The sequence below is a fragment of the Grampus griseus genome (genome assembly GCF_964374135.1).
Source record: "Grampus griseus genome assembly, chromosome: 10".
Classification (NCBI taxonomy): Eukaryota; Metazoa; Chordata; class Mammalia; order Artiodactyla; family Delphinidae; genus Grampus; species Grampus griseus.
In genome coordinates this window covers 26,780,762-26,843,768 of record NC_139004.1, presented here as the reverse complement: position 1 = coordinate 26,843,768, position 63,007 = coordinate 26,780,762, and the positions used below count along the sequence as shown (strand labels likewise).

At 39.6% G+C, this 63,007-nt stretch overlaps 1 protein-coding gene across 1 annotated transcript; it reads right to left on the bottom strand.

Annotated features, from left to right (window-relative positions):
- Positions 1-9,743: 9,743 nt before the first annotated feature.
- Positions 9,744-40,683, bottom strand: LOC309828217 (ADP-ribosylation factor-like protein 6-interacting protein 6; the record flags this gene model as incomplete). The annotated part of the gene is made up of 4 exons (XM_082663480.1): positions 9,744-9,877; positions 15,025-15,427; positions 36,249-36,389; positions 40,510-40,683. 4 exons carry the CDS (start codon positions 40,681-40,683, stop codon positions 9,744-9,746), a joined length of 852 nt encoding a protein of 283 aa, XP_082519606.1.
- Between the last annotated feature and the right edge of the window lie 22,324 nt (positions 40,684-63,007).

The following is a 63,007-nucleotide window of genomic DNA, read 5'->3' as shown; positions in this document are numbered from 1 at the left end:
ATCTGCAATACTCTCCCTTTCCCAAGACATAGGAGGTTACAAGAATGACATACTGCCCCTGCAATGTGTGCCCATATTTGACAGAGTACACACATATCCAGAATGCTCCAAAGCACTGCTGAAACCCAGGTCTCCCTGCACCTTCCTTCACTGGTCCACTTCTCATGGCTGTAGCTGAGATGAGAGAGAAGTCAAAGGCAAGGCAAATTCAATTTACCTTTCATAATTTTACTTTTTCTTCTCTGGGAAAAAAATCCCTTACAGCAGTTTGCTAGAGGCAAATTCATACTGAGCACATGGACCCGTATCTAGAGCTGACTCAACCCAAGGGTCCATGGAAACACATATGTCAGTATCTCCAGAGATTAAAATGCCGTATGTCAGAGTTATTCCAGACTTACGTTCTGGAATGGCTTTCTTAGAACTATATACACTTTAGAATTGTAAGAACTATCCAAGGTCACTCAGTTTAACTCTTTGTTTCATGGATGGGAAGACTGAGAACCAGAATAGCTAAATGACATGCCCCTTGCCAATGGCTACCCATGCAGTTTAGAGAAAGAAGAATTTCTTAAAGTCCAATTCTGAATTTAACCAAGTTTATTTTTTCTTTCTTTTCTGCTTCATTTTCCTTCTCTGTAGAAAAGTTGAGAGATCACTGAAAATTACTTTAGAGAAACCCTAAAGCTTCTGCTACCTTTTGTCTTACAAACGTGGGAGACCATATAATCTGCACTTGAACTTTTCTAGTTCTCCCTTTTGTCCTTTCTGTGACTTCTTACACCAGGTGCTGTTTTATTTTTTCTGAGATTATACTTCCATCTGATTAAGTGTCAGTGTGATCTTGAAGCTATGATAAGTTTGCTTCTTCATAGAGCTAACAAATATAATACTAATAGGTATGGAGAATAATGCATGAGGAAAAAGATAATGATAACTTCTAAAGAGGTTGCATCCCTAAATTATTCTGAAATAGAATTTTTTTAAATGTAAAGACTTTTAAAATTACCACAATTTATAATCTCATGTCTGCTGTAGTACAATGTGATACATTAGCACAGTCAAGCCTCTGATGTAGGTTGGGGATGACTCCCCGCAACACATTCATTCTAGTTCTTTACCAAGTCCAACCCAAGGGAGGTGAGTTGCCCTCCAGCCTTCCCTGAAGTAAATCAGTTATGTATACAAAGCCCCTTTGCTCCGTGGCAGCTTCGCTTCTTTCTGTCTTGAGCAATATTGATAGCTATCAATAAGCCAGAAGGAAGAGGGAGGGTGGGAAATGATAAAGGAAGGAAGCTTAAACTAGTAGAGGAAAGAAACTCCCACAATGTAACCTGGGCCAAAGCAGTCATTAACAGTAGAGGATTCAGGTCAGTGGAAACACTTTGAACTTCTTAAAATGCTGCAACTGCCAGTTAGTGGTAGGCAGCAAGGATCTGAGTTAATATGCTTTACTGAATGTACAGGACAACAGGACATCGGAGAAAATGCAAAGTTCCAAAATATGCCTGACTCTAATACAGTAATACAGTATTTATATAAAAACATCTATCTATATATATTATACATAATACATATATGTAATTTCAGGGAAATCATTCACAGTAGACAGATGAGCAAAATTTGTTTCTAAGATGGGTGTAATTTTGAGAAAGGTACTCTCAGTTTTCCTTAACTCTGCTCTGTATGTCAAATGGTGTCTGGAAGAAAATTGAGAAAGAAACTATTAGCTTTGTTAACTTAATAAAGGTTAGTTATCCCTAGATAGAGACATTAGACTGTATGAGTAGATAAAAAATAAATCCAGACAGGGGAGGTGTTTCATCAGTAGTCAAACACTGCCTGGAGTCTTGCATTTGATTCTAGAAAAGAAAATGGAATACAATGGAAATCCTGGAGCAGTTTTCTAGGCAGGGTGCCTGAATGGTATGAGGATGTGAAACCATATTGTATGACAAAGAAAATGGAAGGCTTAGCAAAAGAAACGTAAAATACAAAGAGAGACTGTGGAGGAGTCTTTAGATATTTAAAAGTTGGACATGGGAGGGTGATTAAACGTGTTAAATAAAATCTCAGAGTATAGAACCGAGATGTGAATATTTCAGGGAAAGTGATTGAGGCTGATCACGGGGAAGACGGTTTTTAGGTCTCTTAGATCAGCTATTTAAAAGTGGAACCAGTTACTCCTGGAAGTTGCAAATGTACTGTTATTGAGATTATTCAAGAGCAAGTTTGGTAACTCCTTGGTGGGAACATCTTAGAAAGAATTCAAGCATCAAAAGGAGGATGGACTAAAAACAGAGAATGATATCTTTTAATCTTAAATACTGTTTGCAAAATGAATGAGCATGAAACCTGGACTATTACTCCCTACAAAGAACTGTTTGTGCCTGATTCGTCTATTTATATGCCAAAGCCCAAAGAACATGCAAGATGCATTTTGTACAACCACTGAACTAAACATACTGGAACACTTGGATCTCTAAAATGAATTCTATGGTTAGTATTAGAGCTGTTAGTTGTGAATGAATTTAAATATTATATGCTCTTTCTGAGCTCATGTGTGTGTGTTAAAAACAGCTAATGAACTATTTTCTGAGTGCCTTATCTATAGCATGCTTTACTGGGTATTATGGGTATACAGAGATGTATGGCTACTGTTTGCTAGCTTAAACTGTTTACCTTACTTCTCTTTTCTTTTTTCCTTTCCTTTCTACATATTTTTATACTTCAGACATCTTGATTTTTAACTTCACATGACACACAGATTTTAGTCCAAGATTTGTCATTTATTAGCTGTATAATCTTGGTAAAATTACTAATCTCTTTAAGTTTCAGTGTCCATATTTGTGAAAGATAAAAAATAATAGAACCAGCTTCACAGTGAGGACTCAGTGAGGTATGGGCATATCTCTCAGCCTATAGTAAGTGTTCATTCATTCACTACTAGCTATTATAGTATCGTTCAAACTCACTGTCACCTCTACCCTTAGCATCTCTCATTAAACCCTTCTTATTCTGGGTTCATTAGAACCTCCAGCGAACCACTACTCTCTACCTCATTGTTACCACCCACTCTGTTTGGTGGTTATCCTACCTTGTTTTGGAAAAGGATGGGCTTCCCACTTCAGTTTAAACCCCTGCACATCTGTACCTTTACTCTCAACTCTTGCCCTTACATGGGCAGATGGGCAAATCTATAATGTCATAGAATTCTAGGTTGGTAAATACTAGAGTTTATCCAATTGACCCTCTCATTTTAGAGATAAGGAACCTGGGATAACGAAGACAGGTCTGACCTTTTTCAGATAACAGAGCAGTTAGTTAATAGGAGCAAGTTAATAGCAGAGTAAAGTACTCCTCTGCTATAGAGTATCCCTTGTTCCAAACAGTTGTGAGTGAATTGAGAGTATGGAGAAAAAAAAGAAAGGTCAGAGTTTGATCTTTAGCCCTCAGTGGCATGTAGGACAATGTTTTGAGTATTAAAGTGAATAAATTAAAAGAAACTAACATATTTTTCGTGCCTATTCTGTTCTGAGCACTAAGATAGTTTCTTTATATATAGCACATTATTTGATCCTCAATAACAAAACCAAAACATATAAACACACTTCCTCATTTCTTAATTGAGACAATGAAGCTCAAAGAAATTATATTTGACCAAAGTTAAATACACTAATAAATGGTAGTGCCACAATTTTAACCCATGTTTCTATGAATGTAAAATCTGTGCTCTGACTGCTTTTATGGCAGTGCTCACTCTTCCCAATCTTGGCTATTATATAATCCCAGTCCTCTAAGGCAAATAAGTCCACTTCTCCTAGGGATGTTCAAGATACTTAGGGTGTATTTTTCTTTGGGAGAAGAGGTGGGTATAGAAATTAACTATGTAGACTGTCACCTCTTGTGGTTCCTGGGCAGTAGGAAACCTAATTGAAACAACCCCTCATCAGGGTGCTTACCCGAGCTTATTCTACAAGAAGTTGGATCTCACCAAGAGAGACGTAGTAAAATTCCCCAAACCCCAAGGATATAAGAAAAATTTAATGTCAGAGACGGCAAGAGAGTGAGCAAAATAATTTTTTTCTACAAATACTAAGAATTGTTTGAACCTCAGAATTTTCACTGGCAACTTTGGATAACAGGAAACATTGAAGCAATATATTCAATCTGTATGTTATTAAGTTTAGAGCACCATCCTTTCAAAGAGCAAAAATTTAGAAGTCATAACTCTGCTTTCAGAAAAAAAAAACCCACAACCCTCTGGTTTGTGGCACTGCCTAATTTCTGTATTATAAATATTCCTACATGGCCAATTTCAAGGTACCAACATGAAATTGCTGACTGCAAAGTTGAAAGATACATGCACGTTGTCTTTTTTTTTTATAAATACCCAGCGCTTTTTTTTTTTTAGATGTTGGGGATAGGAGTTTTCGTAATTTATTTATTTATTTCTGCTGTGTTGGGTCTTCGTTTCAGTGCGAGGGCTTTCTCTAGTTGTGGCAAGTGGGGGCCACTCTTCATCGCGGTGCACGGGCCTCTCACTATCGCGGCCTCTCTTGTTGCAGAGCACAAGCTCCAGACGCGCAGGCTCAGTAGTTGTGGCTCACGGGCCTAGTTGCTCCGTGGCATGTGGGATCTTCCCAGACCAGGGCTCGAACCCGTGTCCCCTGCATTAGCAGGCAGATTCTCAACCACTGCGCCACCAGGGAAGCCCTGCACGTTGTCTTTGATGAGCCCACTGCAAGTTCTCATTTGCATATGTCAGGGTTATATGGATATTTAATATAGGTACATGCATATTTTTATGTGTGTGCATAGAAAAAGAAGGTCTGGAAGTATATGAAAAAATTATTTTATCAGTTTGCTCTGGAGAGAAGAGTGGGTTTAAGATATGTCTGATAAAAGAGAACTTTCCTATTTTATTCTGTATATTTTTGTATCTTTCTAAAACATTTTATTAACATGTATACACAAAAAGTACATATATAATAGATTTATACAGTTCAGTTTTCACAAACTGAACACACCTATATAGCCACTTACCCAGATCCAGAAACAACGTTATCAACACTACTCATATCTCTGCCAAGCATTATTCCTCAACACCCCAGGAGTAACCACATTCTGATTTCTAACAACATAGATCAGCTTTGCCTGCTTTTGAAATTTATATAAATGGTACAGCATATATTATTCTAGTTAACCCAAATATTCAGTGATGTAGACATTATACCTACGAGCATTGTATTTAGGTTTAAGTATGAATACAGCCATGTCACTAGGGAGAAATGGCTTGGTGATTTTAAACTGCCAATCAGTATGATGAGTTCTTTTTAAGACCTTATGAGAGGGCAAGAAATACGTAGCTGTGGAAATACGTTGATTACAGACTGATGTTCAGCTATGTTACCTGGGGCCTGAATCAGCACTGCTTCAGACCAGTGCACAAGAAAGGATATAGGGAAGAAAGCACAAGAGTGAGGGAGAGAGGGAGAGATTCCAATTACTTCCCCACAGGACAGATGGCAGATTCAGTCCCCTGAGGGCTCAAGGAAAACTCTTGCAGGAGGTGGCTATACCTGGTGCTCAGCTTTCTAAGACAGCACAAGAAGCAGAGATGTAAAGAGGGAAAATGACAGCCTGACTTGGAAGAAGAATAGGAGAGTTCTGGTTCCATGGGTAAATCTCATATCTTTCTGAGATTCCTTTTTTTTTTTAACATCTTTATTGGAGTATAATTGCTTTACAGTGGTGTGTTATTTTCTGCTTTATAACAAAGTGAATCAGTTATACATATGTTCCCATATGTCTTCCCTCTTGCATCTCCCTCCCTCCCACCCTCCCTATCCCACCCCTCTAGGTGGTCACAAAGCACCGAGCTGATCTCCCTGTGCTATGCGGCTGCTTCCCACTAGCTAGCTGTTTTACCTTTGGTAGTGTATATATGACCATGCCACTCTCTCACTTTGTCACAGCTTACCCTTCCCCCTCCCTATATCCTCAAGCCGATTCTCTATTAGGTCTGTGTCTTTATTCCCATCTTACCCCTAGGTTCTTCATGACTTTTTTCCCCCTTAAATTCCACATATATGTGTTAGCATATGGTATTTGTTTTTCTCTTTCTGACTTACTTCACTCTGTATGACAGACTCTAGGTCCATTCACCTCACTACAAATAACTCAATTTCGTTTCTTTTTATGGCTGAGTAATATTCCATTGTGCATATGTGCCACATCTTCTTTATCCATTCATCTGTTGATGGACACTTAGGTTGTTTCCATCTCCTGGCTATTGTAAATAGAGCTGCAATGAACATTTTGGTACATGACTCTTTTTGAATTATGGTTTACATATTTCCATGCAGTCTTGGTTGTGACTATGAGCTAGTGATATGTCCACAGATATACCCATAATCTGGTAAAGTTCTAATTATTTCTATTGAATCCATACTTCACTTATAATGAAAAGTGAGTACATGAAAACGTTGGAAATCTTAAAGAGGAGGTATTGCAATTCTTGGAATCTCAATGAGAATGCACATGATAATATAAAATAATTATGTTTTGATTGTGTCATCATGATTTTTCACAATTTTTGTCTAGAGAGGAAATTCTAATGACTCTCTGTAGACTTAGCCACAGTCCACGAGTGATACTGAGGTACGAGAAAGCTGGTAACTACAACTTCTTTCTATCTGACCCATGTTGGTAGTATTGGAACCTAAGGTTGAGTCATAGAATTGCTTTAGAAGAGATCTGAAATGATAGGTTAAAAATGATGTCTTTTCTATCAAAATGGATGAAATTCGTTGGTTGAAGGAAAAATATATTCTAGAAATGTCACCCTTCCTTCTACAATTCTCCTCCCCAGCCCAAATATAGAAAGGGTGATATATCTCACAAATATCTGTACCAGACCATTGCAGAGCCAATTTTTCAAAATTTGGTATAAGTGTATAGCTTAACATACTTATTAGGAGGTTCCCAACTAGAGACATTTTATAAAGCAAAGATATATGCCTATACAATGCTCTTTTTGGTTAAGATTATAGCTTTATGATGAATATTGCAGGGAGTTTATTAATTTATTCAGTGACCACTTAATAGCCAAATATGGAGGAATAGTACAATGATTTAGACATGATTTCTATCCCACAGAAGTGTGCAGTTTTGTGCCAGAGAAAAACACATAAGGAAATAACTCTGAAAGTAATTATTTTTCTAGTCCAAAATGATTACGGACATGTTGGTAGGGTAGCACATAGGTGGCAGTGTATAGCTATGCTTCAAAATAAATACATATGCTATAGAAATTTACTAAGGTTTTGTACACTGGAGTTTTAGTTACTCAAGATTTTCTGAGGGTCTCATAAATGTAATGAATTTTTAATCATCAAGTATTTTTTTTTAAAGATTTCTCATGTGGGTGTACTATTTTTGATGCTACAATGAGAAAATTTCCATTTTAGGATGCAGGACATAATCAGAAGTATTTTTCCATGCTATAACGATAGAGACTATAATCCACGCATTATTTCATCTAGAAAGCTGTGAAAACTGGCTTAACAGTGTTTTATTGTATATTGTGGAATAAACAAATCCAAAGATGGGGAAGTAGAAAAGCCCTCATAAAAGAAATAACAATCATCATGTGGTCTGAAGAATGAGGAATTCTATGGACTAAAAATAACAGAATATTTTTAAAAATATAACTCAGCAAGCACAGTTTTGGATCTATGAATGTCACCAGATGTGAGGTGTTGATGTTAATATTAGGAAGGCTAGACCACTGTGAAACTGGACAGGATAAGTATTCTCTACAAATGAGAAATCAGCATGCATAAGAATGAGAGTGACTTTAGAAATTTTCTTTTCTAAAGATAAGCCTGGTGAAGTTGTGCAGTGACACTTTTGTAGGAAACTATTGATATTAAGGCAAGAAGAAGCAAATAACAATTACAATATAGCAAATCAGGGATAACAAATGCCACAAATTCTGTACTGCTGGCCAAATGAAACAAAGAGAAAAGGGGCTCCAGAAAATTCACCTTGGCATTTAGAACATGTGAATATCCATGGTTCAAACGTGAAAACAAAGGAGTATGATAAATCCAGAGTCTGTCTGGATTCTGAAATCAGAAACCAAAATTGTCAGTAAGGGGAGAAAAATTGTTCTAAAGTTCTAGGACATGAAAACTATAGTTCAGTAGTAATTTTAGAAAACGGGTAAGTGTTGATTGTTAATTACCAAAACTCACGCAAGGTGATTTTAGAAATAGCAAAAAAGGAAGCCCAAACCTGAACTACAGCTCTGGTAGGAACTGTGAGGGAAGTAGGCTGAAGTTGTGATTTGGGATCATCTTTTGGGTTTGCGTTAAGATTAGTATTCATGACTTCGTTATGAAGTCACTTTATTTATTTATTGAAACATTATTATTAAATCACTTACTTAGTAACAACAATCAGCAGATAACAGGAACACGCTGCAGATACTCATTTCCCATTTGGCCTGAATAAGCATTGTGTTTTTGCTACACAGTGCTATCCTAATGTAGGTTTTTCCGTGGCCAGGGAAAACAGTATTTAAAATAGTCCATCTTTCTAAAATTGAAGTGACTGTTCTAAACAGGTATTTAGAAAGGAAGTGGGAACAGTTAAGGCTTAATTACTATGAAAAAACAAAACAGTACAATTACAAAAGAATATTTAAATAGGAAAATAAGGAAACTATACATTAAAAAATTATACATGTACACACTGTATCAAAATACCTTTTCTATTTTGGTAACCAAATTTTGGAGATTAAAAACAAACCAGTTCAAGCATTTCTAAACATAAAAACTTCAGGTTTATGTTTATTAAAAACAAGATAATATCAGTTTTGTTGAAGTAATCATATATACACCATGGTAAATATTTGGAATTGTGAAAATGGAAATAGTGAATAGCTTTAAATTTCCTGAATATTTTCATGGCTTAAATAAACTTTTTTCAGTTTTTTTTAAAAAATAAGTTTACTTAGTTTTAAACTCAGGCCAGTGTGCTTTTCTTAAAAGACAAAATACTTATTAAAAATGGTAAGTATTAAGGTTTGCACGAGCTAAAAAAATATTTACATTTGCCTAGATGTAACAATTTAAAAACATACAAATTCAAGATATAGTAGGAAAATATGTAAAAAAACACATAAAGAACCATAGCCCATTAAAAAATATAAATGCACCTTCTATATATCGAAAACTAAATATTCTGATTTAAAAGTAGCTTCTGTAAAATGTCTAAGTAGTAGGCATTGTTTGCTTTCCTAATATAATGAATAAATAAGAACTATTTCTATCCCAAACAGTACTATCAGTATTTCTTAGCAAAAACTGTAGTATATACATATACATGGAAAGGCAGGCATTGATACAGGATGTTCTGCATCCAAGTTTAAGAGTTTGAGTTCCATTAAAATGTTTTCTACAACTTATAAGGACAATGCACACAAAAGTAAAAAGATGAGGTAAACATCTTACAATTTTAAGCATTACTTGAAACTTAATACTTAGATATTCCCAATGCCTAGGCTCTAGAACGATGCTTAGGAGGTCCTCCATAGTGATGATGATATGACACGTATCTGAACCACATAATGAGCAGCAGGTTTCTTGGTCTTCTGAGTAGGCAATGATGATCTTCCCTGTAATTACAAAGCAATCATGATTAAGTTTTGTCAAGAATATTGCTTCTGTGTGGGTTTACAGGAGGCACCGAGCTACAGTAAGAGCAGTTACAATGCCATTCAAAATTGCCATACTATAGCTCACGTGGAAAGAATGTCCAGTCAGTTTCTTGAACCTGGCAGGTGAAAGAGGAGTAGGAGGAAACATTCCTGGTTCATGTAAGGAACGGCACCAAAAACGGAGGAGAGCTTAAACAAGCTTTATTTGGGAACGCTCCCGGGCGAGGTTCACTGGTCCGAGAGAAAGGGGCCAGAGAAGTCGCGCCCGGGTGCAGGCACGAACAAAATTTCTAGGGGCGGACGCAGGGGAGGTGCTTGCTGCGTGAAGCAGCCCTTTCTTGGTAATCTCTCGGGTGTTGTGGCAATGTCGGGTGTCGGTTGCATCAGCCTCAGAGCCGTTGGTTCCGCCCCTCGGGAAGCGGGAAGACCGGGGCCGAGTGGTGTGGCAATGTCAGGTGTTGCTTGCATCAGCCACTTTGGCAGGGGTTCCGTCTGGCTCCCTGGGCCCTTCCCCGGACCTGCTGGCCTTACATCTTGACTTCTTTGGTGTAATGGGGCGACATTTGGTCTCTGGCTACCTCCTGCTGTACGGGGGCGCCGGAAGGGAGTCGGGCGACCAGCGGTCCGGAGGTTAGGGGAGGACGGCCGCGGGGGGCTCTGTGGGTAGTAGGCATATGGGTGGAGGAGCATCTGATTTACCGCCACCCGAGAGACTTCTTGTATGCAGCTGCGGAGAAACCTGAGGAAACGGGGCAAGCATGAATAGGATGCAGATAAGGATTAAGGGGCCTAGGATTGGTGTCAGCCAGGTATAGAGGGTGGACCGCCACCAGTCGGGGATGGGGGAGGTGGATTGTCACTGCCTGCGTTGGAGTTCTTCTTTTAAGCATCGGAGAGCATCTACATTGTCTTCAACGACCCCTGTCTCGTTGATGTAGTAGCAGCACTCTTCCTGTAGGAAGAGGCAGGTACCTCCTTTGTCGGCTGTCAGAAGGTCCAGGGCGCGTCGATTTTGGAGGGCAACTCGGGCTACTGAGGTGATCTGGTGCTGGAGGGAGGTGATGGAGGCGGCAGAGGCCTCGATGGCTAGCTGGAGTTTCTGTTCTAGGTCGCGGGATGTTGAGACACTGTGTGTTAGGGCTCCTCCCCCGATGCCCGCAGCGACGAGAGAGGAGGCGAGGGAAATGCCTGCGACCATAGGGAGAAAGATGGCCCTTTTTTGTCGGCCAAAAAGTTGTGTGGTAAGTGAGAGAAATTCGGCTTGGCCACATAATGTGAGTTGTGGAACAAGGGTGATGGGGGTACATGGGAAGGGGGAGGAAGAGTTGACCTCTTTTGTAAGGGAGCCATTACACCAAAAGAACAAGCCTGGTGGGGCCCCCATTGGCGTAGTTATGGGGAGAGATGAGTTGCAAGGGAGTGCATCATTCGTTAAGTTTGGGCGGCTGCCATAGCAAATTGTGAGGTTCTTTTTTTCTAAATCTCTGAGGGTGAGAAAGGCCCGTTGAACAGTGGAGGGAGAAGTAAGGGGTCCTTGGGGGGTTTCTTTAGCAGCCAAATATAGGGGTTTAGCAAGAAGAGCAAAGTTAGGTATCCAGTGTCGGACAAATCCTATCAGGCCCAGAAAGGAGAGAATCTGGTCAGCTGTCTCTGGAGGTTGGAGGTCGTGGATGGCCTGGGTGCGGTCGGCTGTCAGGCTGTTTGTTGTGGGGGTAAGGTGGATTCCCAGGTAGGTTACCGAGGGTGTAGACAGTTGGGCCTTGGCTGGAGAGACCCGATAGCTGCGAGAGCCGAGATAATTGAGGAGGTCAGCAGTGTGCTGTTTTGAGAGGCTGAGAGATGGGCTACAGAGGAGGAGGTCATCCACGTATTGGAGGACTATACTGGGGGTGAGAGGGCAGGAAGCGAGGTCCCGCGCCAGAGCCTGGCCAAAGAGGTGGGGGCTATCGTGGAAGCCCTGGGGAAGAACCGTCCAGGTAAGCTGGCGGGAAGCCTGGGTATCCGGATCTGTCCAGGTGAAAGCAAAAAGGAAGTAGGAATCAGGGTGTAGGGGGATAGAAAAGAAGGCATCTTTGAGATCGAGGACCGTACAATGGGTGGTGGACGGGGGAATATGGGAGAGCAAAGTGTATGGGTTTGGCACAACTGGGTGGAGGGGAATTATCGCCTCATTGATCAGTCAGAGGTCCTGGACCAGGCGGTAATCTCCTGAGGCCTTGCGGACAGGCAGGATGGGGGTGTTGCAGGGAGAGTCCGTGGGGATGAGGAGCCCCTGGTCTAAGAGTCTGGTGATAATAGGTTGTAAGCCCCTTAGATGAGTTTCAGAGATGGGGAATTGGGGCCTGGATGGAAACTTGGAGGGGTCTTTAATATGGATTAGGACAGGGGGGTGGTGTGTCACTATTATGGGTCTCCATGTATCCCAGACCTGGGGGTCTATCCGGTTGGGGGAAATGGGAGGAGGAAGAGAGGAGGGAGAGGGCTCTGCTGCCAGACCGAGGAGGGGGAGCAGGAGTTGAGAGGAGGGGGCCTTGGGATCAAGTCTGGCCAGTTGGAGAGAGGCCCCTAATTGGAAGAGAACATCACGACCTGGCAGAGGAACCGGGCAGGACGGTATGACTAAGAAAGAATGAGTAAAAGGGAGCCTCTCGATGTAACATGAGAGGGGGCCGGTCTGGAGCGGGAAGTACCGTCGATGCCCATAACCGAGATCTGGGAAGGAAAAACTGGCCCGGAATATGTAGGCAAGACCGAATAGATAGCCCCCGTGTCCACCAAGAATGAGATGGACTTACCCGCTACCTGTAGCGTTACCCTGGGCTCGGCGAGGGTGATGGGGGGGGGTCTTCGAGTCCGGGTGTTTGTCAGTCGTCAGCCAGTCCCAGGAGTTCGAGTGGTGGAGCCGTCGGGTCGGTCCGCCCTCCACGTGGAGGCGCTGAGGGAGGGCCGGCCATAGGGCAGTCACTTTTCCAATGGCCTGTTAGCCCGCAGCCAGGGCAGGGCTTGGAAGGAGGCCGGGGATTGGGACATTGGCGAGCCCAGTGCCCCTCTTTTCCGCACTTGAAGCAGGCCCCTGGTGGGGTTGCCTGCAGCAGGTCCCATGGATGTTGCCCATGGGAGATGGCGGCCGCAGGGCGGCTACGAGGGCTTGGGTCTGGAGGGCCACCTTTTGGTGCATCCGAGCCTGTCGGCTGGATTCTGCCAAATCCTCACGGGCATTGTAGACTTTAAAGGCCATTTTTACCAGGTCTCGGATGGGAGTCTGGGGGCCGTCCTCTGCCCGCTTAAGTTTTTTCCTGATATCAGGGGCTGACTGGGTGATAAAGTGGGTGGCCAAGACCGTTGCGCCTGCCGGGGTGTCAGGGTCCAAGCGCGTGTATAGAGTTAGGGCCTCTGTAAGGCGGTTGAGAAAAACGGCTGGATTTTCACTGGGCTCTTGGGTTATCTCTTTTAGCTTTTCGAAGTTGACAATCTTGCGGGAGGCAGCCTGCATACCAGCCAAGAGGCATTGGATCATTAGATCGCTTCTGCGGCGACCGTCTTGGCTGTCCTGATAACTCCAGCCCGGATCGGTGCCAGGAACGGCAGTGGCTCCGACGGGCACAGAGTTATCAGTGAGGTGGACCTGATCTGCGTGGTTTCGGGCAGCAGTTTGAATTCTTTCCCTCGCGTCGGGGGTCAGAGTAGAAGATAGGACCACAAAGATGTCGTGCCAGGTTAGATCGTAAGCTTGAGAGAGGTAGCGAAATTCTTTGATGTAGCGGGAGGAGCTGGCAGAAAAGGAGCCTAATAGCTTTTCTATTTGAGAGAGATCTTGGAGGGAAAAGGGAACATGAACTCTAACTAATCCTTCCGCTCTGGCCACCTCTCTTAAGGGACAGAGAAGGTTTGGGTCCTGGGAGTCGTGGCGGTGAGAGCGGGTGTGTGAGCTGACTGGCGAGGAGAGGGGTGATGAGAGAGAGACGGAGGGAGAAGAAGCGGGGGAAGGGGGGGCCAAGGGGGAGGTTGCCGGGGGGAAGCGGGGGAGTGGTGGGGGGCGCTGGGGTGGGCTCAGGAGGGAGAGGGGCCGGTCCAGGGTAGGGTGGGGGTTGGAGAGGAGCTCTGGAGATTCGGGTGGGTCGGTGAGTGGAGAGGGGTCATCGTCAAAGGAAATTAGGGGCTTGGATGTAGGAGATGTCTGTTAGGCAAGAAGGATCTGGGAAGTGGAACAATCGACGCAGAGGGAAGGGCGGGAGCGGAAATACCAGAAGGCCTGGACGTAGGGGACCTCGGACCATTTACCCGTCCTGCGGCAGTAGTTATCTAAATCGCGGAGAATGTTGAAATCGAAAGTCCATTCAGGAGGCCATTTAGATTAATTGTCTAGAGGGTACTGTGGCCAGGCCTCGGTGGAATAGAATAGGAGCCGCCTGCGGCGGAGGTCTTGAGAAAAGCCGAGTTTTGTAAAGTTGGCCAGGAGACACCCCAGGAGTGTCTTAGGATCTGGTTTGGATTCTGAAGTCCCCACGACCTCCGTCTGTCCCCGGGTGAACAGAGACAGAGAGAGACGTCTCTGGTCTCAATCTCTGGCCACGGCGGATCGGAGAGCAGTCAGGCTGTGGGGACGTCGCCACAATCGCCCGAGGCTCGGAGGGAAGACGGAGGAGTCCCTGACGCGGCCGCGGTTAAGGACAGGGAGTCCGGTGGGTAGGGACCCCGGGGGTCGAGGGGAACGAAGGAGGGACTTACCTCGCTTCTGCCGGATCGGGTGGGTGAGCGGAGGTCCCCGGTCGGGAGGGGTGGCCCCGCGGTAATTTGTGGGGCTGGGTACCCCTCCCGGGTTTCGGCACCAAATGTAAGGAATGGCACCAAAAACGGAGGAGAGCTTAAACAAGCTTTATTTGGGAACGCTCCCGGGCGAGGTTCACTGGTCCGAGAGAAAGGGGCCAGAGAAGTCGCACCCGGGTGCAGGCACGAACAAAATTTCTAGGGGCGGACGCAGGGGAGGTGCTTGCTGCGTGAAGCAGCCCTTTCTTGGTAATCTCTCGGGTGTTGTGGCAATGTCGGGTGTCGGTTGCATCAGCCTCAGAGCCGTTGGTTCCGCCCCTCGGGAAGCGGGAAGACCGGGGCCGAGTGGTGTGGCAATGTCAGGTGTTGCTTGCATCAGCCACTTTGGCGGGGGTTCCGTCTGGCTCCCTGGGCCCTTCCCCGGACCTGCTGGCCTTACAGTTCAAAAGAATCAAAATAAGTCACTGTCCAAGAAAAGCTGCAGCAGGAGATTCCAGCAGTTAGGGATATTATAAGTAGAGTCCAGAATCCTAACAGTCCAGTGTGTACATCATCTTCGTTCTTCAAATTTTCGGCATGTAACTCTTTTACGATCAGGTAGGTGATGGCGAGAAGGAAGGCGAGGAGGATGGCAAACAGCAGCGAACAGAGAACTGAGAGGACCTGGACCGGCCAGCGCCGGGCTTGGGCTCTGCCGCCCACATCCGCCGAGAAAATGCCATTGCGTTTATCGGGCAGGGCGGGAGACCCGTCCCCATCTGGCCGGAGTAGCGAGTCCTTTCTAGGTTCCGATGACGCCCCGGCCGAGAACTCCGCCCGCAGGTCACGGGCCACTCGGTTGCATACCTCCTCCTCGTCGACTTCACCCTCACCCCAGCTGTCTCCGTGACTCGGGCCGGGGGTGAAGGTGGCAGCCCCCCACTGCCCCACCCCCTACGGGGTGAGGCTGTCTAAGCTCGGGAAGCTGGGACACAGTTGTCTTCCCTTCCCCGGGGGAAGTTGGTGGAGTTTTCTGAAGTCACTTTAAATGAACTTTCCGCACAAAGTTGAGTTTGACAGTCAACCTCCAATATGATACTTGAATAGCTTTCTAGAATCTTAAATAGATCACCGAGGAACATTAGAAACCTAGTGTGAGCAAGCTAGGCTTTTACCTGGTGGAGAGAAGGAGGGACTATTGCACTATCCATTGGTACTTTTGTGCTATTTTCTCTTAATTTTCACATAACATCAACCCCAACTCCCGTAGATTCTGCCACCCATGTGCAGCTAACATCCATCCAGTTCCTCTCATATCCATTGCAGGAATCTGCTCTAAGTAACGTCATCTCTCATTTGTAATTCTCCAACAGCCTCTGGATTTATCTAGAAGTACATACCCTTGATCTTCCATTCCCCACACAGTAGTCACAAAGATCCCTTTTGCTTAGATTCCTGTACTTTTTTCTCTTAAAGTAAATTCTCATACATTTCCCTTAACCATTCATGGCCTTGGCTCACCCAGGCTTCCACCTTCATATTGTTTCTATACTACTCTTCCTTTCCTCGGCAACCACATTGCATTTTTTCTGTTTCTTGTACTGTGTCTTTGCTCTTTTCCACCTCAGGACTTTACACATTTACCTACTACATTTACCAGAAACATCCATAATAATTTTCCTTCTCAACCTGCCCGCCTTTTCAACTATACGGTAACATCCTACTTATCTTTTCCTCATTCCTCTGATCCTAGTTTAAATGCCATTTTCTTAATGCAGTCTTTCTGGAATCCCTTACTTCAAGGTAAATTTAGAAGCTAGATTTCTTCTATTTTAGCACATGTCATACTAATAAATATGTATTTAATAGTTACAACATTTATAGAAACTATATTTCCCTCCATTCAGCATCACACCCCTAGTGCTTAGCCCATAGTGACTGACTTGACTCCCGCTGAGCCTTTCTGTGACTTGAGTAGGGACTAGCCTGAAAGGCAAACATCACTGTGGGTACGTGCCATGGAAATGGGACAGGCAAGGGCTAACCATGAGGGCTTGAGCAAGTCTGTGTTGGCAAGAATTGAAATAACAGTTTCAAGTAGTATGGTTTTTTTGAACTTTTTATTTTATATTGGAGTATAGTTGATTAACAATGTTGTGTTAGTTTCAGGTGTACAGCAAAGTGTTGTTTTAGCTATACATATACATGTCACTATTCTTTTTCAAATTCTTTTCCCAATTAGGTTGTTACAAAATATTGAGCAGAGTTCCCTATGTTATACAGCAGGTCCTTGTCGGTTATTCATTTTTAAATATAGCAGTGTGTACACGTCAATCCCAAGTATTTATGAACTGGAATAAATGTACTTACAGATGGAGATGATAAGGAAGTAGTCCTGTCCTTTAGGTGATGCTAACAATGATCATAAACAATATAGGAGAAGTCAGTTTATGGGGGTGAGAACGAGAGAAGGAGGAATTATGCTGATGGTGTTGAGTTTAAGGAATCTAGGGAATTTTCATAAGAGATATCCAAAAGGCATAGTTGCATCTTGAGCTGAAGAAATAAGTGAAGATTAGAGAGTTGGGATTCATTTCGTGTGATTGGAATAGTGCTTGTAAAATATGTTTACTCAGGAGAGTATTTTTATTTTATTTTATTTTTTTTGCAGTACGCGGGCCTCTCACTGTTGTGGCCTCTCCCGTGTGGAGCACAGGCTCCGGACGCGCAGGCTCAGTGGCCGTGGCTCACGGGCCCAGCCGCTCCGTGGCACATGGGATCTTCCCAGACCGGGGCACGAACCCGTGTCCCTTGCATCAGCAGGCGGACTCTCAACCACTGCGCCACCAGGGAAGCCCTAAACAGTTAAATTTTTTGACCTTAAGATTCAAAAATGGGAAAATCAGTTCATGTTGTTTAAATTACTCTCTTGCTTTTATCTTTAGGACTCTCTTTGATGGGAAGAATGAAGAGAACCCTAGCAGGCACTGGGTTAAGAGGGATTCTTTGAACACACACAGATATGAGGCTCTCAGGGAAGAAGAGGTTGCTCTACTAGTGATGCTATGCATGACCAGCCTTAGACACACTTTGAAGAAGGGTGAGATTGCTTAGCATTTCTTTGTGTTTTCTTAGAGTCCCCTCCTTTACAAAGCACTCAAGTCTCCATTATCACAACATGTACCAACTAACAAACAAAATCATCCATATCATGTATAGAAGACTTGCTGTTTCACCTCTTCAAGAAATGACTGCATTTTTAAATGGGTCACTGAAGGAGGGAGACTCACAAAGTAAAAGCAATGGTGAATTGCCAAGCATTCACAAAGAAGGTATGTGGAGGGACGGGAAGATGGCGGAAGAGTAAGACGCGGAGATCACCTTCCTCCCCACAGATACACCAGAAATACATCTACACGTGGAACAACTCCTACAGAGCACCTACTGAAGGCTGGCAAAAGACCTCCGACTTCCCAAAAGGCAAGAAACTCCCCACGTACTTGGGTAGGGCAAAAGAAAAAAAAAACAGAGACAAAAGAATAGGGACGGCACCTGCACCAGTGGGAGGGAGCTGTGAAGGAGGAAAAGTTTCCACACACTAGGAAGCCCCTTCGCGGGCGGAGACTGCGGGAGGCGGAGGGGGGAGCTTCGAAGCCGCGGAGGAGAGCACTGAAACAGGGGTGCGGAGGGCAAAGCAGAGAGATTCCCGCACAGAGGATCGGTGCCGACCGGCACTCACCAGCCCGAAAGGCTTGTCTGCTCCCCCGCCGGGGCGGGCAGGGCTGCGAGCTGAGGCTCAGGTTTGGGTTTCGGACGGAGCGCAGGGAGAGGACTGGGGTTGGCGGCTTGAACATAGCCTGAAGGGGTTGGTGCACCACGACTAGCCGGGAGGGAGTCCGGGGAAAAGTCTGCACCTGCCGAAGAGGCAAGAGACTTTTTCTTGCCTCTTTGTTTCCTGGTGCGCGAGGAGAGGGGTTTAAGAGCGCTGCTTAAAGGAACTTCAGAGACGGGCGCGAGCTGCGGCTAAAAGCGCGGACCCCAGAGACGGGCGGGAGACGCTAAGGCTGCTGCTGCCGCCACCAAGGGGCCTGTGTGCGAGCACAGGTCACTCTCCACACCCTTCTTCCACGGAACCTGTGCAGCCCGCCACTGCCAGGTTCCCGGGATCCAGGGACAACTTCCCCGGGAGAACGCACGGCGGGCCTCAGGCTGGTGCAAAGTCACGCTGGACTTTGCCTCCGCAGGCCCGCCCCGCACTCCGTGCCCCTCCCTCCCCGCCGGCCTGAGTGCGCCAGAGCCCCCGAATCAGCGGCTCCTTTAACCCCGTCCTGTCTGAGCAAAAAACAGACGCCCTCCAGCGACCTACACGCAGAGGCAGGGCCAAATCCAAAGCTGAGCCCCCGTGAGCTGTGAGAACAAAGAAGAGAAAGGGAAATCTCTCCCAGCTGCCGCAGAAGCAGCGGATTAAAGCTCCACAATCAACTTGATATACCTGCATCTGTGGAATACCTGAATAGACAACCAATCATCCCAAATTAAGGAAGTGGACTTTAGGAGCAAGATCTATGATTTTTTCCCTTTTCCTCTTTTTGTGAGTGTGTATGTGTATGCTTCTGTGTGAGATCTTGTCTGTATAGTCTTGCTTCCACCATTTGTCCTAGGGTTCTATCCGTCCATGGTTTTTTTTTAAAATTTTTTTCTTAATAATCAATTTTAATAACGTTATCATACTTTACCTTCTTTCTTTCTTTCCTTTCTTCCTTCCCTCCTTTAGACAACGAATCATCCCAAATTGAGGAGGTGGTCTCTGACAGCAAGATTTATGATTTTTCCCCCTTTACCTCTTTTAGTGACAGTGTATGTGTATGCTTCTGTGGAAGATTTTGTCTGTGTAGCTTTGCTTCCAACATTTGTCCTAAGGTTCTGTCCGTCCCTTTTTTTTTCTAAAGAATTTTTTAATTCAATAACTTTATTATACTTTATTTTATTTTTACTGTATCTTCTTTCTTTCTTTTTTCCTTCTTTCCCTCCTTCCTTCCTTCCTCCCTCCCTCCTTTCTTTCCTTCTTGCCTTCTTTCCTTCTTTGCTTCTTTCTTTCTTTCTTCCTTCCTTCCCTCCTTCCCTCCTTTCCTTCCTCATACTTCTACTAATTCCCTCTACTTTTTCTCCCTTTTATTCTGAGCCGTGTGGATGAAAAGCTCTTGGTGCTCCAGCCAGGAGTCAGGGCTCTGCCTCTGAGGTAGGACAGCCAACTTCAAGACACTGGTCAACAAGAGACCTCCCAGCTCCACATAATATCAAATGGCGAAAATCCCCCAGAGACCTCCATCTTAACACCAGCACCCAGCTTCACTCAATGACCAGCAAGCCACAGTGCTGGACAACCTATGCCAAACAACTAGCAAAACAGGAACGCAACCCCACCCATTAGCAGAGAGGCTGCCTAAAATCATAATAAGGCCACAGACACCCCAAAACACACCACCAGACGTGAACCCGCCCACTAGAGAGACAAGATCCAGCCTCATCCACCAGAACACAGGCACTAGTCCCCTCCACCAGGAAGCCTACACAACCCACTGAACCAACTTTAGCCACTGGAAACAGACATCAAAAACAGCGGGAACTACGAACCTGCAGTCTGCAAAAAGGAGACCCCAAACACAGTAAGATAAGCAAAATGAGAAGACAGAAAAACACACAGCAGATAAAGGAGCAAGATAAAAACCCACCAGACCTAACAAATGAAGAGGAAATAGGCAGTCTACCTGAAAAAGAATTCAGAATAATGATAGTAAGGATGATCCGAAATCTTGGAAATAGAATGGACAAAATGCAAGAAACAGTTAACAAGGACCTAGAAGAAATAAAGATGAAACAAGCAATGATGAACAACACAATAAATGAAATTAAAAGTACTCTAGATGGGATCAATAGCAGAATAACTGAGGCAGAACGGATAAGTGACCTGGAAGATAAAATAGTGGAAATAAGTACTGCAGAGCAGAATAAAGAAAAAAGAATGAAAAGAACTGAGGACAGTCTCAGAGACCTCTGGGACAACATTAAACGCACCAACATTCGAATTATAGGGGTTCCAGAAGAAGAAGAGAAAAAGAAAGGGACTGAGAAAATATTTGAAGAGATTATAGTTGAAAACTTCCCTAATATGGGAAAGGAAATAGTTAATCAAGTCCAGGAAGCACAGAGAGTCCCATACAGGATAAATCCAAGGAGAAATACGCCAAGACACATATTAATCAAACTGTCAAAAATTAAATACAAAGAAAACATATTAAAAGCAGCAAGGGAAAAACAACAAATAACACATAAGGGAATCCCCATAAGGTTAACAGCTGATCTCTCAGCAGAAACCCTACAAGCCAGAAGGGAGTGGCAGGACATACTGAAAGTGATGAAGGAGAAAAACCTGCAGCCAAGACTACTCTACCCAGCAAGGATCTCATTCAGACTTGATGGAGAAATTAAAACCTTTAAAGACAAGCAAAAGCTGAGCGAGTTCAGCACCACCAAACCAGCCTTACAACATATGCTAAAGGATCTTCTCTAGGCAAGAAACACAAGAGAAGGAAAAGACCTATAATAACAAACCCAAAACAATTTAGAAAATGGGAATAGGAACATACATATCGATAATTACCTTAAATGTAAATGGACTAAATGCTCCCACCAAAAGACACAGATTAGCTGAATGGATACAAAAACAAGACCCTTATATATGCTGTCTACAAGAGACCCACTTCAGACCTAGAGACACATACAGACTGAAAGTAAGGGGATGGAAAAAGATATTCCATGCAAATGGAAACCAAAAGAAAGCTGGAGTAGCAATTCTCATATCAGACAAAATAGACTTTAAAATAAGGACTATTAAAAGAGACAAAGAAGGACACTACATAATGATCAAGGGATCGATCCAAGAAGAAGATATAACAATTGTAAATATTTATGCACCCAACATAGGAGCACCTCAATACATAAGGCAAATACTAATAGCCATAAAAGGGGAAATTGACAGTAATACATTCATAGTAGGGGACTTAAACACCCCACTTTCACCCATGGACAGATCATCCAAAATGAAAATAAATAAGGAAACACAAGCTTTAAATGATACATTAAACAAGATGGACTTAATTGATATTTATAGGACACGCCATCCAAAAACAACAGAATACACATTTTTCTCAAGTGCTCATGGAACATTCTCCAGGATAGATCATATCTTGGGTCACAAATGAAGCCTTGGTAAATTTAAGAAAATTGAAATTGTATCAAGTATCTTTTCTGACCACAACGCCATGAGACTAGATATCAATTACAGGAAAAGATCTGTAAAAAATACAAACACATGGAGGCTAAACAATACACTACTTAATAATGAAGTGATCACTGAAGAAATCAAAGAGGAAATCAAAAAATACCTAGAAACAAATGACAATGGAGACACAACGACCCAAAACCTATGGGATGCAGCAAAAGCAGTTCTAAGGGGGAAGTTTATAGCAATACAAGCCCACCTTAAGAAACAGGAAACATCTGAATAAACAACCTAACCTTGCACCTCAAGCAATTAGAGAAAGAAGAACAAAAAAACCCCAAAGCTAGCAGAAGGAAAGAAATCATAAAAATCAGATCAGAAATAAATGAAAAAGAAATGAAGGAAACAATAGCAAAGATCAATAAAACTAAAAGCTGGTTCTTTGAGAAGATAAACAAAATAGATAAACCACTAGCCAGACTCATCAAGAAAAAAAGGGAGAAGACTCAAATCAATAGAATTAGAAATGAAAAAGGAGAGGTAACAACTGACACTGCAGAAATAAAAAAGATCATGAGAGATTACTACAAGCAACTCTATGCCAATAAAATGGACAATCTGGAAGAAATGGACAAATTCTTAGAAATGCACAACCTGCCAAGACTGAATCAGGAAGAAATAGAAAATATGAACAGACCAATCACAAGCACTGAAATTGAAACTGTGATTAAAAATCTTCCAACAAACAAACGCCCAGGACCAGATGGCTTCACAGGCGAACTCTATCAAACATTTAGAGAAGAGCTAACACCTATCCTTCTCAAACTCTTCCAAAATATAGCAGAGAGAGGAACACTCCCAAACTCCTTCTACGAGGCCACCAGCACCTTGATACCAACACCAGACAAGGATGTCACAAAGAAAGAAAACTACAGGCCAATATCACTGATGAACATAGATGCAAAAATCCTCAACAAAATACTAGCAAACAGAATCCAACAGCACATTAAAAGGATCATACACCATGATCAAGTGGGGATTATTTCCAGGAATGCAAGGATTCTTCAATATACGCAAATCTATCAATGTGATAAACCATATTAACAAATTGAAGGAGAAAAACCATATGATCATCTCAATAGATGCAGAGAAAGCTTTTGACAAAATTCAACATCCATTTATGATAAAAACCCTGCAGAAAGTAGGTATAGAGGGAACTTTCCTCAACATAATAAAGGCCATATATGACAAGCCCACAGCGAACATCATCTTCAATGGTGAAAAACTGAAAGCATTTCTACTAAGATCAGGAACAAGACAAGGTTGCCCACTCTCACCACTCTTATTCAACATAGTTTTGGAAGTTTTACCCACAGCAATCAGAGAAGAAAAGGAAATAAAAGGAATCCAAATCGGAAAAGAAGAAGTAAAGCTGTCACTGTTTGCAGATGACATGATCCTATACATAGAAAATCCTAAAGATGCTACCAGAAAACTACTAGAGCTAATCAATGAATTTGGTAAAGTGGCAGGATACAAAATTAATGCACAGAAATCTCTGGCATTCCTATATACTAATGATGAAAAATCTGAAAGTGAAATCAAGAAAACACTCCCATTTACCATTGCAACAAAAAGAATAAAATATCTAGGAATAAACCTACCTAAGGAGACAAAAGACCTGTATGCAGAAAATAAGACACTGATGAAAGAAATTAAAGATGATACAAATAGATGGAGAGATATACCATGTTCTTGGATTGGAAGAATCAACATTGTGAAAATGACTCTACTACCCAAAGCAATCTATAGATTCAATGCAATCCCTATCAAACTACCACTGGCATTTTTCACAGAACTAGAACAAAAAATTTTGCAATTTGTATGGAAACACAAAAGACCCCGAATAGCCAAAGCAATCTTGAGAACGAAAAAAGGAACTGGAGGAATCAGGCTCCCTGACTTCAGACTATACTACAAAGCTACAGTTATCAAGACGGTATGGTACTGGCACAAAAACAGAAAGATAGATCAATGGAACAGGATAGAAAGCCCAGAGACAAACCCACACACATATGGACACCTTACCTTTGATAAAGGTGGCAGGAATGTACAGTGGAGAAAGGACAGCCTCTTCAATAAGTGGTGCTGGGAAAACTGGACAGCTACCTGTAAAAGTATGAGATTAGATCACTCCCTAACACCATACACAAAAATAAGCTCAAAATGGATTAAAGACCTAAATGTAAGGCCAGGAACTATCAAACTCTTAGAGGAAAACATAGGCAGGACACTCTATGACATAAATCACAGCAAGATCCTTTCTGACCCACCTCCTAGAGTAATGGAAATAAAAACAAAAATAAACAAATGGGACCTAATGAAACTTCAAAGCTTTTGCACAGCAAAGGAAACCATAAACAAGACCAAAAGACAACCCTCAGAATGGGAGAAAATATTTGCAAATGAAGCAACTGACAAAGGATTAATCTCCAAAATTTACAAGCAGCTCATGCAGCTCAATAACAAAAAAACAAACAACCCAATCCAAAAATGGGCAGAAGACCTAAATAGACATTTCTCCAAAGAAGATATACAGACAGCCAACAAACACATGAAAGAATGCTCAACATCATTAATCATTAGAGAAATGCAAATCAAAACTACAATGAGATATCATCTCACACCAGTCAGAATGGCCATCATCAAAAAATCTAGAAACAATAAATGCTGGAGAGGCTGTGGAGAAAAGGGAACACTCTTGCACTGCTGGTGGGAATGTGAATTGGTTCAGCCACTATGGAGAACAGTATGGAGGTTCCTTAAAAAACTACAAATAGAACTACCATATGACCCAGCAATCCCACTACTGGGCATATACCCTGAGAAAACCAAAATTCAAAAAGAGTCATGTACCAAAATGTTCATTGCAGCTCTATTTACAATAGCCCGGAGATGGAAACAACCTAAGTGTCCATCCTTGGATGAATGGATAAAGAAGATGTGGCACATATATACAATGGAATGTTACTCAGCCATAAAAAGAAACGAAATTGAGCTATTTGTAATGAGGTAGATAGACCTAGAGTCTGTCATACAGAGTGAAGTAAGTCAGAAAGAAAAAGACAAATACCGTATGCTAACACATATATATGGAATTTAAGAAAAAAAAATGTCATGAAGAACCTAGGGGTAAGGCAGGAATAAAGACGCAGACCTCCTAGAGAAGGGACTTGAGGTTATGGGGAGGGGGAAGGGTGAGCTGTGCCAGGGCGAGGGAGAGTCATGGACATATACACACTAACAAACATAGTAGGGTAGATAGCTAGTGGGAAGCAGCCGCATGGCACAGGGATATTGGCTCGGTTTTTTGTGACAGCCTGGCGGGGTGGGATAGGGAGGGTGGGAGGGAGGGAGACGCAAGAGGGAAGACATATGGGAACATATGTTTATGTATGACTGATTCACTTTGTTATAAAGCAGAAACTAACACACCATTGTAAAGCAATTATACACCAATAAAGATGTTAAAAAAAAAAAAAAAGAAGGTATGTGAACAGTGTTCTTCCCTCTTCCCCTAGAATCTTACTATATAGGACCCAACTGGGATGGAGTTGATGGTACTTGTAACCCAGTATATACTGATGCCCTCTGATTTCAGTAAACTTATGTTAGCATAAAATCTCTGTTACTCTGGATAACTAGGCCTTATAGGAAAAAAGTCAAACCCATGTTACATTGATTTTTTTGCCATGTATTTTAGGCCATGTGATATCACTGTTCCACTGTATAAATTAATGATGTCTCTTTATTTGTAATATTTAGAGAGATGTTATTTATTGCTTTTGATGCCGGAGGGAAAAGACATTATCTCACCAACTTAAAAATGCACCCTCAAATTACATCGTCCTACATGAGGGGTGTGAAGCACGTATGTCGACTTAATTGGAATTTACAAATAACAGAAGATGACAGCTGTCAAACACCAGTATGAGGAAAAGAATAGCATTATTGAAGTGTCAATTCTAAATTAGCATATTTCCACTAGTAACAAAAACAACATTTTCTCTAGATAACAGCTATTGCATCATATAAAAATTCATATTTATGTGCAAGAAGGAATTGCAAATTTTTCAACTTTTAGATGAAACCATGAACATATACAAGTCTGTTAGGTTTCTGAAGATACTGAAAATATTATGAAGGTTTTCACATATGTTTTTCAAAAGCAGGTGACATGAGGGACACATATAAATCATGATAACATGATAATATGAAGGTAATAGTATATTCGCAAATGTGGTTGTTTTACTCAAAGACAGACTTAACTGTTAGAGCACTTGGTTTCACCTATGCTATTAAGGAATGGAGTTTGAGTTCAATTAGTAAACTATTGAAGTTCTAAACTACTGCTAAATCAAAAGTCCCTAGAATTTTATTTGTTTGCTTGTTTGTCTTATTTGTTTCTAAGGTGATTGGAATTATTTTCTTGGGTGTGTGTTTCTACAGTGTTCTTGCATATTCAAGGAAAATACTTTTTCTATCTCAAGTAGCCTGAAGTATGTCAAAAGAGCACATCGAATGATCTCCATCAAGACACATCCCTTGGCTGCTAATCCAACCTAAGAGTGATAAGTACAATGGGTTACAAAGGAGGGTACACAACCCCAGCACATGAAATCCAACAGGGTAAATATTGCATCCATTGTCTCCTACAGTAGTTGTCAAAGAAGAGTTTCTTCCTCCAAAATGAGACACCAGAAGTTACTTTCTTTTTAAGATGTTCCAGTACAATGTAAAAGTAATTACAATATTTAAGAAGGGCATAATATATATTGTAGTCTATATTAGGCATTTTGCATATTTACATATCGGTAATCCTCATAATATTATGAAATAGACTTACTACACTTAATTCACAGATGCAGAAATTGATGCTGAAGGAACGTAAATAACCTGATCCATTTATATAGCCAATAGGTGGCAGAAACCAAATCTGAACCCAGGTATCAGTAACTCCAAAGGCCATATTCATTTCATTATCTGATTAATAATTGCATGTAATTGGGCCTGCAGTAACAGAACTGTTAAAATGTTTCTAGGCTCTAAATCAGTTGAAAACGTCAATTTATTTTTAAAATGAGAATTCTCAAAGTAAATCATGAAACATATTATAGCCAAATCTATCATTCAGTGTAAGTTAGTGGAAAATCCACTGTTACTGCACAACACACACAGCACCTCATTGTTTCTCAAGGATCCAGATGATTATACTTTACTATCCTATCTACCTTGTCTTTCTGGATAGCCAGCCTAGACTGAGAACAAAGAATTTTACCAAGTCCTTAAACTGTCTCCCGTAATGATATAACTCACCAGGAACCTTATTTTTAGTAAGATCACAGGTCCTTTCTTTATGATTTACTCCTGGGACCATCACAAACCTCTCTCTTGGCAACTCAGTCACTATCTCCAGTTGACATCAACCAAGACTCCATAAAGCATCATTTCAATCTTTCACTCTGAAAGTCCAGCATGTTAAACACATTCTACAGAATCTATGTCACAAAGCAGAAATAGATGATTCCTTTCAACACTTATTGTTTGTACATGATAATACATAAATTGTTTTTGTTTTACAAATATAAAGAATTTTAAATCATAGACAAGTGGATAATTTAGGAATGTTTGGATCCATTGACCCCAAATCTATGATCATCTTGTAGAAATTCCAGATATTTAGGAAAATAGATAAGAAGACCTTATTACTGCCTTGAGAAAAAATATTTTTTAAAATACATGAAAAGAAATATATGACAATCAGTAGGATAAATGCCATTACAGTTATATGAAAATAGTTCTTATATGTCTTCTGAATATATTTTCCCTGTAGCACGAAGTTCAACATTGAAGATTTTATAACACAACATTTCTGGACTAGGGATTTTGTGGCTCTAATAAGAAAAGCCCAGATGGTGGAAATTAAGGCAAAGACTAGTATATTGAGTACATTAATAAGGTTATTTTATTATGCTTCATTTTCTCTAAACTTTCTAATTCTCCTTATTAAATTATAGAGAAGTAAATTATTACAGTTAGTGATTTGGGATCCACAATATTTCCGTTTATCGAAAACCATACCACCTTGGATATAAAAATGCACAAAATGTATTTGCTCTCTACTAGTTGAGAAACATGGGGAATTACTTGCCTTTGGATCCTGAGAATATCCTCTTCAGGAGCAAAATTTCCCCAATTAAGTTTGCCCTTATTCCTAAATTACTTTATTATTTTTAATCACCATAAAAATGAATTTTCAAATTTTCCAAAAAGTTTATGGGAAAGAAGTAAGAGGAGAATAGTAAATCCAAACTAAGAAATCAACTGTAAAAGGATACCAATAAAAAGAGACATGGAAAATTTCAAATTTTAACAAATTGCTTCTTATTGAACTGTGGGGCCCAAACTATTCCACTACTTTTGTCCAAAACCGAGATACCATCTATGAAAAAATTTCCTGCCAAGAACCCTCCCTTGGAGGCCTGTCCCAGGGACTCACTCATGCTCTTGCTGGGCAAGAAAGAATCAAGAATTTCCCTATCAGTTGACATGAGGGTAATATTTCAGCCTGTCGCTAAGTAAAAGTCATGTATCTGGTCTTGCTCAAATCATACAGTAAACAATATAAATAATTTAATTTTGCTATGAATGGCAATGATTATTAATGTGGGTCACCAAACCCATAAGCAAATCAGTTAAAACATCCTTTTGTTACCAGAACTCCTGATACTAAGAACAGAGAACATTTCATTGATTTTTATCCTCCTGTTCCATTACAAAGAAATAACAAATATGAGATTATTCCTTTATTCAAGGACTGAAGCCAATTAGAATGACTGTTTTTGAGCCCACATTTTCCAAATTGGAAAGGGAACAATGGCAAAAAGGAAATGTTAGTTCTGATTCAGTAGAAGGCTTTATGACCTAGGTCTTACTCCATGAAAAACATGGAAATTTCCTTTTAACCTGATTGTGCATTTAAGGTTGACCCCAGAAGTAAATTTGAGCTTATTATTTTAAACGCTGTAACACTCAGTCTTTTTTCCCTGCTCAAGATGGCAAGCACAATCCATAATTTAGGTTTTGTGACATAAAAGGTAATTATTGTCCAAATCCTCATAATCACTACCATTTCTTGAAAGCTTACTGTGAATCAGGGACTGTGCTTTGAGAGTTACAATTTGGTATCTACAACAACCTTATAAGGTAGATATTATTTTTTACATTTTATAGATTAAGAGAGGGTAAATAACTGCCCAAAATCAAATAGTAAGTCAAAGGACTAGAATTTTTACCCTGGTATGTTTAACCCCAAATATATAGTCATAACCCCTAGACTTTGGTCAAGTCATATCATTTTTTTGGATTTCTCTTTTCTCAGCTATAAGGTATGGAGTTGAAAAATTTGGGGCAATTTTCAAACTTTGTAAATTTTTTTGAAATGAAATTGAATTTCTTTGAAATGAAATTGTGTATATAACCTTGATTTATAAAAATCAAGCTTCAGGAGGAGAAGAAAAAATAGGTCTCTAAATCTTCCTTTCCCTGTGGTTGTCTGGAAACAGTTTTGCAGTAATCTTGGCTCCTATAGAAAACCTATTTTGAAAATTACTAGACTATAGGACTTTGGGGGACCATCCAAATTCCTTCCACAAATCACATGAACAAAGTGAAGAATAAAAACCATATAATCATCTCAATAGATGCAGAAAAAGGTTTTGACAAAATTCAACACTCATTTATGATAAAAACTCTCCAGAAAGTGGGCATAGAGGAACCTACCTCAACACAATAAAGGCCATATACAACAAGCCCACAGGAAACACATTCTCAATGGTGAAAAACTGAAAGCACTTCCTCTAAGATCAGGAACAAGACAAGGATGTCCACTCTCGCCACTTTTATTCAACATAGTTTTGGAAGTCCTGGCCATGGCAATCAGAGAAGAAAAGGAAATAAAAGGAATCCAAATTGGAAAAGAAGAAGTAAAACTGTCACTGTTTGCAGATGACATGACACTACAGGTAGAAAATCCTAAATATGTTACCAGAAAACTACTCATCAATGAATTTGGTAACGTTGCAGGATACAAAATTAATACACAGAAATCTCTTGCATTCCTATTTTTACCAAAGATATTGATGAATTTAGTAAAGGATTTCATAGTGAACGATTTCATATATGAACACTATTAGGCTGCTGAGAGAAAACGATGGGGTAAGGGTCCTTTCCCTTCCAGTAACTCACCATACTGTTCAGACACTGTAAACACTCCTTATCTGAGGACATTATTTAGACACCTCCTCCCCCAAGAAACAAAAAGCATATGATACCAGATTTACTTTTGGCATAGCAAACAAAGAGGTCATGTTATTCCTGCACAAAGACTCTTGATCAAGATAATCTTACTGTTCTTCTCACCTTGGCTAAACTGTGGATAGGTTTTATTCCCTGTCAGCAGGCCCTTGACCTCCTTTTTCTTAAAGCATTTGCTTGAGAAAACTTGCAATATAAATTGGGTTTGTTTTTGAGATGTTAATATTCTCTCAGTCTCTTCCTAATTTTACAATCCAAGAATGTCTTTCTCAAGGACCTTCTCAAGGAACAGATGATAGCCAAGTTTTGCTAGCCTCTTAGGTTGATGGCAGAAAAAAAAGTAGAAAAATAAGTATGACCCAGATTTTGAGATTTGGATGGAGATGAGAGTGTTTTCAAGGAAACAGACAATAAAGAATACAATGTGTGTGTTAAGTGATGGCGAGAACAAATTTCAAATGATGAGAAGATACTCATGACTTCTATAAAACTTCATGGAATGTGCAAATGGGGAAGAAAGAACTCTATTTGGATAAATGCTTGAACAGATAATAGTGTCATCTGGAGAAAAGAAAGGGAGATTTTGCAATAGTAAGATAAGTCAGAGGAAAGTAACCAAATGAGAAATAAACTCAAGGTGAAAGAAATTGCATAGAATTGATACAGCAGAAAGAAGTGTAATTTAGGTGACTTTGAAGTGACAATGCTTTTCTGTGATCTCCAAATTGGAAACTATGCTCATGCCAAGTACAAAGTGAAATCTCCAAGGCTCTACCCACAAGAACACTCTGTAATATTAAGCACAGATAACAAAACTAATTAAAGAGGCATAGTTCTTACTGAACAACTTAACATTTCAACCCAACCGCAAGGCTATTTCAGAATAAATTGTTCACTAGAATGCCACATGCCCTTTGATCCAAATCTATGCTCCACTGATATTCTAAGTAGTGACAGTCATTAGATTAGTGATAAAATTTTATTACATAGTGAGAATAATGAAAGTTATGTCTTTGTGTGAGACAAAAGGGGGGGAAAGAAAATCAAAGCAATGAGGTCACAAAAACATGGAGGAAGATAGAAAATATGACTTGGCTTGAAACTCTTGGTCATTAAACATTTCCTGACTTACAAAATCCATTAATATTTATGCCAGGAGTGAAAAAAATTGGCTATAGAATACGGCAGTGTTGGAACATTTTTGTGTGCAGCTAATGCTTATCTGAGAATCCTCCCGTTCCTTCAGTCACTGATGTAACTCCTCTTGGTCATGGTCACAAAAGCATGTGGAGTGGAGCTGTTCACCAATGTAAGGTCCCAGAATGTTCAGGGTAGAAGAAGAACCAGGACATGATCACCTTCGTTTTTCTTTCCCTTAAGTATGTCACTTGGGGTTAAGGAAATCGCTTCTCCATGTTTGTACAAGGAGGATGCTCATCAAAACCTTTTATTTTTTCACTTAATCTTTAGTGCTTTCAGGGGAAGAACGAAAAGCCTTGGTGAAAATTATATTTTCTTTTTAGTTATAGCATAATTTTATGTTCACAGTCCTATTGAAATATGGGATCCCCAGAACACAAAATGTTAAAAAAAAATATTAGTCCTCTATACATCTCAGTGTTCCCCTTGAAAGTGAAGGAATTAGCTAGAAAGAAGTCTAATGCCTCTTCCATGCTCAAAAACCTCTAAAAATTAAAAAAAATATTGTGCATCACTATGCTGAGTATTATACTAGACACCTTCTGTGGCTATTTACCAAGTAAACAAGCATTTCAATATTTGAATAATTATTATGATCATACCCAAGTGTACTAGTGAATAAGCACTAGGTGCTCTGATATTACAAGAAATTACAGGTGAGAGGCTGAAAGTAAAGAAGTTAAAAACAAACAAACTTTTATTCTCTTTCCTTAACAGTAAGCCCTATGCAATCAATTTACCATTATAGCCCCTGGGAATGGGTACAGTGTCTTCCACATAAGGAAGGAGAAGAATGTAATATACAGAAGTATCACTTCCAGGAAAAAGGAGAAAGAGACAAGCCAATTCCCTCCAGCCTCAGAAAAATGTGGAAAGAAGTTGGACAAGAGAAGGGAAGTTAGGGGAGAAGTGCCTGTAGCACAGGCTTCTCTTCAGAGCTCCCAACATGAGCAGAGAGAACATGGGAAAGATGGACTGATGAGATGATCAGTAGCATAGAAGCTTTAGCCCCACTTACACACTTAACAAAGAGAGTCCACTAAGGCTGGTCTTGTACCAACCTGGGGTCAACCATAATCAGAGAAAAATAATGGCATATACACTTAGCTAGGCAAAGGAGAAACTTGACACAGACCTCCCCAAGCATCTCAGCTTCCATGTTAATCTCAGCTGGCATGAGACTCAGAACTTTCCATTTGCACTTGGAAATGTGGGAAGGGACACACACAAGTTAGCTGAGCGTCTTGACTGATGTTGGCAGAAAAGATGGTACTCGTAGGAGCAAATTGGTTTTGAATTCAGTGACTTGCCAGAGCCTAATTAAATGGAAGTTGCAGTTATATCTCAGAGGGTCTGCAATGCCAGTGAGACTTGAGGGTGGTCCTCATAAGTGGGAGGACTTGGCCCCCAAATGAGCTGAGAAAGAATAAACCGCAAGTTCACCAGTAGTAAAATTAAAATGCAAACTATGGTCACATGAGGCCCCTCCCTCCATACATTCAGATGTGATCTTGGAGTTGAGGTGGGGAAATGAGTGCCACTCTGAAACACTACACGTTTACTTAGAGGGGCATTCTAAATTACTGTCTGAGGCCCAGTGCCCCAAGGGATTGACAGGGAACGGAGTTCCGCATTATCCAGGGGAATGGCTATCATGAGATTTATTATGTGAAATAGAAAGAAAATGTATTCTTTTTGTACATCTCAGTGTAATGTGAGTAAATGTGTGACTTCATAAGACAACAACAAGAAAATCAATGAACTGTCAAAGCTCAGCAGTTTGGAAACCTCCTGAAGAGTGTTTTTAAACATATGTTGCACAAAAGTCTGTAAGGTTCCATTTGTGAGATTTTACTGTGCTTATTGTACTCAAAGCACTGGTAACAAATTAAAAAAATGCCATGTCAACCATATTTCAGTGAATAAAAAGAAAGAAAAGAAAAGAAGTCAACTATACTTCAATAAATTAAAAAATGAAATAAAATATGCTTCCCTATCCAAGAATATAGGTATTACATAATTTATTTGATACGTTTTTATATTCAAATTGATTAAAATACATAATAGTTTATTTTTGAAGTGAAAAACCCTAGCTAAAGAAAATACCTTTTTCAACTGAAGTTTCTGTGAAACCATTTCACACTATACATATTGTTTCATAGGAATCCATGATGCTTAAATCATTTATTTTTATTTCAAATTCAATATTATTGTTCATTTAGTGTTTTTACCTATGTTCTTTACTATTTTCAATCATTGTCATCAGATTTTGTCTTCAACAATCATCTATTTCTTTTATCTTGAATACCACTTTCCCTTTAAATGTACCCCATTTTCTTCAAAGTAAGAAAAAGAGAAAAGAATTGATTTGGTGACTATTCTGTGTAAGGTTCGGTTCTAGATAAGGAAGTATTAAAAAAAAAAAAGAAAGAAAAAAAAGGTAGCATTCATACAAACCTAGACCAAACTCTTAAGTAACCTAAACCGCTGATATTAATAAAGATTTTTAATATACTTTATAATAATTCAGAAAAACACTTCATCAATATTCAAGAAAAGCGTCAGATTCTAAAACCAGGAGGACTGAATCCCATCAATAGCTGCGTGAAACTATTTCTTCCTGGGAAGGAAGGCTTTTCCAAATGTCTACCTCATCATTTAAAAATGAGCATTTTAAGTTGTGAAACCTGAACATACATTTTAAACAAAGTATATGATGCTCTTAACGAAGAGATTAGGAATAAGGGAGCAAGATTTCTTGGACTGCTTGTCTAGAGTCAAACATGGATGGACTAAACAAAGCCCTCTTTCAGTTTTTTGACTCAAAGAAATCCACTCAATGACAAGTAAGTTATTCTCCCTTTTTAACCAGGGGTATTGTGTTAATAATGACTTGAACAAAAATCAATCTGCTGAAGACAGTTTTAAATATCTAGAGACGTATTTGTGACGTGAAATGAGAGCAAAGCTGTGTTTGCCCTTCGTTTGTCAGAAAGGTCAAGTGTCTCAGAGCATTTAATTTAAAAAGAAAAAAAAAGTGCACAAAACACAACACTATTTCACCAGTTGAAATGGCTCTGGAGTTTTCCATCAACTTCAGAAATTAGTTTCCAAGTGTTGCCTGCTTTCATTCAGTCTGCAACCAGCATGGAGCAGACCACCTGCTGTGAAATAAGGGTGTAGCGACCAACAGTTATTATAGCAGTAGCCGTAAGTTTATTGCTTATTGGTACTAAACTTAAATCTTTGTAATTTTGAATTACTGAGTTAGCTTAGATTTATGGATATGCACAATCATTTAGAATGGCATTCATTCCAGAAGGGTATATTATCTAAACCAATTATCTTATAGTGATGCAGTTGCAATGCTATAGTTATGGTTGTATCAGCATTTCCATTATAAAGTCCTATTTTCAGGGTTTTATAATTTGACCATAAAAATTCTCTCTTGAAACTTGGCAAACAAGGTCTGAGACATAGAACTCAGTTTTCTAAATGAAATTTAAAAAAAAAAAGAATACACATTTGATCTATTCAGCCATTTTAGGCATTAAGTCTGAAAGTAACAACAAAAATACACCAACTATATCTAGACAGAATTAGAGAAAAGAACAATTACCTAAAACACCAAGGTGTAGAAATGGTCAATTTCTATCAATTACATGTTAAGTTCCTGTGAGGTTAAGAAGAACAATGGTTTGAAAGGAGGTTTGAAGATGCAAATGAAAATCTCACCAATGCTAATAGCAAACCAACGATTGGGGCAAGTCACTTTATCTCCAAGGATCAGATCCCTTATATGTGAGGCAGAGAGAATTACACTTGTATAAAGGTGTGAGAATCCAGTAGAAACAAAGACTTTAAAATTGTAAAAGCAGTTTATAAGTATGCAATATTATTTCTTTGGCTGAGAATCGTTCCTTCTTCTCAACTGCCAGGTGTCATTGTCCATACTGCTTGTTTAGATTTATTACATGTGCATAGCTCTCCCCCAAATATATTGTAAACTCACGGAGTAGCGAATCTCTGTTTTTGTCTCCAATGTGTCACATAAAGTTATTTGTTGAATTCATGGAGAATTAAATTGGTTTTACACTCTCCTTTCAGTGGTTGCCTGACTTTATTTTGCATGGAGTCAGTGCTTCTAGTCAGAATTAATCCACCCTAAAAACGTGACGACTGCCCTCTAGTGATCAACAGAGAATGTGCACACGATGCACCATGGAAAGGCCAGAATTTGTTTTTATGAGACAGGTCCATGGGAATTTACTTTTTATAATTTATAGAGCATATAAAACAAATCATAAGTCCTTAAAAATCTAAAATACTTGATACGAAAGGGGGAAGGTATTTCTCTGTGCTGTATTAACGCAAGTGATGAAGAACACAGGCTCTGATGACAGACTCCGTAGGGTCAATCCTGACTCTACTGCTTGCTAGCTTAGTACATTGGCAAGATACCTAGTAACTCTGAGACCCAATTTCCCATCTATAAAATTGAGGCTAATGGTAGCAATTACATCTGAAGGTTATCATAATGATTATAGGGGATAATCCGTGAAAACCTTAGCTTCTATTAAGTATAAGAAAAATGTTCTTTCATTATGTTGTTCTTTCTGCTATTCCATTCTGAGCATAATATTCTTTCCAAAATTGTCATTCATGAAGAGTATCCTCTTTCATGTGTTTTTCTTTGAATATTTTATTTAAACAAGCTTAAAGAAATCTAAAATTGAAAAACAGGCGAATGTTTCTTTTACTATGTAAGGAACAGAATATATGTCAGCTCTTACCTTCAACACACTTATAATTCTTTCACTTATGATATAGAGATGTAATTAAGAATCATTAAGGCCCTGGGCTTAGCACTGAACAGAGTAAAGACGTGGTCTTTACTATTCAGAAATTTACACTCACCTGGGAGAAATATGACATACCGTGCGGGCACTTCAGAGTTGGAGGCATAGAAGGTGAGCTCTGGCAGGAACTGGATTTCAATTCACTTGCTGTGTAAACTTTGGAAAGTTTCTGAACGTTTCTGTGCCTCAATTTCCTTATCTACATCATGCAGAGGAACGTCCATAAAGTATGTGGTATAGTAACTGGAACATTCCAAATGCTCAGATGTTAAACAATGCTGTTTTAACCATTGTTTTTCACACTATCTTGGATTCTAATGCTCACCTAAAATAGATAAATGTTGCCTACCCACACTTTTTTAGTGTTTGCAAACTGGGTAATGAAACGTCTAAGAAGCCCACCTCATTAGAATGTTTCCATGGCAGACAAAGAATCCTATCCATGATAGTCAGCGAGTGAGGAATTATGATTTTCACTTGCTGGGGGTGGGAAAATCTAGACTCAAATAACTTATAACCTCCAAAATGTACAGGAGACCCCCAATTTTTCCACTTCTCAATGATAATCTCAACTTTCCGGGTCTTCTCACACTCAGAACAGAAAGGATCACATACACAGTTGAACTCTCAGGTATGTTAAATTTGCTGAGAAGAAGTATTTTATGGTTCGAGAGGAAGGAGGATTATTTTTTATAAAATCTGAAGAAAGGTGGACTTTTTCCTAGTGATCTGTTTATTTAAGGGGTAAGTTCTGAGGTCAAAACTTGAGTGAATTCTCTATGTGAGACAGTTTTGTTAGAAAGAAAACAAGAGATGCTATAATTTAGGAAAGATGCCATTCTACAAGACAGAAGTTAGAGAATTAGAAAATACATTGTCTTCCCTGAGTCAAGAACATCGATCCTAGATTCAGGGAAGGGGCATAATAAATGGGAATATTATCTAGAAAATGGCTTATCCATTCTGGGATGTTGTCTGTCTCTCACTTGGAAGGACTCAAGTTCTCAAAGACCAAGTTCCACATAGTTACCTGTTATGGAATAGGGATGCATGGAAAAAGAAGGTTATACAAACGAAAGAAGAGTTATTGAGAAAGGTGAGAGAGAGAGAGAGAGAAAGGGATGGTTTGAGGACCACCTACTTAATAGTCCAGTGTTCACCTCTGTGGTTCACCTCAATTAACATTATAGGTGGAAGGTCTTCAGTTCTGCTTTATAAAATTCAACAAACATACATTCAATATATGTTATGGACAGTTGCTAAATTAGGTGATTGGAATTCAAACATAAATTAAAAATAGATCCATGTTCTCAAACAGATTACGGTTTGGTGGAAGAAACTGACAAAAAAAATCTGAAGATTTTAATAAAATCTGATAAGTACTTTCACAGAATGTGGGCGAATAATACTTTGAGAATACCTAAGAGGAAAGGGAGTGTTGACAGGAAGTCTGAAAATATTTTCTGAAGGAGACAGTTTTACCTGAAGGTTTAGTGAGAACAATTTTTCATCAGTTGAAGAAAGGAGGCAACATGTTACCTACCGACCAAGTAGGGAAAACGAACACGAGCAAATGTTTTTTGTTAGCCTGCTCCCGGGCCCTCCACCCCCTCGTTCCCTCCGCCACACCCACACTCCAGCCCCACTTTGTCCCCTCAAGCTTCTCTCTCTGCAGCGTGCTGCACTGGGTCTCAGGCACAGACACGTGGATGTGATTAGTATTTACTCACCATGGTCCACCCCCATGTTGAACGGCCGGGTCACAAAAGGTGAGCATAAGGTGACCTCACTAGACTTTGTGGAACACAGTTTAAAAGGTAGATCCTGATACTGTGTCAGAGTGAGACTATCAAGTCAGTCCACACTTGTTAGGATTTGGGCTACGTTTTGACAGAGCAGTAAAGAGGATATTTGTTTGTAGTGATTGACTACTCCTGAAACAGTGTGTAGCCCCTGCTTCTGTAGAGTTTACAGTGTAATGAAAAAGATACACTAGCAAACTGACCATTAAAAAGGGGCAGGGTCATCTGTAACGTAAACGTAACACATGCCCAGAAATTCCAGGAGTTTGTAACATCAGGCATCTAATTCAGAATAATTCAAGGACTCTAGTCTAGTGAGAAATTCTAGAAGAAGTGGTAGTGATAGCAGAATTGGTAGGAGTTAGCTATAGTAGTGACAGGGCTCGGGGCAGGCAGCCCCCAAATGTGCCAAGGTACCATGTTGACTATTTTGAATTAAAGTTACTTGAGAAACAGTCTGTACAAGAACACTCTGACCCACTTTTGTTCCCCTGAAATCAGGAAAAAAACTCCTATGCGAAGGCATCCTTACAAAGCTGTATAAACAAACGTTGTTACTTCTTCATTCATTTGCCACCCCAAGCAAAACCCCTCTGATTTCAAACCCAGTCATTGTGTCCAACCCCAGTGGTGCAAACTATTCCTGTGCATAAACAGCAGATTTGAAAAAGCAATGTTAGCACAGTAATTGTAAAGACGAAGAAACAGAACTTGAGTTACTGTAATTCTGTGAGACCATTTGAAGTTTTAATTTGAATTTAAGATTGAAAACAGTAAAACGGTGCAAACTCTAAGGTGTTTTATACATATTTATATGCATATATACGTGTGTGTGTATATATATATATATATATGCATATATATGAAATTATGTATAAAATGTGAAATATTTTCCTGAATTACCTGACCCAGGCCTCAAATATACAGGAACACCACCAGAGGAAAGACGTAGCCTGGACAGAAGGAACAGCATATGTGAATTTAAGGAGCTCAGAGATTGCCGCTGAGAGATTACGGGGAGTGCATACTGAAGAGTTAGGCCCTTTGCAAAATCAGGAAGAAGCCTGGGAGCTAAGTTTTGAAATTTGAACTTGAACTGATAGGTAACTGGGAGCCATCGAATCCCAAGTGTGGATTAGCATGATCGTTTGTACTTTCTAGAGATAATTATGACTACATTGTGAGAAAAGGTCATGGGGGTGACACTGAGTGGAAGATCAGTTATGTGACTGCTGTCATTTCAGTGAGAGAAAATGATGCTCTGAATTAAGGTCGTAGGTCCACCACTAGAGAAAAACACAAGTGGAAAGAGGGGTGTCCTGGTACTGCTAGGATTTTGGCTTGGGTAACGGAGTGGGTGGCAGTGCCAGTCACAGAGCTAAGGAGAGGGCTGGAGCAGGGGGTTCAGGAGAAAGGGTCATTTTGGTCATAAGTTGCATGCTTTTCCAGTGGGATACAGAAACAGAAGTATCTTGGACGCACCTGAATATATTACCCAGAAGCTGAAGACAGACCTAGAAAGAGATATAGATTTGAGAGTCTGGGGAGAGAGATGTTTGGCTAGTTGAAGCTCTTTGGGCCGTATACTCTCATTAGAAGTCCTGTGACCCAGATCCCTGGCGCTGCACCTCTTATTTCTACCACGGCAAACTCTATCACCGTCCTTTACTAACTCTATGTCCTTAGTCAGGCTGTTTCATTTCACTGGGCCTCAATAATCTGTAACCTAGCAGTTATCATACATTAGGGGGAGGACATATTTTGAGAGTTCTTAAAATATTTGTCTATATTTTTTTTTCATAACTGCCTCATAAGCTGTTCTAGTATTTTCCCAGTTAGAAAGTCTTTCTTTGGATCTAGATTTTTGGCATCTCCAAGAATTCCTATTTAAAATAAAATTTCCTTGACATGTAATTAATAAATAAGGATAACAGCTATTAAATTATGTTTATTGTGTGCCAGACACAGCCCTAAATAACGTGCATATTTTAAGTCATCCAATCTCTTAAAAGCCCTGTAGGTAGGTACTATTTTTTTTAAAATATGACCTTATATTAATATTAGTAATTTTTTTTATAGGAAATGACAATGGCTCTTAACATCTTTTTATTTATTTATTTATTTATTTTGCAGTACGCGGGCCTCTCACTGTTGTGGCCTCTCCCATTGTGGAGCACAGGCTCCGGACGCGCAGGCTCAGCGGCCATGGCTCACGGGCCCAGCCGCTCCGCGGCACGTGGGATCTTCCCGGACCGGGGCACAAACCCGTGTTCCCTGCATCGGCAGGCAGACTCTCAACCACTGCGCCACCAGGGAAGCCCCGGTAGGTACTATTTTTATTACCCATTTTTCAGATGAAAAAACTGGGGAAAGAAAAGTCAAGAAACTTGCCCCAGGTCTCACAGCTGGTGGTAGGATCTGAACCCACACAGTCTAGCTCCAGAATCTGTGCTCTTGATGACTAATCTATACTACTGTTAATTTCTTTAGTAGGATAAATTGTTAATGAAGAATTACGTTGGTCAGGTCAGAATGCCTGGTAAGTGTGATTAACTTATAGAATAAGGTTTTGGCAGAATGAGATTCAGGGCTGATGAACTTTAGTGGGGAGAAGTAAAGATGCTGTCTTGTTGAATGCTGGGCCAGGCACGGTGCTCGACCTTCTGGACATTTGGGTGTAGAGGAGGACATGCCTAGTGGAAGGGGTATAAATAGGGACAAGAGAGTCACAAAGAAGGAGGAATCCATCAAAGACGCATTCAGATACTTTATATTGAAAGCACCTGTCTACCCCCAGTTTTTCCACATAATTATGTGTTTACCCATTTGTATATTTCCCCAGGAACGTTATATGCATGATGTGGTACCAAATTCCTGATCCAATGGTTGAAAAGTGAGAGAGTCTTTGGGGACAAAGAATCTGTAAAGCATTTCAAATATTTGATAGCACTTTCCCCCTCCCTGTCTCCATTTGTTTTCTTCTCGTTCATTTTATCTTGATTTTGTTGTAACAGATGCCGATAGAGTTTTTGACACTGAGAATGCCAGATCCATCATTAATGTGTTGCCAAACTGGGGAAGATTTACTAACAATATGTTTTGCCTGCATCAGTTCGCAGTCTCTCGTAGAGAGACTCATTTGAATAACATCTGAATAAGGGAGTTAATAATAGTAGCCTAGAAGCAAAAGCCAGATTGGATTAATGAGCAACTGACCCAAATCTTCACCCTGAATTAAAATTGAATGGCATTAGAATAATTTTGGAGGCACAAAATGTTCTGTCAATACTAGACCCTCCTTCCACCCTTTCCCTGCTTCCCCTCCTGCTACCACATTTTTAACATAGTACTTGCCTTTGCCCCTTTCTGGCTTTACCTGGGAGTTAAGAAAGGATATATTGGATTGACATTATGATCACTTCATAGCATCAGCAAAAAATATTATTCTGAAATTGGTTACAAATTTTAATTATTCAGAAATGATGTATCGAGTAGTTCATGCTGATGTACAGAATAAATGTAATGGCTAAAAATGGTAAGGGGGATTAAGAAAATTTTCTTCTTCTAAATTCAAATATCTAAGAATGTTACAATGTTATATTCAGTTTGTGCATTTGTTTGTAAGAGAGAGAGTGGAGGGAGACAGAATTATTGGTGGTTAGCCATTCAGACCCATCTATTTATAATAGTAGCACATATTTGCTGTGAGACACGATTGTCTCCTTTGAGAAATATAACGTGAGCTTGTGCCTATCTAAATACAACAAAATATATAAAAGGTAGAGGGGTCAAAGGAAGGTATGTATGTGGGAGGTATTTGAAAGCCCTATTTTATTTCACAGTTAATATATCAGAATTGAATTTCCAGGTTTTGTTGTTGTTGTTGTTAATCCTTAAGTATTAAATATAGAATGACTTCAAAAATCCTAAGTGTACACCATGATAAATGCACCCATATAACTAATACCCAGATCAAAAACAGAAGATCGCCAGCAACCCAGCCATTCCCTTCCATCCCCTAAAAAAAAAGGTAACCACTAGTTGACTTCAATTTCCATAGATTCTCTTTGTGGTTTTGTATTTTATATCAGAAAAATCAATCTATAACTTTTGGAGTCCAGTATCTTTCATCCTGTGTGTGTGAGATTCAACCATGTTGGTGTGAATAGTAATAGGTCATTCATTCCCCTCTTATATGTATGACTAGACCACCATTTATTTATCCATTTTATTGTTAAAAACATTGACTTATTTCCAGTGTAGGGCTGCTATGAAAATTGTGTATGTCATTTTTGGTCAACATATGTGAATTTTGTTAGGTACTTAAATATAAAAAATAATTTCCACAAACTTAAGAAAATACTGATTGTTCTTACACCTCTGTTTGGCTGGGAAATTCAAGACACTGTTCATAAACCCACACTTTGTACCTGAATCATTAACCAGTGTCCAAGAGGGAACACCCTGGCGTTTTCTTAGTTTGCCCATATATGGGGCACATGGTAAAGGGAGGAGGGTGAGGTTTGCAAGGTGCCAGGAGTCCAACATCCAAAAACAGAGTCAGACCACCTATTATAAGCACATTCTGTGTGTCAGACACGATTAGAGGCACTTAGGGTATGTCAGTAGACAAAACAGAGAACAATGCCTCGTATCATTGAACTTTCATTCTATTTAGGAAGACAGAACATGCACAGCAGAGATAATACATGAGTAAAACAAATAGGATGTTAGATTCCAATGAACCATCTGGAAAAAAAGAGAGATTAGAGGAAGGAGGATCAGGGATGCAGGAGGGTGGGGGCAGAGGTAGAACATAAAATCGGATGGTCAGGATAGTTCTCACTGAGAAGGGGAAATTGCAACAAATAAAGCAGATGAAATTGTTAGTCCAGCAGAATCTAAGGAAGAACCACGCAGGTGGAAGGAGCAGCCAGTGCAAGGGCCCTAAGGAAGCAGGATACCTGCTGGAGTGTCTGCGAAACAGCAAGGAAGCGGGTGTGAAGGAGGGATGTGAGCCAGGGGAGGAGGAGCGGAAGGAGATTAAATCACAGGGGAAAAGGGAGACAGATGATGAAAAATCTGATAGATCATTGTGAGGAATTACCGAGTAAAACGGGGCGCCGTGAGAGAGTTCTGAGCAAAGGAGTAACATAATCTGATTTGTCTTTTAAAAAGATTTCTGGGCTTCCCTGGTGGCGCAGTGGTTGAGAGTCTGCCTGCCGATGCAGGGGACACGGGTTCGAGCCCTGGTCTGGGAAGATCCCAGTGCCGCGGAGCAACTAGGCCCGTGAGCCACAACTACTGAGCATGCGCGTCTGGAGCCCGTGCTCCGCAACAAGAGAGGCCGCGACGGTGAGAGGCCCGCGCATCGCGATGAAGAGTGGCCCCCGCTTGCCACAACTAGAGAAAGCCCTCGCACAGAAACGAAGACGCAACACAGCAAAAATTAATTAATTAATTAATAAACTCCTACCCCCAACATATTCTTAAAAAAAAAAGATTCCTTTAGCTGCTGCATTGAGACTAGCCTGCAGGAGGATAAGGGTGGAAACTGAGAGACCAGTTAGAAGCCTACTAAAATAATCTGGGTGAGACATGATTTTGATTCAGGCCAGAGGAGGAGTAGTTGAATTCTAATATATATTTTGAAGATAGCGTCAACAGGATTTACTGTCAGATTGAATGTGGAACGTGAAAGGTCTTGGCGTCAAGGAGAGCCCAGTGTTTTTGGCTTGGACAGCTACAGGTGGAGCAGGTTTTTATAATAACACATGAATGAAGCCAAGGTCTGCCTCCCAGTACGCCGTTCATCACACAATTCAACGGGAGATTAAAAGAGCTAATATGTGTAAGGTGGAAACAGATTTAAAAATATAAACAGGTAATGAGCTGAGGCACAACTGGGGCAAAATGGATTGTGGTTCTCTGTGTGGACAACAGAGTGAGACTTCCTGGTCTCAAATCCAGACTCTGCTTCTTTCTTGCAAAACGATTTTCAGAAAATCAGTTACTTTCTTTATCTCTAAGTTTCCTCTTGTGCAGAACGGAAATAAGAGTATATAATTATTATGGATGAAGATGTTGGAATGTAAAGACTTTAGAATTGGAGTTGAATTTGGGTTCCTGGGAAATTCTGTAGTAACTTATGATACTGTATTCACCTCTTTGACCTCAGTTTCTTTATTTGAAAAGAAAGAATTGTACTCACTTCTGCAGCACATATATTTAAAAAAAGTTGAAAAGCAAGCAAATAGTACCTAACGTGTGTGTGTAAGGAAAAAATAATGTATTTGGCATAAAGTAGGTATCATCATTAGAAGTTAACTATAACTTGCAATTTTTCTTCTTTTGTGTATTTATATTTCCCTCTTTAAAAATGATTTAAGTAAGCCAACGGAGTTTTTTATCCATTTCATTTATATCTGATTTTTATCAGCAAAGATGACATAGCACAGAACGGTCTTCAGAAAATACTAAGCAGGCTTGTTCTTGAGATGGTACGAAGATGGTAAAAGAAAAAAACACCATCTGTTTAAACCACTCTATACCTTGCTTTCACTTCAAAACAGCAGATTAATAATACTATTGGACCTAGGAAACACTGTGAATTAGATAAAGTTCATGTGTAATGCCCTTCCTGTCACCATACTCTATCATGTCTCTATTTTCTGTCACTTTCCATCCCTAACTGGTTCGCTAACCTCACTATCTCACTCCTACATCTTCAGAACTACATAAATAAATATAAACTTACATCTACAGGATCATTTCATAGTGGATCTGTACCACCCATCAGCTCATTCCGCATACATTGAGAGTCTATGCAAATTAAATGGTGAACACTTAGCAGTAAGCCGGGTACCGTCTGTGAGGGCTACAGTTAGACTGGTCTACTCAATTTGGCAATGACAATATAAACTAAAATAATGGCTGGGTTCCCTAGTTTCAAAAACTTCTTACTAACACTTAAAAGGCAGTCTTTTAATTCAGGACTTTAATGCATTTGTTGAATTTTCAGTTGCAAACGATGATAATATTCACATTTAGTGATATTTTTATGCAAGGCATCTGATATTAAGCATTAGTATATATAAAAGGATTCTTAAAATATGTTTGAGCCTATTCAGAAAGGTATCGACGATCACAATAAGGTACTGGGTTATACAAGCAATCTTTGGAGTCTCATGTTTCGTAAGTTCTCAATAATACCGTTATAAGAAAAGGCTGGATGGTAACCTCTGAACATCTTTGTGATATGGATTCATGCCTTGCACCAGCTCTGCTGCTTCCTGTGGAGCCTGCACACATCAGATGGGGAGATGAAATACTGGAATTATGGTATTCTATGCTTTCCTTTCAAATGTGAAAGTGCCTGTAAAAATACTCAGTAATATACCTGCATATTGTCCTTTGACTATTCTTAAAATTTAGCAACAGGAGGATTTAAATCTCCTTAGACTTAAAAGAAAAAAATTATCTTTATTAAAATGTGTGTTTTACAAATATGGCGGCAAGGGAATTTAGACTATCTCTACATTGGTATGTGAAACAAACATAAAAACAAGAAAAAGTAACTTCCTGGATGAGCGATATTTATAAGAAACTCCTGTTATTCAGAAGGTTTAACTTCTTGCTTGTAGTTCATTCACGTATCCATCATACATTTATTTATTTATCAAAACTTGGTTGCCCGTATACCATATTTTTGGTACAAGAGAGATGAAGGTGAATATGTAAGGACTCTTTTACTCTCACCACCAAATTTCCTGAAATAATTGGGATTCAAAATGGTTGATCTCTGTCCCATTAGGTGTCACTGTTTCACAGCTTTACGTCTAATCCAAACCCCGAAGTTCTTTGGTATATATTGTGTAAAAACAAAACAAATAATAAAAGACATGATTCCTGCCCTAAAATTGCTTAAAATATCTTTAATTTGCGGATGAAAGCCTATGAGAAAAGCCTTACTGAAAAGTAAATTAAGGAGTTACTACAACTGTGTGTTATGGGCGCCAGGAAAAATGCCTCACCTTATAGAGTTTCTCCCATTTTGATGTAATCATTCATTCATTCAGCAAATATATTAAGTTCAAACTATGGTCTAAAGGATGCAATATATTTGGGGACACAGAAATATCCAAAAATTTTTTTTCTTTCTGTATAGCAGGGAATGTAGATAAACCATCAAATAATCATTCTGTAATGTGATAAACATTTTATAAAAGTATGGCCAACAGTATGTGATTTTAGGAGGAAAAAATTTAATATAGGAGATTCTGAAAGATAAATAGGAAGGCCAGAACTAGGGTGAAATGATTGAGGCATTTTCCTTGAACACAAAATTTAAGGTGATGCCAAATAATTCAGTAATCAAGACAAATAATGCTTTAACAAAATAATTTTAAAATCAAGTTGGCAAACTATGGTCCATGGGCTGACCAACTATTTTTGTAAAGTTTTATTGGGCTTTCAACAAGTAAGAATGAAAGGTAAGGTTATTCTAGGAAGAGAAAATAACATGAGAAAACACTAGAAGATTTGAGAATGGCACATGAGATGTTTAAGAATGATAACTAGTCTTGTGAGGTTAAGAAGACTGAATAAAAGTGGGTTTTTGTTTGTTTTAATGTGAAATTCTGGATTATAGAGTCATTTCACCCTCTTTAAAGTTTACATCCTACTGGAAGCAATGAATTAGATTAACTGACCTTGAAGTGTTTGCGATTTATTTGAAAATATGATGGGCTTTAAATAATATTTGCTGAATTGAATAGTTTTCCTACTATTTTAAGAAACCTAGAAGGAATGAGGGGGACATAGGAAAGGAAGGGAGGTATTGGAAAGGGGCAGAGAAAAGGGTAAGTGCTTAGAAGGCACAGTTTTCTTACTATACAAACTTGCTGGTCTACCATGCATGAAATAAGAACAATGTGTGTAGAAATCGTATATGCACAGAGCACTAAGGGGATATGTAAGAAGACTAAAGATAGGTGGAACATATGGAAGTTTTCTTTTAAGAAATGAAATTCTGTATCTATTTGGGGGGACTTGGTTTTTTAAATTTTTTCCAGCTTTACTGAGGCATGATTGACACAAATTAGACATATTTATGTTGTACAATCTGGAGTTTTAAGAAGTACATGGTGATTTAATACATGTACACCTTGTGAAATGATTACCACAGTCAAGCTAATTAACACATCCATCACCTCAGTAGTTACCATTTGTTTTCCCTGTGGTAAGAACACTTAAGATTTATTCCCTTAGCAAATTTCAAGTACCCATACAGTATTAGTAACTATAATCACCGTGCTGTACTGTAGAGCCCCAGAACTTACAAGAATCATCTTATAACTGACAGTTTGTAGGCTCTGACCAATATCACCCCTTCCCCCAGCCCCTAGCCCCTGGCAACCACCGTCCTATTCTCTAGTTCTATGAAGTCATGCACAAAATAACAAATAGTGTATGATCTCACTTATATGTAGAATCCAAAAAAGTCTGTATCTATTTTGAAGGGAAAAAATACCTATAATGGCATAGGTTGATTGGAAGCATGTGCTATGGGAGTGGCGGAGAATGTTGGGAAGGATAGTGATTTGAAGCATATGTACAACATGAAGAAAAACAGACACAGTAATGCTCAAAGGAATAAAGGTTACCTAAAGTAGTGTACCTGGTTCTGTACCATATGAAGACGAAGAACACAATGAGAGTTTTTAAATTTTATATAAATGATATCAAATATATGTATATTTGAACTGCTTATGCATCTAGATATAATGGCATCTGTATTCAATTTTTAGATCATTACTGGTTCTTCCATAAAGCTCACCAGTAAACTTCAAGGTCAACAATGAATTATCTTACACTGTGGAAAATTTCTGGACTCAGGGAGCAATCCTTAAGAAAGTAAGGGTACCACAACCTAAAATCTGGCCTTGTTACCACTTAATGACTTCATACTAAAGAACTCTTAAGAGGGTGTAAATTTCCCATCTCACAACCTGGACCAGACACAGTGTTGAAATTAGAGTAGGTCATGCATCTCAACTCACCTATATCGTGTGGCCTTCATGAAGTTTGCCTATGTCTAATATGTTTTTCTTTAAAATCGGAATGACACTTACAACAAACTTCAAAGCAATGTCAAAGACACTAAGGAATGCTACAGTTATCACCAAGCTCCATGATACGTTTCTGCACTCCCAGGAGTTTACAGTAAGAAAAATAAGTTGTTATCAAGTATAGCATCAAAAACATAAACCACAGTCATAGCAGTATAGTTTTTCCTTTTTCCAGGTTCCTCATTATTTTTAGTCATAGCCTTAACTGAGAAACCACTGAATATGAACCACCAAAATGAGAGAGGCAAAACAGCAAAGTAAAAGATGGCTAGAGCAATAAGCAGATTTTAATTCTTAAACTAGCATCCATCTCTCCAGTGTCTGTGATGGATGGTTTAAGAAAAGACCTCACAAAATCCAACAGTATAATGATGTGACATTCAGTACACAAGCACATTGCCTTAGCAGGGCCTTCCTCAGTGAGAGCAGAGAATATTGCTCAGAAATTTGGCCACGGGTCACTTGGACAGGGTGGTCACTGTGACGGTGTCTTGCTGCATTAGTTGTTTGTTTGTTTTCCCTTTCATTTATACGAAAGCTATCTGCTCTGGCTCTTGGTTTTTAGAGTCGAAGTATCCATATACCCACATGTTTTCGCCGTGTTTATCACAATATTCCTTTAGCAGTTTATATTTTCCATATTCAGTTACATTTATTACCTTATGCCATGACAGCCTTATGATATAAGGGAGCTATCCACTACATTGACTGCGAACAAACACGTCCAAATTGAGAGAAAAATAAATAAATGTTGTATATCATTAGCAGGAAGTGAAAAACTTTCAGGTTCTAAACACAGTTCTGGCCAAATCATATTCAGCCAACAGTTATTTACTTCTCTCTCAACTGCTGCTCACCCCTTCTCTCACTGTCTCTGGGCTTCATCTATCTCCCCCTTCCTCCTTCTTTAATGATGTTCCTCTCTTAAGACTTCCAAATAGAACCACTATTTACTTCTTTATTTTAGTTTATTCCTTCTTCAGCCAACTTCCCAAAAATGCCTGTGCTAGTCTTTCTTACCCAACCTTTTCGCTTCTTCTTTCAAACTCTTCCCTCTGTTTTGGCCAAATCAAACTGATTGAGTCTATTCTTAGGCAAAGTTTCTTACTTTAGGAATCTCTTCCCGACCTACTGTGTACCCTTATGAATTCTGTATCCAGGTATTAATAGAATTCCTGTCACTTTCTTGGGTTTATCAGGCAGTCTAGTGTCAACCTGAGTATCTGTCAGAGAATGTGAAAAGCTGTGAGCCTGCTGAGACCTGCATTTAAAATGTTATGTAAAGCAGATGACATTATGGGTGCAGGTGCACCTTAGCACCCGAGTCAGGCTCTAATGTGGACAAAATGCCCACTTCAGGAGAAGTACCAGGGACTAGAAGAGAAAGGCTTCAGAGTTAAGAGTATTTATTCTTGAAGAACTATTCATTCATTCATTCATTTACTCATTCATTTTTAACTTATTTATTTTGGTTATTGTTGCTCTAGGTCTTCTAATCTTTTTCTTTTATCTACAAGTCTTAGAGTTAATGCTTTGTAAAGTATTTCTCCCAAGCTGGAGGAAAATCATTCAGTAAGGCTCTCTGTCCAAAGGATGAACAAAATTAAATTTATGCCACCCTTCTATGCATGGGAGGTTGAAGTGAATGATATAAAAGAAACAATCTGCTGAAATCTGGGCTCAGAGAATCTGACACCAATTAAGGTAATAACTTATTTACCTGGGTGTCATTTTCATGTAACCTCAAGTATTCTGAATCAAAACAAGGGCCTGGAAGAAAGCAAATACAAGCAAACAAATAAACAACTGCAGTCACACAAAAGGGATGCCACAAAAGCTATCCGGGTAAACTGAAACTTAAGGGGTTTTTTGAAGATTCTTAAGAGATATTTTTATTTTATAAAATATATAGTTACCACAAAGCTGAATTATGATACACATTAAAAATATAATTTAGAAGTGTGGGAAAGATCTAGCTTCTGGAGAAAGTCCTCTGTCCTCACACCAGCTCTGACAAAGACAAAGAAAAGACAACTTACAGAACACAGTTCCAAGAATTAAAAATAGAGTTCTTGCCTCTTTTCAGTTGATATAAATGACTAAAATATCATCATAAGCTTTCAGAATATCATTGTATTCAAGTTTATCTATTAGCTTTTGTTGCATTAAAAAAGCACCCCAGGGCTTCCCTGGTGGTGCAGTGGTAGAGAGTCCGCCTGCCGATGCAGGGGACGCGGGTTCGTGCCCTGGTCCAGGAAGATCCCACATGCCGCAGAGTGGCTGGGCCCGTGAGCCATGGCTGCTGAGCCTGTGCGTCCGGAGCCTGTGCTCCGCAACGGGAGAGGCCACAGCAGTGAGAGGCCCGCGTACCGCAAAATAAATAAATAAATAAATAAAAAAGCACCCCAAAACACAGTCGTTTAAAACAACCACCTAATCGCTTATTGAGCTTGCAGTTCTACTGGGTGGTTCTTCTGGTCTGGCCAAACTTTCCTGAAATTGACTGGGTTAGTTTGTGCAACTGTAGGTACCTGGTGAGTCTCAGGCTTCACGCACAGGTGTGGTAGATGGCTGGCCATCACCCGGGGCAGCAAGGGTGATCGGGCCACATGTCTTTCATTGTGTGGTCGGCTAACATGGACTTATTCACATGGTGGCATTTTTTCTGAGAGCAGCAAGGAAAGGAAGCTGCAAAGCCTCTTATGGTCTGAGTTTAGAACCAGCACAATCTCACTATTGCCAGTTTCTGTTTTTTAAAACAAATCTTAAGGCTCCCCTAGATTCAAGGGGTGAGGAAGCAGATTCTGCCTCTTTTTGGAAGAGCTATAAAGTGCTGTGAAAGCCATTTCTTTGCAATCTACCACCCAGAGAAGAGTAAAACCACAAATGCCTGAAATGGTATCCAGAATCAAAAGGAAAAGGGGAAAAAATGTCGTTTATTAAGCTATGTACAAAATTTTAAAACATGTATAATAGCAGATAATTTTGAAGCTTAAAGGATAGCTTAGTTATTACTATGGCTCTTATGAAGCTGATGTGCATAACAATTCTTTTTTTTTTTTTTTTTTTTGCGGTACGCGGGCCTCTCACTGTTGTGGCCTCTCCCGTTGCGGAGCACAGGCTCCGGACGCGCAGGGTCAGTGGCCATGGCTCACGGGCCCAGCCGCTCCGCAGCATGTGGGATCCTCCCGGACCGGGGCATGAACCCGCGTCCCCTGCATCAGCAGGCGGACTCCCAACCACTGCGCCACCAGGGAAGCCCTATAACAATTCTTACTAAGTGATACAGTATTCACTGACAATAAGCTGGTATTATTATCATCTAAAAAACTCCAGTAAAGTGGCACAATTCCGTCCATGGCAATACTAAATAAGTGAGGAATATTTTGTGTGTGTCTAGCATATGCGATATTCTGTGCTTGATGTCAAGTCTAAAATGGTTAATATACCATTCCAAGCCTCCATCCTCATGAAGCATAGAGTCTAGTGGGTGAGACAGATGATAAATTCAAGAAAGAAACACGTATCTACATCCGTGAAGAATGGTATGATGAAAACAATGTGGTTTTGGTGTCGAAAACGAAAGGAAGGGGATGATACCTGCTTTATATGTAGTATTCCAGATGCCATCTCTGGGGAAGTCACATGGTAGCCAAGGCTTAGATAGGATTAAGAATATTATAATTAATTCCACTTTAAAATACTATGTTCATTTGAATATTAGAATTATAGATGTTTATAGAAATGATCTAATCAACAATTTATAGATGAAAAGCATTTGGTACCTAGACAGGAGAAATAATTTGCTCAATTAAATTTATATTCATGTGCTCAAATAATTTCCTCAGTAGTTGGGAATGACTTGGGACCTGGCCTAGTTCAGTATGTGCCTTTGCACCACTGTGCCCTGTTTCCCTTTGTTCTCAAACACAATTCTGCAAAAGCCTTTGTCACCCACTTGTGAGGTCAATAAATCCAGCCACAACAGTAAAGGACATTGATTTCAGGGACTTTGTAGTGCTTCTCTTGGGGCAAGAGCAGGCTGATACAGGAGCTGCAGGAAAGCACAGTAGTTGAACGACTTCAGTCTAGGAGACATTTTGACCTGGTTAAATCCAGCTCTGCAGCTTAGTCCTACATGTTCTCAAGCCTCTTTGTGCTTTGGTTTAATAATCTGTGAAACGGGGATAAAAACATCCATACTGAACTCGTAGGACTGGCGTGAGGACTAAATGAGATAAAAACTGCAAAGCATTTAGAACAGCGCATAATACTTAGTACTCCCGTAAATGTCATTGATTACTAGTCTAAAGTTTATTCGTGAAGCCTAAGGTTGGACGCCAGCCACGTTTTCTGGGAGAAAAGAAATGAATGAACTGATGGAGGGATTAGAATTGAGAAAGTTCTGACATCTCTAATAACAGCATGGAAGCAAATTGCCAAACATTTTCTCCTTGATTTTCAGGGAGAGTGTGTATAATTAAAAATAAATAATAATACCACCAAATATATTTTTGTTTCATAAGTTTCTAGTAGAAATTTCAGGAGTTGGAGGCATGACTAATGCTAGTGAAGATGTTTCCCTTATTTTCCTTTCTCCAGTGTCCACCCTGTTTACTCCTCTGAATACTGCAGGACATTCACTGTAGGGAGAATAATTACATAGAAAACTACCAAGGAACCATTGTTACCAAGCTCTGTAAGAACTGAGTGATTGATGCCTGTCATGAGTTCACATTCTGATCCCTGTGAGGACGTCTTGGCAGCCATATGGAACGTGGGTGGAGTTCAATGTATCCTTTCCCCACACACACACTCAAAGCTGCAAAGGCCCTTTGTGTATGTGAATGTTTGGGAGTTGTCATAAGTACACACTCAGATGCTACAGTATTTTAGATTTATGTTAATATGTCACAGGGTTAACGTAAGAATTCAGCAAGTGTCATTCATTCCTGACTTTGGTAACAACTTCTATCATCCCAACCACACGTCTTGTCACTTTCTATCCTGTTCTGGGAGTGACTTATGTTGCCACCTGATCTTAACATTCCAACTTATCATCAGATTCCTCTTCAAGAGTCCCCAACATTCTTTCATTTCTGAGTTGTGCAGTCCACGTCTGGTTAATCATAACATATATCTTGAAGAGCCTCCAGTCAATTTTGATTACCATCTGCTGCACATTTGAAAGTCATTCCTGTAACGGAGTGGCCAGACTCCAGTGACATGTGTTATACCCAAACCTTCATGTCAAAGTGGAGAAGCTAGTTTGGATAAACTTAATTGAGAGGCATTCTTTTAAAGGGACATTACCCTTGGCTACATACATACATCATTTTAATTAGTTTCTCTCTTTGTTCATCTAATTAGTTTTTATTCCTTCTCAAAACTCTTAAGTCAATCATGTTTTTGTTTTGTTTTTTTCTCTAAATAAAATTTCTAGAGAGAAAGAAGATCTACAGAGACAGAATACATGGTGCTCTGTTACCCCTGGGAAGCTGCTGAAACATTATGGCAATATAGCTTGAAAGGGGGGGAATCTGGACGTTTGAAGAAAATATTGAGACTTTCTGGATGTACCTATATCTTCCTAAAAACAAAAAGAAGCCCACAGTCATTTAATTGGTAGTTAGTTCATATTGCACTGGGTCAGGTGGAGGAGATCCATTTTTCCATCCCAATTATTCTCATCTTAAACACTTCTCATAGCTTGAAGGGTTAATATATCTATGGTGAAATAATGAATTGTTATCACAGTTATTTATGCAGTTTGTCCCAGTCTTTATCATCTTGGTCATCACCACCCCATCAGCATCAGCCTGGGGTAAACATAAAGCAGGCAGACCTTAGCTCTTGTGATCGCTGTCTTAGCCTGTTTGGTCTACTCTTACAAAATACCACAGACCGGCTAGCTTACAAACAACAGAAGTCTGTTTCTCACAGATGTAGAGGCTGAAAATCCAAGATCAAGGTGCTGCTTGGTCAGGGGAGGGCCCTCTTCTGGGTCACAGTCTTCTCTTGTACTTCACTTGGCAGAAGGGACGAGGGAGCTCTGTGAGGTCTCTTCCATCAGACCACTAATCCCATTCATGAGGGCTCCATCCTCATGACCTACGACCTCCCCAAAATCCCACCTCCTAATAACATCACATGGGACAGTAGGATATCAATGTATGAATTCTGAGGGACATAAACATTCAGCCATAGCAATCATCCTCTAAGTTTTATTTAGATACTGATATTTATGGAGTATTGTTATAAGTACAGGGGATCATATAGACGTGTATACAATAATCTCTGTCCTTAATGAATTCCTAATTCTAGTTTAAAGGAAGGAATCAGATCAAACAAATCAATACCAACAACAACCAAAGCTGCCTAATGAATATTCAAACAGAAAACATCTTTATGGAACAGGGAACCTTCTCTAGCAACTCATTGTAATGGACTTTGAAGATTTTTCTTCTTGGGTCTTTCATTCTCTTCATAATTCATATATACTGATTTGATATCTATTATATGCCAGACTGTGCAGAGTTCTAGCCCTTCCCACCTCTGACCAACACTCTCTTGGGTATGGAGTCACTCAGAGCCTTGGGCAGGCTGAATTCATCTAATGAAGTGAAAATTAACATAATTCACACTCTGTAATGAAGAGGCCACTCCAGGTGATATTTATACAATGAGTGGGGAGGAGAAGTGGCCAATAGGGGCTGTCAAGGACTCTCATTGTCCATGAATTCCAAAGCTCCAAGAACAGTTTACCTCAAATAATAACTTCCTCCTTAATTTCAGGAGATACTCCCATCCTGTAAGCCTTGAATTTAGTGAGGGCAGGGATAGAATGCAATTTTTACAAACCTCTTCTGTTGACAGGATTTCCAATTTCCTTTCCTGATGTCTCTTCAAGTCTTAAAAGCAGGAGTTGTGTGTTCAAGGGATAAACTGACAATTTAGAACTTTTGTTGTTGCTGAAAAACAATAATGTTGATTTGCTGGCTCAACTGTTACTTGATGTGGAGAAACAGATAGTTGGCCTGTGCCCAAACCCTGTGGCCTTGTGCCTGCTGATAAGATTGTGTCACAAACTTTCCAGTTGTTCTTCTCTACCAGGATGGAAAGCAGAGGTCCAATTCACCGAAAAAATGTCGGTTAATTCAGTTGAAAGTAAGAGGAAAATTTAGCTTAATTTAGTTGATAGTAAAAGGAAAGATTCAATCAATGGAACAGGATAGAAAGCCCAGAGATAAACCCATGCACATATGGTCACCTTATCTTCAGTAAAGGAGGCAAGAATATACAATGGAGAAAAGACAGCCTCTTCATTAAGTGGTGCTGGGAAAACTGGACAGCTACTTGTAAAAGAATGAAATTAGAACACTTCCTAACACCATAGACAAAAATAAACTCAAAATGGATTAAAGACCTAAATGTAAGGCCAGACACTATAAAGTTCTTGGAGGAAAACACAGGCAGTACACTCTGTGACATAAATCACAGCAAGATCCTTTTTGACCCACCTCCTAGAGAAAGGGAAATAAAAACAAAAATAAACAAATGTGACCTAATGAAATCTAAAAGCTTTTGCACAGCAAAGGAAACCATAAACAAGATGAAAAGACAACCCTCAGGATGCGAGAAAATATTTGCAAACAAAGCAACTGACAAAGGATTATTAATCTCCAAAATATACAAGCAGCTCATGCAGCTCAATGTCCAAAAAACAAACAACCCAATCCAAAAATGGGCAGAAGACCTAAATAGACATTTCTCCAAAGAAGATATACAGACTGCCAACAAACACATGAAAGGATGCTCAACATCACTAATCATTAGAGAAATGCAAATCAAAACTACAATGAGATATCACCTCACACCGGTCAGAATGGCCATCATCAAAAAAATCTACAAACAATAAGTGCTGGAGAGGGTGTGGAGAAAAGGGAACCCTCTTGCACTGCTGGTGGGAATGTAAATTGATACAGCCACTGTGGAGAACAGTATGGAGATTCCTTACAAAACTACAAATAGAACTACCATATGACCCGGCAATCCCACCACTGGGTATATACCCTGAGAAAACCATAATTCAAAAAGAGTTATGTACCATTAAAAGAGTCATGTACCACAATGTTCACTGCAGCTCTATTTACAATAGCCAGGACATGGAAGCAACCTAAGTGTCCATCGACAGAGGAATGGATAAAGAAGATGTGGCACATATATACAATGGAATATTACTCAGCCATAAAAAGAAGTGAAATTGAGTTATTTGTAGTGAGGTGGATGGACCTAGAGTCTGTCATACAGAGTGAAGTGAGTCAGAAAGAGAAAAACAAATACCGTATGCTAACACATAGATATGGAATCTAAAAAAAAAAAAAGTTCTGAAGAACCTAGGGGCAGGACAGGAATAAAGAAGCAGATGTAGAGAATGGACTTGAGGACACGGGGAGGGGGAAGGGTAAGCTGGGACGAAGTGAGAGATTGGCATGGACATATATATACTACAAAACGTAAAACAGATAGCTAGTGGGAAGCAGCTGCATAGCACAGAGAGATCAGCTCGGTGCTTTGTGACCACCTAGAGGGGTGGGATAGGGAGGGTGGGAGGGAGACGCAAGATGGAGTGTATATGGGGATATATGTATACGTATAGCTGATTCACTTTGTTATACAGCAGAAACTAACATACCATTGTAAAACAATTATACTCCAATAAAGATGTTAAAAAAAAAAGGAAAGATTCAATAATGGTGCCGTATATTTTAAATTCTGCAGTCTTTTGGTGAAGGGAATAACTCAAGAGCTAGGATTTTCACTATGTATTTAAATGTGTATGTAGCTATGAGCAAAATATTGGAACAAAATTTATGTTATCAGTATTCATGGTTAAAGGGATCACCGCCAGTAGCATTCTAACGAAGCCAAATCAAATCTTTTTTGGAATAAGGAGGGTTGCATGTTAAAAATAAGTAAATGTCTAATTGTTGGTTAAGTATACATTAAAAGAGCAAAGAGGAAGCAGGGCTTTTACAGAAATGTGATGCTTTGCCAAAGTTTGTCTAACCACTAACCATAAATCTCTAGGGCCATTTAAAATAAGCTCTGGAAATGGAGGTTTGGTTTCAAAAATGTTTTGTTTTGAATTTATTATAATTAATCTCATTTTGTCATTTGTATGACACATTTTCCCAAAGGATATCAAGACACTTAATAAAAGCTAGGCGTGATGGTAAAATAGCATCAAATTGGTGTTAAATGGATCATTTGTTAAAGTGTTCTACTACACTAGTTCATCTCTCTTCAGCTTCATTCTCTTTTTTCCTCCTCCCAAATGATGCCAATTATCTAAAATCCTGAATAATAATTTATTAACCTTCACTTGTCAGCTTAGTAACTCAGCTCAGTTCTTCCATTTCCTTTGCAAACTGTGCATTGCATAGTTATCTCACATTCAGCAATACTTTTAATTATAAAATAATTGTAGACCGTGAAAGTATCTATCAGTGCCCGTTCCTGAAGTAAAATCTGAACCCAATTGTGTCTTCTGCAGATCCTTTAAACGTAACTTTGTTTTCTGTCCTCTTTTTGGCCTCTAGGGGGAGTAGATATTTTTCTCCTCTCTGCTTTGCACTAATAATAGATTATTTTATGGAAGCAGGTGGTTTTTCTGAGTTTTGGTACACACGTCAGGGTCTTACTTTGCGTAGAACCCTCCTGACCTTATTTCTGCTATTTCCCTTACAGTTTGGCTTTGTCTATATAAAACAGTATTCTGTGTTCCTAAAATATCTTCTTTTCAAAGTCTATTAAATAAAGTGTTTAATTCTCCTTACAGACCTATTGTAGGTCTGTGCCTCAAGAAGACACAAAACTCATTGACAAAAGAAAATGTGAATATAGTTATAGTTATTCTCCCCTGTCTGCAGCCAACCTATGGGAATATGATCTCATTGATATCCTGGAATAAAAGCCCGCCTAGCCTACATAAAGCGGACTCTTTGGCATTTCAACATTTAAAGTCTATAGAGAAGAGATGTCTTTCTTGAGCTTCTGGGTGGTCTGCAGATGTCCAGGTCACACGTCCATCTATGTATGCAGTGCCATGCACTTCAAAATTACGTAGCAGTCCTGATTCAGCCCCAATGTCTCCAAAGGTTCACTTATACTTCACAAACAGGTATTTTGGTTTGGAGTTGAAAGATAATATAGTCACAAGGTAAGTGACTCCAAACTCACCATCTTTAAAGAATGAGATTCCTAGGCAGAAATATATCATATCTCACTGTCTTGGAAAACCACAAGCAAATGGAAAAGCACAAGCATCTCCACCTTCACTTTGGCTACTGTTTTTTGGATACCCGTGGACACACCTTAAAAGAGGCTGGAACTCTGTTAAAACCCCGCTGTAGCTTTGGCTGCCAATCTAGGTCTAGTCAAGACACCAGGGCATGTAGTGAGCATGGTAGCATTGGCTGTGTGTTGGTACCATCCTCTGGTGGATGTCCGAGGAAGATTCCATTTGGGAGGAATTCTCATTATGCAGATGAGGAAATACACATTATGAGAGGACACGACGGAGTTGAGATTTTAATCCAGATTTATGGGGTTCTAAAATAAAGCCTATTACTCCTATACCTTAATGTACCTGTATTAGTTTCCTAGGGCTGCTTGACAAAGTACTAAAAACCGTGTATCTTAAAACAATGACACCAAAAATATTGTCTTACAATTCTGGAAGCTAAAATCTGGAATCAAGGTATTGGCTGGGTCATGCTTTCTCTGAACACCTGGAGGGGAGAATCCTTCCTTGCGTCCTCTAGCTTTTGGTTTTTATCAGCAATCCTTACACTTCCTTGGCTTACAGTTGCATCACTCAAATCTCTGTGTCCTTCCCTTGTGTCTCTTCTTACAAGGACACTGGTCATATTGGATTAAGGGTTCACTTTACTCCAAGATGACCTCAACTTAATTAATTCTATCTGCGATGACGTTATGTCCAAGTAAGTCACAACTTTGAGGTACTAGGGGTTAGGACTTCAACATTATCTTTTTTGAGGACACAATGAAACCTATACTCCTCCCGCATACTAATGCAACATCTTCAAAACTAATCTGAGTCTGCCAAAAGCTCTTCTTGCCTCCAGGGAGTTTGAGTTTGAGAAAGAAAGAGATTGAAAGATATATTTCACTCAACTTCATCTAGCTTATGACTATATCTGGAGGATTTGTAATATTTTGTAAGTACTAAACACATGCCTGCCTGATGCTAAACAAAACATTTCTTTGCTTGATTTGTTTTTTTTTTTTCTTTTTTGTGGTACGCAGGCCTCTCACTGTTGTGGCCTCTCCCGTTGCGGAGCACAGGCTTCGGACGCGCAGGCCCAGCGGCCATGGTTCATGGGCCCAGCCGCTCCCCGGCATCTTTGCTTGATTTTTAAGCGCTCTATCATATTATTCCTGGGTTGTTTCTAAAGTATCATGCTCTCCAAGTAGTAAGTGATCAGGATTTATATTTCTTTGACTCCTCTATGCAACATAACCTAAAACAAAATAGATGCTCTGTTCATACTTATGAAGTTGAATTGAACTGCATTATATAGAATTGTCAAAGAGGAGCAAGGTAGAGCAGCAGAGCATTATCTAGGGACCCTTCCACTTCTGCAGATGAGTCCCTTGGCTGTAGGTTCTTGATTCAACACTTCTTACAGAGTCTGGCTGAGTCATGTTCAACAGGAAGTGATGCTGCACTTTCCACACTGAGCCAGAAAAGGATGCTGAGTATACAGTCCCATTAAAATTAAGACAGTCCACATGGCCCAGCCTGGAGGAATCTTTAGTATGATTTACTTAGAAAGGAGGCTAAGATAATGCTGTATTAGGTTTCTCCAGAGAACCAATAGGGGATTTTATATATATATATTATTGTTATTTATTCCTATATATAAATTGATTATAAGGAAGTGTCTTACATGATTATGGAGGCTGAAAAGTACCCCAATCTGCTGGCAGTAAGTTGGAGATCCAGGAAGGCTGATGGCATAGTTCCAGTCCAAGGTCAAAGGCCCGAGCACCAGGAAAGCCAATGGTAGAAGCTCTAGTCCAAGTGCAGATGACCTATGTCCCAGCTCAGAAACTCTCAGGCAGAAAGAGAACAAATTCTCCCTTCCTCCTTTTTGTTTTATTCAGGCCCTCAACAGATTAGATGAGACCCACCCATATTTGGGGGGGGGCAATCTACTTTACCCAATCTACTGATTCAAATATTAATCTCATCCAGAAACACCCTGAGAGACACACTGAGGAATAATGTTTAACCAAGTATCTGGGCACCTCAGGGCCTAGTCAAATTGACACATAAAATTAACAATCATAGGTACTGTTCTTGAACTTTTGAGAGAATCATCCCTAAATATTTATCAGTTACTTAGGAGGCATACTTCCTCTTCCTTTTTTGTATCCTATACCTGATCTCCTAGGCCAACTATAGGAAGTCATGAGTGTTAGAGGAGATGAAGGCAAAACCCTGTGTTATCAACACAGGAAGCAATTCTGGTGGTGAAGCAGCACAGTCTCCCCTAAATCATCAATACTGCCCCCACCCATATTCTTTTTTCTCTCTCACTGTCCTCTAAGTCTTCAAACTTGACTGATAATTTTATTTCAGAAGTAAATGAGAATTACAGACAACATATCATGATTTAGAAAAGCAGAAAGCTAAGAATTCAGACAGACTCATATTAGAATCCCAGATTTGTTTCTCATTACCTGGGAGCTCTGGCAGCATGGCTTGACCTCTATGAGCTCTAACTCTCACTCATAATATCAGGAAATTAATACATCCCTAGAGGGTTATTTTGAGGAATAACTGAGATAATAAAGTGATATGCTGAAAATATGCTCAGCGTCACACAGCTAGTGTGCAGTAGAGCTGAAATTTGAAATCAGGGTTTATCTAACTACTTAGCCCCTGGTCTAAAACAGGGCTCAACAAACTATAGACTTTCAGTCAAATCCAGCCCGCTGTCTGCTTTTAGAAATAAAGTTTTATTGGAACAGAGCTACGCCCATATTGTAAAATGTATTATGCTTTTGCAGGCAGAGTTGAAGAGTTATGATACAGACAAAAACTTAAAATATTTACTATTTGTTTCACTGCATAACAAGTTTGACAACTTCTGGTCCAAGACGTCGCATTATACCATTGGAGGTATTTATGATAATGTTTGAATTTAAAAGATAGGAAAAATAATATAATAATGTTGTATCAATGTGCGTTGATCAGTTGTAACAAATGTACCATTCTGGTGTGGGATATTGATAGTGGGGAGGTTGTGCCTGGGTGGGGACACAGGGCATATGAGAATTCCCTGTACTTTCTGCTCAATTTTGTTATGAACCTAAAACTGCCATAAAAAATAAAATTTATTAATTAGTCAATTAACTAATATTATTTATTCAAATTATTGTATTATTTATTTATATTATTTGCATTATTAGTTTATAAACATATATATATACATATAACAAAGAAAAATTGAAACTAAAAAGCATATTAAGCAGTCTCCTTATTTCAGCAAATGAGGTAGTACCTTGTCCATTCTCTGTCTATGGAGTAACTAGAAATCTTATTTGGCAACAATTCAGGTAAAGAGTACTTCTAGCCACATTCTATTTTTCTAAGAGATTGCTATTCTAATAATTATTTTAATATGTCCCTACTGATATGAATATACCATATTTGTGTGTTATAACATGCTATCTAATAACAATACAACTAATAATAGTTATGTCATTATTAACAAGTTGTCACTCTTAGTTTGACAAAGGTTGTTTTGTCAGGGACAGATGGACACTATATTCTGCTAACCAATTGCTCTTTTCTACACCGTGTCTAAGAAATGTAGCATCCTGTGGATGACTGTGTATTTCTAGTACAGCCAGAGATGATTTAACTGCCTTCTAGTAATCAGAGCATTGTGTCTCACCAAAAATATTTTAAAAAATCAACCACTGTGCATTTTAAACAGGATGCTCCTTTTAAAAAAACGAATATCTTTTATACTGCTCACATAAATACTTCCCAATAGATTATCAGAATTAGGAAATGCAGGCTATCCCTATATTGCAAATTTGACAAAACCACGTTTAAAAAAAAACCAAAACTCCAAAACAACTTCTTGTTGAGTTCCTGAAATAGATACTGTTTAACCTGTCAGATTGATTTTTTTAAATCAAAGTTAAAAGAAATAAAATAAAAAATTCAGAACTTAAAGTTAAGAAATTAGTTAATGGATACTCCAAATTTGCAACTGATTTTCATATAAGTTAAAAATCTCCAAGATCTAATTGATTTTCCACATTGTATACTGAGGAATAGTGTTTTGTACCTTCTGAATAATTCACAAGTCTGAATCCTAAGGAGTATACACACACACACACACACACGCAAATCTAGATGCATAAGTATATATTATGTGTGTATCATATATATATGTAAATATATATACATATATATGGCTAATTATTCTGGTAGCAAAGGTCAAAAGGACAAGGTGGTCACATAAATTAATAATAGGTTAGAGGATTCAGATGGAATGTGGACCTAAATTACTGTGTTACATTACCTTGCTGAAATCTTATTGCTAAAATTTTGCACTGCTAGGCAGTAAACTAGAAAAAAAAAAAGAAATTGAGAAAGTGTTAATTTTTAAGCAAGTTTGACAAAGATTGAGTTTCATATGACAAATATTGTCAGCAAGACAGGATTCTGTCAGTGGAAGAAGTTTAAACATTAACAATTTCTGTCAGGCTGTTGACACAATCATGGCAGACATTTCCCAAGATGCCGAGATGACTGCTGGCATTTGTCAACAATCCTG